Raw genomic sequence first — 72,089 nt, 5'->3', positions numbered from 1 at the left:
AACCCTCCGGTTCCAATAATGCTTGCCAACCTCGTCGTAGAAATTCTTGGTGCAACGGTGCGAATTGTGGAAGGGTGATCTCGTATGCGCGCTCGGTCACAAGTTTCTTCACCTTTTGCTTCTCGAAACGAGCACTGGGGCCTTCGACACAAAAAGCATCGTCGTCGGGGGTCGGAATTTGGTCGGTTTTCTTGCCCTTCCCCTTGCCTTTTGAAGTGCCTTCGCCTTGTGAAGTGCCCTCCCCGTCACGTCCTCGTTTCCCCATACTTTGAGAATGCTTGTGGAGGAGATTTGGAGTGGATTGGTGTGCAAAATCTCCCCCAAACTTGACTTGGGCAATTCGTCGAACACCTTGTGGGCGTTCTTGGTGGAATGGGTTTGTGGAGAAATTTGCACCTTGCTTGAAGCTTCCCTGCACAAATCAACAAGAATCCACCAAGATTTAGTAGTATGTGTGTGTAGTTGGTGGAATTTCGGTGAATTTTGCCACAGAAAAGAAAAAATTTGAAAGAGGAATGTGAGGGTTCGAATTAGGAGAGAAAGGGGGATTAGAATTGTGAGAATTGTGGGTTGGAAGACCCTTTTAACCTCCCCCGTTTTTTACTTGCGGACGGCCGTGCGAGATTTTGGCCTAAAATCCGCACGGCCGCACCGTTTCTCGAAATTGGGCAGAAGCTGCTCCTAAACTCGGATGGCCGTGCGAGATTTTAGGCATAAATCCGCACGGCCGCACCAATTTCCCAATTTGGACAGTAGCTCCTCTTAATTTCGGACGGCCGTGCGAGATTTTAGGTATAAATCCGCACGGCCGCACCAATGTGTGTTTTTGTCCAGTAGCTGCTCCAAAATCTCACACGGCAGCGTGAGATTCATGCCGTTTTCTTGCACGGCCGTGTGAATAATTGCAATTAGGTCCCTGCAAAATAAAAACTTCATATTAGTGCCCCTGAACTTTTTTTTTTCAGAAAAATAAAATAAAAAAAAACTAAAAATTAACATAAAATAAGAAAAACGAAAGCTCGGGTTGCCTCCCGAGAAGCGCTAAGTTTAAAGTCTTCAGCCAGACATTGCTTCGTTATTTTCAAGCAAAAGTGACCGAGGTCACTTGGCATTCTTCACTTGCTTCCCAATACGATTTGAGCCGGCTCCGCTTCATGTTGAACGTACGATTTGAATCGCGCTCCTTTATTTTGACCACCTCGTGAGGAAGAATTTCTTGGACAATAAACGGCCGCGACCACTTTGATTTGCGCTTCCTTGGAAATAACCAAAGACGGGATTTGCACAATAACACCAATTGTCCTTTGTGCAATTCCTTTTTGATTTTCTCCTTACGACCACAATAGCTTGACTCATCCTTCTCTCGTGACTTGCTCGAGCCTTTGGTTGGCAACATCTTCCTTGCATTCTCATCGTCGTTAAGACCTCGACTCGCATGACTTTCTCTCGGAGGATTTAAAAGTGAGTCCATGCACTAGGCCAAATTTCATTTCAGGCGACGTTTTATTTGCGACGATTCCGGAAACGTCGCACAAATTGCGACGTTTTAGTAGAAAATCGTCGCAATAATGCACAATTTAAATTAAAATTTTAAAAAATGAGTAAACATTGCGACGATTCATAATTCCGTCGCGGAAATCATCGCAAACTTTAAAACGAAAAGTTCCCTGAAGAAACGGCGACGAATCTGATATATATGTCGCACAATTGCGACGTTTATGGACAGTTTCGTCACAAGAGAAAAAAATAATTTTTTTTTTTTACTTAATAATAATTGCGACGATAATTGGTTAACGACGCAAAGTGATTGAAAAATTGGCGACGTTTATATATTATTACGTCGCAATTGTTTTCCAGTTAAAAATTTCTAAATTTGTTTTGCGACGTAAATAGTGCGATTGACGTAAACGTCGCAATATAATTGCGTTTTTTTTCCACAAATTTTTTTTTTGCGACGTTTGATAATGTAAAGTCGCAATGTTGTTTCCATAAGTTCGTTGTTGCGACTAAAATATAGTAAAACGTCGCAAGGGTATTTTCGATCCTGCGACTAATAAGTAGAAACGTCGCAAAACCAAATTAAATCCCATCTTCCAGACCCTAATTTCAGAACACTTTCATCCACACACCCCTCCTCTGCCGAAACTTGCTCCGTCCGATTCCCGTTTCCGCCACCATCTCCTGCACTCAAAGATGCTTTCCCATTGTCCAAGATCAAAACATCAAACTTTTCATTATTTGTAAAATCCATAATCTCAATAGCAAAACAATCATTATTATCACATGGATTTTTATTAGCACTAAAAACATTGAATTTGATTGTTTGATCATGCACAGTCATTGTAAGATCACCACTAGCACAATCAATGAGAGTTTTCGACGTGGCTAAAAACGGTCTCCCTACGATAAGAGGTATCTCCCTGTCCTCATCTATATCAAGTATAACGAAATCAACAGGGAAGATAAATTTATTAACTTTCACTAGCACATTCTCTAAAATACCTTTTGGGTAAACTAAAGATCTATCGGCTAATTGAAGAGTGATAGCCGTCGGTTCAATTTCTCCTAACCCAAGATTTTTAAAAGTAGAGTACGGCATAAGATTAATGCTAGCACCTAAATCAATGAGCGATCTAAAATTTTTACCTCCTATAGTACAAGGAATAGTGAACTTACCTGGATCGCCGAGTTTTTGTGGAAGAGGCCGAGTAAGAATTGCACTAATTTGCTCCGTGAGTTGGATCATCTCGTTCCCTTGCAATTTCTTACTTTTCTTCACGAGGTCCTTTAGGAACTTCACCCACTTTGGCATCTTTTGAAGTGCTTCAATGAAAGGAATATTTATGCGAATATCCTTCAACTTGTCCAAAAATCTTTTATATTCGGCGTTGAGCTTCTTCTTTATAAACTTTTGAGGATAAGGAATTGGAGGGACTTGTAAAGGCACTGTTGATGGTGGCTCTTCATGAGTTGATTATTTTTCCTCATTCACTCTCGGCTTCTCGATTACCGTGTTCCGCCTCTCTTTTCGTGGGGCTTTCTCCAATTGCTTACCGTTCTTCAAGGTGACTGCTTGGCACGTCTCGACCTCGATCTTTTTCGTTAGCAATCTTTGTGGATATGGGATTGGTTCGACCCATTCGGCTACAATGACTTTGCGGCTTGACTTGACTTTCTTCCTTTTTTCTCGATCTTGAAATCGATAGCTTGGCACGTCTCGAAGTTTTGCTTTCGAGGATCTTCCGTATTCGATGGCAATGCTCCCGCCGGACGTTTCTCTTGATTCACAACGAATTGAGCGAATTGATTCTCCAAATTCCGCAGCGAGGCTTGGGTAGCGGTCATGGATTGGGCCAATATATCATCCGTATTTGATTTTTGGGCCGGTGGATTGTTGCCTTGATAGCTTTGTTGAGGAGGGGCTTGATTTTGGAATTTACCTTGAGGTCTTTGATACCCCTGGCCTTGTTGATTTCCTCCATATTGCCCTTGTGATCTCCACCCTTGATTTTGGAATTGGCGAGGCGCATTGTTGACGTAGTTGAGCGACTCCGCATCTTGTTGGCATTGGAGCGTGTAGTGATTTCCACCGCAAATTTCACAACATGGAGACTCAATGGCTTGGACTTGTTGTGGTGGATTTGCTTTAAGGTGTTGTAAAAGGAGTTGATTTTGTTGAGCTATTTGGGTCACTTGGGCTTGAAGGGCCGTAATTGCATCTAACTCCAACACTCCGGGAACTTTCTTGGCTCCACTAACCGTTCTCTCGCTTGACTTGGCAAACCGATTTTGAGCAATTTGATCCAACATGATAAAAGCATCCGGTATCGATTGACTCATAAAATTACCTCCGGTTGAGGCATCTAAAACGGTTCGTGCATTCTCGTTGATCCCTTGGTAGAAGATGTGGATTTGCCGCCATTGTTCGACTCCATGTGTTGGACACTGCCGCAAAAGAGTTTTAAATCTCTCCCATGCCTCGTATAATTGCTCGCCTTGCTCTTGGAAAAAATTATGAATTTCTCGTCGGATTCTCTCGTCCTTCTCGGGTGAGCTGTAAACTTTCATGAAAAGGTTGAGGAGTTGAGGCCACGACGAGATAGAGTGGGGGGCTTGGGACATCAACCATTGGCGAGCTCTTCCTTGTAAGGAGTGTTTGAAGAGAATTAATTGAAGCGCCTCTTGAGAAACGCCGTTTTGACGGTGGGAATTACAAGTATCTAGAAAATTTACAATGTGAAGATGGGGATCTTCACCCGCCAATCCACTAAATAGCCCGTTATTTTGGAGCATCGTCAAGAGGCCTTGCTTGATCTCAAAATTGTGCGCCTCAATAGGTGGATATTGGATGCTCGGCCGGAACCCGTCGAGAGTGAGGATTACGTAGTCTTGAAGTGCCCGTGGCCTAGCTGCTGGCTGTAACGGAAGTTGAGGGGGTGGGTCTTGGAAGTTTCCATTGGCATTGATTAAATTACCCTCTGCGCGTATGCGTTCTTCGTCCTCCATTGTATTGGTTGCGTGTTGACGTCTCCTAGTGGCTCGAAAAGTGTGTTCGATTTCGGGATCAAACGGTTCTCTAGCAAGATCGAGTCTCCTAGGCATACACCGTACCTAAAACAAAAATAAAATAAAACAAAAATTAAATGGGTGAATCGTGAAAATTGTTCAAATCTAGAGCTAGAATAAAATAAATAATTAAAATATTCCCCGGCAACGGCGCCAAAAACTTGTTGGGCGAAAACCTACACGCAAGTGCACGTATCGTACAAGTAATATAGTGGACTAAAAGTCCGGATATCGAACCCACAGGGAATATTTAATTATCTAATCCTAGACGCTAAATTCTACCAATTATTATCAAGCCCACCCTACACAGTCGACTTTTGAGAGAATTAACTAGATTAAATTAAAAAGCAAATTAAAACGACAAAGCAAGAAAGCAAATTAAACACGAAGATTTATCAGAGTAAACAAGCCTAGGATTTTATTCTTCCCCCTATGTGATTATTACTCCCCCAATTCCTTCAATTATGCAAGCAATTAACCCGGATTATTAACCTGAGATGCTAAAATAATCATAACCCGCTTCCGCGTGTATTACGATTCTAATACTCTAGATTCAATTACTATATTCCTATGCAATTAATTCTAGAACACAGCATTAAGCACAAATCTCAATAATGGCTACCTAAGAGATTAACTATATTCCTATGTTAATACCACAAAGGCTCTTCTACCACAGTTCTAATTATTAACCCAATCTTCCGATTCATGCGATTAACAATAACATAAAAGCGCATAAAGTGGCCAGTTTCATGAACTTAATAAAACAAGTAGAAGAAATAATCCGGAATTAAAACTTGCATAAAATCATAGAATTGGGTTCATAAATCCCACATAGGGTTCCAAATAAAATCCTAGAAATAAGAAAATTAGCTAATCATGATTAAAGGAAAAACACAAATAAAATAAGTCATAAACGATAAATCTATGCTTAGTGTCTTCGAATTCTTGGTTTTCGTTAGTGCTTTGTTGCTCTCCAAATTGCGTAAAAAAAATCATCAATTGTGTGCTTGGATTGGTCTTATATAGGGTGAAGAACTTAGGGAAGAAGGCAGTTTCCTTGTGCAATTAAAATCCCTTTACTGCGCCACCTCGACCATCCAAACGGCCGTGTGAGATTTACGCCTGAAATCCGCACGGCCGCGCGGTCTTCAATTCTTCAGAAATCTGATTTTTTTACTTTTGGCCCACTTTTTCTCCGAATTTGCGGTTTTCACCCCATAAGTTGCCAATTCTTCAATTTGCACCTAAAATACAATAAATCAACTTTTTAAGCACCAATTATCATTAAAACACACCAAAAGCTCAAATAAAAAGATACGATAAAGTGTAAAAATATACACTTAACAACAAGCCCACATGGTGATGAGTTCGAATACGCTCAACGAATTGATTTTAAAGCCTCCACCAACGAAGCTGAATATGAAGCTTTGACCGCTGGGATCCGCCTCGCTTTAGCAGCTGGAGCTCGCAAACTCATAGTACATAACGACTCCCATTTAGTGGTCAACCAAGTCCTTGGGACCTATGAGGCCAAAGAAGAATCCATGGCCAAGTATCTTGCTCTTGCACTTACCCTCTTCTCCAATTTGGATAGCTATGAGATAAAGTAAGTACCACGAGCCAATAATATTGATGCAGACAAGTTGGCTAGACTTTGTAGTTCAATGGCAAGCATTGGAAGCCAGAAAATCACCCTCCTTACGGCTTCCCAACTAGAAATAGTCTCTACCGACGGAGTGAATTGCGCTGAAGAGAACGAACCCTGTTTGATCACCCCCATTGCAAACTATCTCAAAAGCGGGGAACTTCTGACTGACCTCCTCCAATCGAAGAAAATAAAGATAAGAGCGGCTCGTTTCTTAATGGTAGGTGAAGAACTCTACAAGCGAGGGTTCACCTTCCCCTATCTCAAATGCCTTAACCCATCTGCAGCAGACTACGTGCTACGAGAAGTACATGAAGGAATCTGTGGTAATCATTTGAGTGGAAGAACCTTAGCTCTCAAAATATTGAGACAAGGTTACTATTGGCCGACCATGCATGAAGATGGGAAGAGACTAGTGCAGAGATGCAAACCTTGCCAAGAACACGCCAACATCTTTCATCTCCCAGCAGCACTAATGCAACAGATTGACAGTCCCATGCCTTTCGCTCAATGGGGAGTGAATTTGGTCGGTCCTTTTCCACCAGCAACAGGAGGACGCAAGTTCATCATTGTAGCTGTAGATTACTTCACCAGGTGGGTGGAACCCGAACCTTTAGCTCTCATTCGAGAGGAAGAAGTCATCCAATTCTTATGGAAGAACACCGTATGCCGCTAGGGGATCCCCCGTTCCATTATTTTAGACATTGAAACCCAATTTTGTGGGGACAAAGTAAAGAATTGGTGCCTTGCCTTATCTATTAAGCAAGTCTTCACCTCAGTCGCCAACACCCCAACAAATAGTCAGACTAAAGTAACTAATCGCACCATACTTCAACATCTCAAGACAATGCTGGGAAGTGCCAAAGGAAAATGGGTTGAAAAATTACCCAGTGCTCTATGGGCATATCGAACAACCCCACGAACATCAGCAGGGGAATCTCTGTTTAACCTAGCTTTCGGAACAGATGATGTGGCACCCGTAGAGATTGGCGAACCCTCTTGGAGAGTCACCAGCTATTCTCCAGATGCTAATGAAGAAGCAATGAGAGCTAGCCTCGATCTCATTGAAGGACAAAGAGAGATCGCCTCTATCCGACAGCAAATGTACAGGAATCGCATGGCGAAAGCTTATAACTCCAAAGTCCGCCTTCGTTCTTTCCAAATAGGAGATTTAGTTATCCGCAAAGCCAAAGCCTCACGCCCAATCGGTAAACTCAACCCGAAGTGGGAAGAACCCAACAAAGTAGGACAAGTGGTCAACACGGGAGCATATCGTCTCGAGAACCTCGACGGACACCCTATAGCCAGAACCTGGAATTTAGGGAACCTCAAAAGGTTCTCTCCTTAATGTATATTCGAAGTTTATATCGTATAATTATAAGTCAGTATCCAATCTCCCATATCATAGCAGTTTCTTATAAATAACCACCCTTGCAGGCTTTGAGACCTTCTACGTCCCTTGGCTTGCAAAGATGTCAACAACATACGGGGTCTTCCCAGTCCATGAAGAGGTAGGTGAACGCCTCACCCTAACTGGGGGCTACTTCGTTACCCACCTCAACCTCCCCTAATCCTCTTACGTTTTCTTCTTATAGATTACGGATCAACTATGATGTTAGATATCGCTCGAATGAGCTACTAGAAGATGAAAGAGACTCCGCATCTCCTCACGAAGGGTAAACCTACATTCACAATTTGATATAGTCTCAACACATACTTAGCATATCTCTTAATTTATCAACATCGTCTAATTTGACAGGCAGGCGAAAACATTCGAGTATACTTAATCAAACATTGACTTCACATGTCGGTGTACGAGAGAATTACTCAAACCCTATCTCGGGTACACAAAACCCCCCTTCCCTACGTTACATCAATAGAAAAATTTATACTAAGTATCCAGATCAAACACTTAAAAGTTTGCTATCATATGTTACAGGCATAAAAGACATCAAGGGTACCCATACATCATCGACTTGGCAAGCATGGTCAAGGAAAGAAAGACGTGGAAGAAGAAGAATTTATCAGTTGTACTTCAAACAATTTTATTATCATTTTTATTTAGACATATTTAATCATATCGAACGATTAGCTTTTTATATAATTCTCTCCCTTTGCCTCCGATAGGCTTGTAACGTTCACATTCTGATTATATAATTCAAGCAAGTCGTTTTTCTTCATTCCCCATATTATCACTAACTTACTACTGAGCTATCACATCAAGTGAGTTTCTTTACAACCCTTAAATCAAATATAGATATTACGATGATCTATACAGCCTGGCCAGCTTGATAATCCAAATCGCTCTATTTCGCTTTTAATAGGTCCCCTACTTAAAACGTGGCCACGGTCCAAACAATATAATACGACCCACGAGGTCCAAAATAAAGGGCATGATCCCTAACAAAAAAAATTCTTGAGAGACTGATCCCCTCATCAAGTACATCACGCACAATGCTAAATGTAAAACATTAATGCAACGCGTCACACCACGAAAAAATCAATAAATAAGAAGGAAAAAATACTAGTAAAGTCAACGTGTCAACGTGCAAACGAATATAAAATAATGAAGCATGCGGAAGTACTAGGGGATCTACCCACTTACTACTAAAAAATAAAAAATAAAATAAAACTAAGTCCTTTTCTCAAGGAGAGTGAGGGAAACATCATACCAAACCGCACTTTACTACTCTAAATATCAATATCATGAGCCGAAGTAGCTTCGGTATTTTGATCATCCGCCTCCGCATCCGATGCTATCGTAGTACCCGCGGCATCGATATCTTCTCCCTAATCGGGAATATCCTCCTCATTACATAGAATAATCTTCTCGTCGATCCCATCAACCTTTCGTAAGTACTGACAACACGTCCTAACCAACGGAGCATAAACCCCAGCTATCGCTCGTTCCTCGATCATTGCTCGACAGATATCACTCTTCTGAAAGAGACGCTCACCTTCTAACATGACCAACTCCTTGTAAGCGGCTTCAGCGGATGAAGCAATAAACCTCTTTTCTTCCCCGTAAACTTCTCGGTATCATATTTCTATTTCAGCTCATCATAGCACCGATCAAGCTTTGTTAATTCAACTCTACTCGCCTCAGTCTTGCTCCTAATAATCTCCAGTTCGTCTGTCCTCTGAATGAGCAGAGACTGTGCCACCTCAAGCGTGGATTTCGCTGCCTCTAACTGAGCCTTTAGGTCTTTCTCTCTCGCCTCCCTGCCAACACGCTCCTCTTCTTTCTTCTTTTTGACTTGCTCCTCCTGCTCTAGGAGATACCTCCATGTAGCTAAGCTATCTCAAAATATCGACAAAAAAAATTAGATTATCGAGGCATATGGTTTAAATAGAAAAACATATGAACTTAAAACAAATATTTACCCGACACATGTCTCCTCCGGCCAACGAAAGCATATGAGCCCGACCTTTACCCGATATCTGACTTCGGTCATACTCTCCAACGAAACCCTCGGTCTTCCTCATCGCGATTGTATGATCGGTCGTATCCCAAAAGGAATGCTCCCTCTCTCGGTGCACCCCATAAGTGAACTGGCACTTGCATGCCCCCCCTATTGGGATGTGAAGCCCAAGAGTCAATGAAAATTCGCTAGAGGTTCTAGATTAGCCGGATTTAATTTTATTAACATGCTTTGATTAGATTCGTTTAAATCGGAATAAATCTAATCTACCAACTTACATTTTTTTGCGAGCAAATTCGTTTCTATCTTCGGCGCACGAATGAGGATCCACACCAAGCCTTCAATCCTCGAAAAACTGCTCTCCAGAAATTTACGGCCTTGTTCTTTCACCAATATCTCCTAGATAGTTAATCTGATGGAGAAATTCTTCAGGAGTATTATATTACTGTGGGTTAGGAAGCTATTATATAAATTTCAAGCCTATCGGATGACTGGTTGAGTTATGGTGAATTTCCTCGCAGGATTGCTCAGAAAATTCGGGAATAAATGTTTGCTCTAAAAACCTATAGTCTTCTATTGTATATCCCGGATTAATAATTCTTCTACAAGGGTGGACTTGTACTTGAAGAAATCTAAACCTATAATCGAGAAATCTAGAGAGAAAAGAAGAAGAGAAAAATACTTTCTCTCCAACGTGAAATAGGCATGTAGTATTATTCGTCTCTCTCATCAACCTAATCTCTATTATATATAGCACAAGGAATTAGAGTCACACATAGAGAGGATTGATTACATGGAAACAAGTCCCACTCCTTCTATAACTCTATATAGTCGAAAATTGCAATCCAATGGGGACTTAATTTTCGGCTATATTAATTCCAATATATAATATTGGTTGAACTTTATTTTCTCGATTAATTAGAAAATCCATTGGGCTACAATAGGGACTAAAGGAGAAAATATAACTCGGGCAACTAATAATTAATTAAATCAAAACTCTTAAAAGAATTCATTTAATTAATCATTAAATAATTATTTTTTTTCCACTACCAAATAATTATTGAACTCCCGTTTATATTCTCAAATATTACATTCGAGCTCCGGTCGATCATTACTTAGATTATCCCCACATTAAGATATGTTATAACCACCATATAATTTATCCACTGCTAAATAAAGTAAATGGTTTCGTTTCATGAGTCTTATCCGCTGAACTTATTTGAGTATGCCGGATACGAAATCCACCTGTCTAGGACTTGGCATAAACAAATCTTATAAGCTACTCAAGGGTTATTATCAATCCTATATTTCAGAGATGTGTATTCCTTTCAATAATTAATTTCCACCTATTAATTCTTAATGTCTCTATCCAATGCACTGGGGGCCATTTGACTCAATATAGGAATCTCTCCCATTATGACATCAAAGTATAGATCATCAATTAAATGTGTACGTTAATTATCTAGGGATTAAGAGAGTAAGTAATATACTGTCAACTAGAAATAATACAGTTTCATTTATGAACAGTGATGAAACAATTATTTCACTTTGTCCGGTTCAACACATGTCGGGTGTGCTAGCACAATAAGTCAAAACAATAACTACAAATGTTATTCTCTGTTTATGTGATCAAGACCAATCACTTAAATATTGTGCTACAATATTTTACCAATGGTTAGTTCATTTCCATCTAGATTGTGAACGTTTATCTTTATATTCTAAACGAACTTTCGAAATGACCTTTCTGTGCGCCGTAGCACGCCATCTCGAATACTATTAGAATATTAGACTTATGCTTTTAATTAATTGACAAACAATCAATTAAAAACATTGAATATCCTAGTGCAGATTCTCATAAAATGATAATAAACTATTTTATTAATTCAATAATAAAATTATGTAGCTAAAAGCGAGACTTTTAGTCTACTATCCTAACACCCCCTTGAGGCACATGAGAAACATCAGGATCCACTCGGGGCCGTTTCGGTAGATGCACGTACTCGATCTCCACCACCTTATCCTTTCCATTATTAACCACATGATCCGGATCCTCTCCCTCAACATCATGATTACGATGATCTCCACTCACATGAGGGGCCTCCACGCGGATCACTTCGCGCGATTTACTACTACTTGACTTTGCTTGCTTCAAAGGGTCCTTCATCGCTTGCTTTTTTGCACCTCCAGTAGCCTTAGCCCGAAGGGCAGCAAAATCGATACACCTATCTAAAAAAAAACCATTATCCACAGGTGGGTAAAACGAATAATAGAGTCAAGAAAAAATAAGGCACACATCCTTAAATAAATCGAGTAGAGTGCACAAAAGGATATAGGCTTCTAACCCTTCGGAATCATATAACTCGGGTCAAACTCTAAATCACATAACCTCGACTCCCTAATCCGCTTCCTCATATTCTTCATTATCTTGAAAGTGTCGCATGCCGGATTCCAGACAAGGGGAACATCAAACGTCGGAGACCTCACATAGAAAAATAAAGTACTCCATTTTCCCAACCCAATTTAATAGCCTTCAAAAATTTGTAAGGAATCCGAGGATGTGTGGAGAAGAAGGGTAAATTACTCGCACGATGTAGCGTAAACAACGCCTTGAACATCTTGATGCTAATCGGTAAGCCTACTTCCGTCATTCTCAGACGAAACGCCTCGAACGTGAGAATCACATTCGGAGTTAACTGACTATACCCTATCCCAAATTGCTCGTACATCTTCAAGAGGGTCATGTCAGGAACAATCTGCGAAGTACATCAACATATTGTGTATGGAACCCATCAGGTGGTGCATACAATCGCTCGCCTTTTTTAGGCAAGCGCATCTCAATATTCCCCGGAGCCCCAACTAGCTTACGAAGAACCCGGAATTGCGATTCGGTCAACGAAGAATTAAAATCCACCAAGTCAAGATTAATTGGTTTTATTTTCTTCCCTCTATTTTTGTCTATAAAGACATCTTTACGTAGAATGTCATCCTCACCTCCAACATATCCATCCGGGTTTTGTCAATCTCGGATCCCTCAGACTCATTAGCCAAACTCGACTTAAGTGATTCTTCACTATCATTCCCAAAATCAACAAATTGGGACCTAAGACGTCTCCTGCTAGTACCAACCTCATCAATAATATTACTAATACCAACATTCGATACCAAATTATCACTCCAAGAAGAATCACGTTGTTACTCCTCGAAAAGGCCCGAAAAGCCCCCCACGCACGCGCCCACAAGCGCTAGGAACAGTCCCAGACGCGCGGGAAGACGCGCCCACACGCGCCTCAGAAGCGCCAGGCACGCGTGTCTCCCCCCGCCCAATCGCGCGCCGTGCGTTGTCCCCACCCCCCACGCGACGCGCGTCACCCACCCCACCCACCCCCTCTCTCTTTTCTCTCTCACCTGGCCCACTCTGCTCCGGGCTCCGTGCACAGCTTCACCACCACACACAAACGGCGCGGCTCCAAGTCGCACGGCACCTCTCTCATCCTCAAGTCGCGCGGGCTTGGTCATCTGGCTCCGCTGCCAAATCTCCTGCTAACCCTAATCGCGTGCCAACGGAACGCGCGATTTCTTCCGCCGGTGATTTTTTTTTACCGGAACTCGACCCAATCACCTTCCCTACGGTTCCAAACGTCATCTCGTTCTCTCCAATCGACTTTCGTAGTATAATTTTCAACTGTTTCGCCTTCCCCGCTTCGATCATATAAATTATTTTATCTGACGACTCTCTCAGCCAGAGAATATATTCTTTTCTACAACAGAGTATATGAAGAAAAATAAATAAAGTACGGGGATAAAAAATGGATTACTCACCCATACTTATTCCACGCGAATCTTGAAACTCTCCCTACTGACTTCAAAAGGAATAACTTACCCCAAAAAAATTTATATTTACGCACCTTAAATATAAATCCACCTACCAATCCAGACTGCAAAATAATAATAAAATTTTATTATTATCTCTTCGTCCACGACACAAACATAAAAATCGAAATACAAGTCCACTCTCGACACGATCCGGCAGCTCTCTCCACTTCACTCCCACATCAATTCGAGATTGGGGGGCTTAATGATATGCATATTGGCCCAGCCCAATAGACCCATATTTACAGGGTCACATGCCCAGTTTAATAGATATTTATACGGAGGCCCAATCACATTCAAATAAGGTTGGGCCCGATAAATTGATCTCGACCCAATCAATAAAGTATAAATAGAACTTAAATTCTTTTAATTAAGTTACGCTTTTATTATTCAACCGATTCATTTGCTGGTACTCTCTCTACTATTACCGACTTTCCGCACGTCTGACTTGAGCGTCGGAGGGGTTTCCGCCGGATCAACCCCCGGCTTAGATTACGTGTTTTTTGTTCGCAGGATTCTTAAGTTAATTAGAGTGTTTTAGGACCATCTAACTCGTGAGCACGTGACCTACCTTGCTCTCCCAACTCTTTCTAATCTAATATCTCAGGTGATCTAAAAATAACATCGTCATGGTCCATGCTATATTTGCCAATAGTAATTAATAATTACTTAATGTCATAAGTCACTATTAATTTATATTAATTAGTATATTATCCCGTGCGATGCACACATCGGGATTATTTTAAAAATTAAAACAACAATTAGAAAAAGCGTAAAATCAAATTATTTTACTGTATACCTATACTTGATTGAATATGAGTTTTTTCAACTAAGTATATACATATTCTTGATCAATTGTTGCAAGTCTTCAGGGGCCGAGATATTCTATGATCAAAGGCTTTGTGGTTGAGAAATGAACATATGACAACTTTAAATTTATCACATAGTAGCGTCATTACTCATTGTAGTTGTCATGGCAATATTAAATTCCTTCTTCGATTATAAGTATAGTTTCATAATCGTCTACAAATTTGATCGAGAAATTGAAAATTGTTCGACTTTATAATTTATGATCTGTATTACGGGAATAGTTCATCAATTGTGATTAAGAAAAATAAGCAATTCGGATATACTTGATCAGAATATTTGCTGATTATTTAACTTTTGAAAGTTCATGACAAAAGGAATCGAATGAAATATCTCCTTCATCTATGTATGTTTATGTAATAAAATGACTTATCATTTGGTTAATTTCCCATAAACTCTTACCAGCCACGCCACTTTTATCGCTACATGGTTGATCGAAGTTATATAAGACACAAACATGACATCAACATTAAGACAGGATTATCATTTTTATCAGCAAGATTGACGTAATGGTAGTAGCATATATTGTTGGCTGATTTAATCTATATCTATATCTATATCTATATCTATATCTATATCTATCTATCTATACTACTTATAAAAGTGTGAATAAATTGAAGGTTTCTTCCCTTTTTTGTTCTTACAAAATTACCCCTGCAAAATAATACTAAAAATCGCATTTGAGGGTCAATTAAGTAACTTTGTTAAATATATTAATGTTACTAATGACATTAAACGACACAACATTACAAAGTAGCAATGTTAATAATAATATTTATTTAATAATGACATTAAACTACACTACTACTAAACTTATAAAAGTGTGAATAAATTGAAGGTTTCTTCCCTTTTTTGTTCTTACAAAATTACCCCTGCAAAATAATACTAAAAATCGCATTTGAGGGTCAATTAAGTAACTTTGTTAAATATATTAATGTTACTAATGACATTAAACGACACAACATTACAAAGTAGCAATGTTAATAATAATATTTATTTAATAATGACATTAAACTACACTACTACTAAACTTATAAAAGTGTGAATAAATTGAAGGTTTCTTCCCTTTTTTGTTCTTACAAAATTACCCCTGCAAAATAATACTAAAAATCGCATTTGAGGGTCAATTAAGTAACTTTGTTAAATATATTAATGTTACTAATGACATTAAACGATACAACATTACAAAGTAGCAATGTTAATAATAATATTTATTTAATAATGACATTAAACTACACTACTACTACTTATAAAAGTGTGAATAAATTGAAGGTTTCTTCCCTTTTTTGTTTTTACAAAATTACCCCTTCAAAATAATACTAAAAATCGCATTTGAGGGTCAATTAAGTAACTTTGTTAAATATATTAATGTTACTAATGACATTAAACGACACAACATTACAAAGTAGCAATGTTAATAATAATATTTATTTAATAATGACATTAAACTACACAACTACTACTTATAAAAGTGTGAATAAATTGAAGGTTTCTTCCCTTTTTTGTTCTTACAAAATTACCCCTTCAAAATAATACTAAAAATCGCATTTGAGGGTCAATTAAGTAACTTTGTTAAATATATTAATGTTACTAATGACATTAAACGACACAACATTACAAAGTAGCAATGTTAATAATAATATTTATTTAATAATGACATTAAACTACACAACTACTACTTATAAAAGTGTGAATAAATTGAAGGTTTCTTCCCTTTTTTGTTCTTACAAAATTACCCCTGCAAAATAATACTAAAAATCGCATTTGAGGGTCAATTAAGTAACTTTGTTAAATATATTAATGTTACTAATGACATTAAACGACACAACATTACAAAGTAGCAATGTTAATAATAATATTTATTTAATAATGACATTAAACTACACTACTACTACTTATAAAAGTGTGAATAAATTGAAGGTTTCTTCCCTTTTTTGTTCTTACAAAATTACCCCTGCAAAATAATACTAAAAATCGCATTTGAGGGTCAATTAAGCAACTTTGTTAAATATATTAATGTTACTAATGACATTAAACGACACAACATTACAAAGTAGCAATGTTAATAATAATATTTATTTAATAATGACATTAAACTACACAACTACTACTTATAAAAATGTGAATAAATTGAAGTGTGAATAAATTGAAGGTTTCTTCCCTTTTTTGTTCTTACAAAATTACCCCTGCAAAATAATACTTAAAATCGCATTTGAGGGTCAATTAAGTAACTTTGTTAAATATATTAATGTTACTAATGACATTAAACGACACAACATTACAAAGTAGCAATGTTAATAATAATATTTATTTAATAATGACATTAAACTACACAACTACTACTTATAAAAGTGTGAATAAATTGAAGGTGTCTTCCCTTTTTTGTTCTTACAAAATTACCCCTGCAAAATAATACTAAAAATCGCATTTGAGGGTCAATTAAGTAACTTTGTTAAATATATTAATGTTACTAATGACATTAAACGACACAACATTACAAAGTAGCAATGTTAATAATAATATTTATTTAATAATGACATTAAACTACACAACTACTACTTATAAAAGTGTGAATAAATTGAAGGTTTCTTCCCTTTTTTGTTCTTACAAAATTACTACTAAAAATCGCATTTGAGGGTCAATTAAGTAACTTTGTTAAATATATTAATGTTACTAATGACATTAAACGACACAACATTACAAAGTAGCAATGTTAATAGGGGCTATTTGCCAAAACCCCCTCATTGAATTTCGAATTAATGATAAATCCATATTTTTTTGTTGATATTTGTGATAAATCCAATTGATTTCAATTATCTAAAATGCCCCTACTTAAGATTATTGAAAGTTACCATATATTATTATGGAGAATCAATTAATTCTTTTTAAATATTCAAATCCCCCTAATTTCTCACACTCTCAATTCTCACGTCATTCTAGTTTTTCTATTTCTTTTTCTTTTTCTTTTTTTTTTAAAAATACTTTCTTTATTTCGAATTAAACAAAAATTGGTTATTTTTATTTTTTTTATATTCTTTCAGTTTTTTAAATTTGTGAAATCCACTACATACTCATCAAACACCACTATAAATTTATCGAAAACCACTACAAAATTGAAGTAAATATTAATATAAAACTAACGTAATCTACATTAATATTAATGTAATCCACTACAAACTTATCGATTTTTTTTTAAAATGGTTTTTTTTTTCCAGTTTTTTTTTTAAATAAAAACCACTGTATATAAACATGAAAACCACTCTGTATAAACATCTATATAAACGTGAAAACCACTATGTATAACAATTATATGACATGAAAACCACTCTGTATAACAACTATGTAAACTTGAAAACTACTCTGTATAACAACTATGTCAACATAAAAATCACTCTGTAGATACAGTTTATATAAAAATATGTACAAAAATTATTGAAAATCACTATAATACTATAATTTTTATACATATTTTTATAGTGGTTTACGGAAATATATATATATATATATATATATATATATATATATATATATATATATATATATATATATATATATATATATATATATATAGAGAGAGAGAGAGAGAGAGAGAGAGAGAGAGAGAGAGAGAGAGAGATGGACCACAAGGGGTTTTGGTTCGAGATCCGAAAATCTAAATACATAAGCATACATTATATATTTATATGCACCCAGGATTCAATATATATATATATATATATATATATATATATATATATAGGCTAAAAATCATTTTGCACCCCAAAATATAACAATAGTAGGAATATGCACCCTCACAAATAAAAAAAGACAATGTGCACCCTCAAATTAAGATTAATTTAACAAATTGCACCCTATAATTAAAAATTAACGTTTTCGCATTTTTTACGACAAAAATCAGATTAGCAACGAAGGGTATATCAGCCATTTCAAATTTAATTTCAGTCACGTGCTGGACACATGAATTTGAAAGGGATAAGAGTGCCATTGACTTAAAACCTATTTTACAATGTTTTCTTCTCTTAGTATTTTTGTACCCAAGCGGCCAAGCCACCAGACTACGGAAGATCATTCCTTCACAGTAAAAGATTAAAGATTAAGGTAAATAAATTTCATCCAACTCATTTTCTTCTCCTAATTGTTTCTGAAATGATATTGAACCAGAACTATTATAATATATTTTGTGTTGTAGTATTCTAACAACAATGACAGAATAATTGCAAAACAGAGATGATCCGAGTGAACCGATGTGTGCCCAATCCCCAAACTACGGTGAGATGATAGTGCCAATTATATATCTAAATGCAAACCTTTCTACATACGCCTATATGTATATGAATATATTTAATAGTTATTATTTTGATTTATTTATCATTGGGTGGTGGATTATATTGCAGTAAGTTAAAGAAATACTTGTATATTATTTACACACAAGTTACAGAGGGTAAAAGTCATATTATCAATTATCAATGAAACAGTTGGGTATTGATCAAATCATATGATTTTTAAGTAGATTTATTTATTATTTTCGCATTTGTCTTTGTCCACAAGGATTTGTTTATAATTTGTCTACATCTTCTCATGGATACATAATAGGCATATTAAAGATATTGTAGTGGGAATCTAATGGAGCACGCATACAGTCTGAGTATATGAATGATAAATAATTGTAATGCAATGAAACTAGTGACTATTTTTTCGACTATTAATGGATCCTAATTTTTTATTGACAGAAGAACGACACGTGCTTCAGGCTGGGGAAATTAAATTTGAAATGGCTGATATACCCTTAGTTGCTAATCTGGATTTTATCGTAAAAAATGTGAAAAGTTAATTTTTAACTGTAGGGTGCAATTTGTTAAATTAATCTTAATTTGAGGGTGCACATTGTCTTTTTTCATTTGTGAGGGTGCATATTGCTACTATTGTTATATTTTGGGGTGCAAAATGATTTTTAGCCTATATATATATATATATATATATATATATATATATATATATATATATATATATATATATATATATATATATATATATATATATATAGGGCAAAATACACTTTACCCCCTTGTACTATGCCCAACGTAACACTTACCCCCTCGTACTATGAAAAATACACTTACCCCCTTATTTTAATGGTCAACCTATTTGACTCTTAATGGTGTTAGTAGTAAAATAAATTTAATATATTTCTAACAAAATATTTTTTATCCCTTCTAAATGACACATTTTGTTTTTTTTAAAAAAAATATTACATGTACTATCAATAAATTAAATAAATATTTAAGATAATAATATTTTTAAATTTTGATTAAATAAGAAAAATATTATTACTTATTAATAATTCATAAGAAATGACATCTTATTTTTATTAAAAAAAATATATTTTCATTGTGGATAAATATATTAAATAAATATTTAACATGTATAAATTTTTAAATATAGGATTAAAATATTTATATTAAAAATTGTAATTCTACAGTAATATTTTTTAACGATATATGCTAATGATTTATTTTATTTATTTTTAACATCAAAATCCACTTAAGCCTTTTACATTTTAGGATTCACTATACGGAATTTAATGTTACAAATAAATATTAAAAATTCAACATACACAATGTTTAATGAGTTAAATAATTTAATCCAGAATATAAAAAATTAAACTTGCTACTTGGTTGTATAAAATAATATATGAAAAATTATATTATCTAAATATTAATTTTCAATATAAATATTTAACAAGTAAATTATATTTAATTCAAAATTTAAAAAAGAATTGCTATCTTAAATATTTATTTAATATATTCATAGAAAATGTAATATTTTTTTAAATAAAGAAAATGTGTCCTTTTATAAGGATTATTAAAAATATATTAAATTTATTTTACTTCTAACACCGTTAAGAGTCAAATATGTTGACCGTTAAAATAAGGGGGTAATTGTATTTTTCATAGTACGAGGGTGTAAGTGTTACATAGGAAATAGTACAAGGGGGTAAAGTGTATTTTGCCATATATATATATATATATATATATATATATATATATATATATATATATATATATATATATATATAGAGAGAGAGAGAGAGAGAGAGAGAGAGAGAGAGAGAGAGAGAGAGAGAGAGAGAGACGCAGAATAGAAAAATATGTTCATTAATATGGGTAACTAATTTCCTAATTATTAGGACCCTTTAATGGAAAATATATTGTAAATCTTTTAATATCAAAATTAAATATACCTTATTTCTTAATCAGGGGTACAATGGTGATAATTAAATTTTTTTAATTAATAAAAACTGTTTTGGATTTATCTTAAATATGCAAAATGAAATTGGGCTCATTGTAATGACACTTGTGTAATGAGGGGGTTTTGTCAAATTATCCCATGTTAATAATAATATTTATTTAATAATGACATTAAACTACACAACATTAATTACAAAGTAGCAATATTAATATTAATACTTTTTTTACATTGCCATTTTGATTGCACCTATTGCTTTTATTAGGTCTATTATTTTATACGTTTTTTATTCATGAGGATGAATTTACTGAATAGGCATTTAGTCCATTTGGTATTATTCAGGGACTCTTTTGTCATCATCATGCTTTTTTGTCTTAAATTAAAAACGGAAATATATTTTAAATTTTTGACTGGTAATTTAAACTCTTACATCATTTTACTAAAGATTTACTATGTTAAAACTCTTACTAAAAAATTCTACTTTTAAAAATAAAAGATAAATAACACATGAAAAGACGAGAGACACATTTTATTTTGGGAATTTTTTTGCATAAATCTATGACCAACCACCTTTATTATTCTAGATTATTTGTTATATCTCTTTTGTCAATAAGCCAATCTCTTTAGTATGTATTATAAATAAATAAAAAATTAATGTATATGACAAAATTACCCCCAATTATTTACACCATATTCTTAATTGTAACCCCAATTTAATCAATTTTGACCACAAAAATTCAATTTTGACCTTTTTTTTCTTGAAATTACTTTTTCGCCGCCAGTCTCTGGCATTGACTTTTTCGATTTTTTTCCCGCCGCGAGTTTCCGACGTTGACCGCCGATCTCCGGCGTTGATATTTTTAGTGATTTTTTTTTTCTTCTAAAAGTTTTATCCGTTTTTTAACCCCCGTCGCTAAACATTGACCCTAATTGTACTATCATTAATAATAATTATACTGTCACTAACAATACATTAACATAATTATATTGTCGTTGACAGTACATTAACGTAATTGTACTGTCGTTGACAATACATTTATGTAATTGTACTGTCGTTGACAAGAAAATTAGAGTCAACGACAATATTATTATTTTTTTGAGTTTTTTTTTCAATTTTGTTTGATTTGTTGACGAGGCAACGTAATTATATTACTGTCGTTGACAATAAAATAATTGTAAACACAATAATATTACTATCAACCACATAAATATTATTATGTTTTGGGGTTTTTTGTCTTTTGTTTTTGTTTGAGTTGTTGACGGAGTAACGTAATAATATTGATGTCTACTATTGTAATATTACTGTAAACACAATAATATTGTTGTGGTTGACTGTAATATTACTGTTGTTACGGTAATATTAATGTGAACCACATCAATATTAATTTTGTTGGCTTTTTATTATGTTTACCTTTGTTGAACGGTCAACATATTAATATTACTCTATTACAAAATAATAATAACTTTGATGTGTTAATATTACTGTGTTAGAGATTAATATAGCAATATTACTATGTTAAATTGTAGTATAGTTAATATTAAAGTGTTTAACAGTAATATAGCTAATACAATTGTCAACCACAACAAGATTGTTGTCTAAACGGAGGGCAAAAAGATGTTTTAAAAAAAAGTCAACGCTGAAAACCGACAGAAAAAAACAGGAAAAAAAAAAAATCAATGGCGGCGACGGACGAAATTGTCCATAAAATTGTGTTTTTGGTTAAAATTGAATAATTTATGAAATTTACGGTCAAATTGAGGTTAGATTAAATTAAAGGATGAAATTGAAGCATATTAAAATGTGATGGGCTATTTTAGTCTTTACAAATCTCTGGACAATGTGTGGACTTTTTTAAAAAGATTCTTTTGTCTGAACCCCTTTATGAATAAGTACTCATTACTGAGCTAATATTAAAATACCCTTTTATTTTAGGGATTATTTGACAAAACTCCCTTATTAGCCTCCTCCAATTACAATTAGTCCAAAAAAATTATTACTTTTAAGTTAAATCCAGAACATTTTTAATTAATATATTTTCACGATTATGCCCTTCGTCCTATTTAACATAACATTTTATTTAATATTAATTTATAATTTCCACCCACACTATCAAACCCTATGCCCACGTTTTGATTTCTCCCACGCATTCTCTTCTCTATCGCCTCAGCCCCTTCTCTATATTCTCCATTGCAGCCGCCTCCCTTTCATCTCTCTCTCCACCGGTCACCTTGCGATCTTTGTTCGTCCGTTGCCGCCGTCGCTCCTCTTTTTTTTTTCCCTCAAACGGCAGTCCAGCACCCCATAATGGCGGAGGCCTTGCATCGGAAATAGTTAAAGTGGTTGAAGAATGATTCATGGTTGGTGGTGGTGCGGATGACGAGTTTCTCGATTGTGGGGTTCTGGACAGTGTGGCGGGGAAGATTAACCTGCCAGATGTTGATTCTCTCGACTTTCTTCCAATATCTCGGCCTGCATCTTTTCTTTTTTCCATTAAATGTTAGGTTTGTTTATTTTATATAAAAAGACACAAATGCATATAGTAGTTTTTTGTAAGTTTATAGTAAAATTTTGTAATGGAATTCGTTAATTACATAGTGATTTTGTTAATCACAGAGTGCTCTTCATTAATTACAGAGTGGTTTTTGTTAATTACACAGTGATGTTCGATAAGTTTATAATGGACTTTCATAACAGAATACTGTAATCACACAGTGATTTTTGGTAAGTTTTATAGTGCATTTCAATTTGTTAAAACTATTTTATTTTTAAATTTAACTTTATAAAACAAAAGTATAAAAAATAAAAAAATCGAAATTAAAAAAATGAAAAATAAACGTTTTTAAAAATAAAATCAAACTTATCTTATGAAAAAATGGAAATAAAAAAAGAAACAAAAACGAGAATTTTTAGAGTTGATTTGAGAGCGTTACTTGAGGCATAAAATCTGAAGCGTGATTTGGGGGCATAATTTTTGTAGAAGATTTGAATGTGGATTAGAGGCTGGATTTGAATACATTAACATAATTTTTTTTAATTTATTAGAATAATTAATTTGGACATATAATATATTTTGGGTTGATTGGATTATAGCAAATAACAATTTAGAAAATGGATTTATCAAGAAGTAAAATTCAATAGGGGGTTTTATCAAATAGCTTAGGGTCACCAAAAATGTCAAACCAAGTCTTAGGGTTCACTCAAAATTTTGTTATTAAAATAACTATACAATCAATCACCTATAAAATATTTACACATTTTGAGTTTATACTATCGTATTAATGAAAATTTACCAAACTCAATTTTAATTAAACAATAAAAAAAAAAAAAAAAAAACCACCAGACACGTGCAACGCACGTACACCTATCTAGTAAAACTAAATGCATGAATTAGTTAACCATCGTCCGATGAAGCAAAGAAGCACTAAAACAAACATTAGGGTAAAATAGAATCGAGAGCTTTATTTTCACAAAAGCTTAAAAAAATGTTTAACATGTTGTTGCTTGCAAAACAGTGTAAAAATTTATTACTGTTATTATATATTTTTAATTTTATTATTATTGCATTTTTGTCAACTTGCAACTCTGGCACTAAAGAAATTCAAAAATTAGAACGTGAAAATATCTTTAACAATGAGAACAGTGGGAATTGTAGACTCGTGTGCTCGACAGTTGCTTCCTTTAAGAAAAAATGGGATGAATCATTTAACAATGCATTACCATGTACATAAATTACAAACTATTGTAGAAAAATTGAGGTGTTTACCTCAAATGTGGAAAATATTGAAGTACAAATTCCGTGATCGTTTCAAGGAATAAATTATGAATCTACGCTTTGAGTAGATAATTGTAGTGTGTTTAAATGCTCAAGTCCAATATGGGATGAATGAGAAATAAATGCACAAAGTAAAGTACTTCAATGAGCTAAAGTGAGCTCAAAGGGCTTGGTGGGAGGTGAAAAGTCACTTGTCCCACATCACGAAAAAAGCATTAATCAGAACACTTTAAATAGTGTTAAATGGATAGCTAGAGGTATAATCAAGTGAGGGATCAAGTACCAAACCACACGAGCGCCGCCGCCGCCGGACCGTGCCCGTGCCCGTGCCCGTGCCGAGGCTGAGGCCGTTGGACTTTGGACTTTGGACTTTGGAAATGTTTGGTTTGGGCCTCAAAGGAATAAAGTTTAAGTTTTTGGGCTTAATTAATTAAACTAGCATCATATCCGAACAGGTGGCAGTTTAAACACGAATTGGTGTTTAACCCCTGCGAAAAGACACAATGCTTTTTCAGCTCCTTTCAATTTCTAGAGTTGTGTCTTTTGGAACGCAACTTTCTGAAAACTATAAATACAGCCCTAGTTTTCCAGCAATCTCACTCAATCATCCAAGCATTCATAAGCATAAGCATATTCGTTGCATAATATCTTTCTTTCGTGTCAATAAAAGTCCAAAACGTCTTTTCGTTCGTTGTGTTCCAGCAGTTGTTGTGCTGCTCTGTTGGAACTGTAAGTTGTTGTATCTTGGGAGACAATTGCCGAAACCGAAGCACTGTTGCGGGGCAATTTTGTCTTAAGGAGAAAGAACAAAGTTCTTGCCTCGACTTTTCTCTGTTTATCTTCAAAAATTCCTATCTCGAAAACCATATAAATAACAATCTTAAGAAAAAAAAAATTTCTCTGCTCTCGAGATGGAAAATCAAGGAAACGAAAATGTTGATGCTGTTGCCGCTGCTGCTGCCGCTGCCGTTCCTAATGTTGCTATCCCTTCTGCTGCTGCAACAATTTCAATGGCTCTACCGATCCACAACTCTGCCCCTGCTCATGGAGAAAGACCGGAAAAATTTACCGGTGTTGAATTCAAAAGGTGGCAACAAAAGATGTTGTTTTATCTTACGACCATGAACCTTCAAGGGTTCTTGCGACAAACTGCTCCTACGGTGGCTGAGGACGACACTGACGTTCAAAGGAGAAATGCTTATGATGCTTGGTACCACAGTGACTTCCTCTGTCGTAACTATGTCCTCAACGGACTCGACAATACGCTATACAATGTCTACAGCAACTTCAAGACTTCGAAAGAGTTGTGGGACTCTCTCGAAAAGAAGTACAAAACGGAGGATGCCGGCTTGAAGAAATTCATAGTCGGACGGTTCCTTGACTACAAGATGGTGGACTTCAAGACAGTGGTTGAGCAAGTCCAAGAGTTGCAATTGATCCTGCATGAGATTCATGCCGAAGGAATGCAACTAAGCGAGTCTTTCCAAGTAGCCGCTATCATCGAGAAGCTACCGCCTCTGTGGAAAGATTTCAAGAACTACCTCAAGCATAAGCGCAAGGAAATGCGACTTGAGGACTTGATCGTGAGGCTTCGAATTGAGGAGGACAATCGTCAAGCCGAAGCCAAAACCGTGAAAGGAAAGATGGAGGCAAAAGTGAATTTGGCCGAGCCAAGTGCCAAGAAAAGAAAGGTGACCAAAGGCAAGCCAAATCCAACTAAAAGGTTCAAAGGAAGCTGCCACAACTGTGGAAAAATTGGTCACATGGCTCGAGAATGTTGTCAGCAAAAGAAGGGACATAACCAAGCTAACCTCGCCGAGGAAAAAGCTGTCCCTACCGATCTGTCCGATATGGATCTTACCGCTGTGGTGTTTGAAGCCAACTTGGTGGACAATCCTAGAGAATGGTGGGTGGACACCGGAGCAACGCGCCACATTTGCTCGGACAAAGAGATTTTCTCCTCCTACACACCCGTTGAAGGAAGGAAGCTATTTATGGGAAATTCCGCTACATCAAACGTAGTGGGTGAAGGCAAGGTGGTGCTAAAGATGACTTCCGGCAAAGAGCTTACGCTTGTTGATGTGATGCATGTCCCGGACATTCGCAAGAATTTAGTCTCCGGAGCCCTGTTGAGCAAGGCGGGATTTAGGCTAGTGTTTGAGGCCGATAAGTTTGTTTTGACCAAGAATGGTCTGTTTGTAGGCAAAGGGTACCTCGAGAAAGGACTCTTCAAAATGAATGTAATGGCTGTGAAGCGAAATATGAATAAAATAAATGCTTCTTCTTACTTGCTTGAGTGTTCTAATTTATGGCATGATAGATTAGGACATGTGAATTTAAGTACATTACAAAGGCTAGTTAAATTGGACTTATTGCCTAAAATGGAAATAAATTCACAAAATAAATGTGAAATTTGTGTTGAGGCAAAAATGGCCAAAGCACCGTTCCATAAAGTGGAAAGAAATACTGCACCTCTAGAATTAATTCATACGGACATTTGTGACTTGAAATTTGTGCAAACTAGAGGGGGCAAAAAGTACTTCATAACTTTTATTGATGATTGCACAAGGTACTGTTACGTATATCTTCTTAACAGTAAAGATGAGGCTTTTGAAGTATTTAAAACTTACAAAAGTGAGGTAGAGAATCAACTTGGTAAAAAGATAAAAATGATTCGAAGTGATAGAGGAGGAGAATATGTTGCTCCATTTGAAGAATTTTGTGCCTCTAATGGTATAATTCATCAAACGACAACACCATACTCACCTCAATCTAATGGAGTTGCCGAGCGAAAAAATCGAACTCTTAAGGAGATGATGAACGCAATGCTAATTTGTTCGGGCTTACCCCAAAATATGTGGGGGGAAGCCATACTCTCGGCAAATTACATCTTAAATAAGATTCCCCATAAAAAGATGGATAAAACTCCATATGAACTATGGAAGGGTCGAAAACCATCTTATAAATACGTCAAAGTGTGGGGGTGTTTGGCTAAGGTTGAAGTACCTAAACCAAAACAAGTCAAAATTGGACCCAAGACTGTTGACTGCATTTACATTGGACATGCAAATAACAGTAGTGCCTATAGATTTATAGTGCACAAATCTGAAATTCCCGACTTAAATCGTGGAATGACAATTGAATCGAGGAATGCAATATTCTTTGAACACATTTTTCCATGCAAGGAAGTAGTTGAAGGAAGTTCTAAAAAGAGAACTCACGAAGCTACAAGTGCTTCAACTCAAGATGGAGATAAACCGAGACGTAGCAAGCGAGCCAAAGTCCCTAAGACATTTGGTCCCGAGTTTCTAACTTTTATGTTGGAAAATGAACCAAGGACTATTCAAGAAGCATTGTCTAGTCCCGATGCACCATTATGGAAAGAAGCCATAAGAAGTGAGATCGATTCCATTATGCAAAATCATACTTGGGAACTAGTAGATCTTCCACCGGGGTGCAAACCTTTAGGATGTAAATGGATCCTTAAAAGGAAATATAAGGCCGATGGGTCAATTGACAAATTCAAGGCTAGATTAGTAGCTAAAGGATTTAGACAACAAGAAGGATATGACTTCTTTGACACGTATTCGCCTGTGACAAGAATCACTTCAATACGTGTGCTCATTGCTATTGCAGCATTGAACAACCTTGAGATACATCAAATGGATGTTAAAACGGCATTCTTGAATGGTGACCTCGATGAGGAAATATACATGGAACAACCTGAAGGGTTTGTGGCTCCCGGTCAAGAGAAAAAAGTGTGTAAACTTGTGAAGTCATTATATGGTCTCAAACAAGCACCTAAACAATGGCATGAAAAATTTGATAGAACTATGCTATCAAATGGTTTCAAAATAAATGACTGTGATAAATGCATCTACATTAAAGGTTCAACAAACGATTTTGTAATTGTTTGCTTATATGTAGATGACATGTTAATTATGGGGAGCAGTCACGATATTATCGTGAAAACAAAGAACATGTTAAAAAATAATTTTGACATGAAAGACATGGGCCTAGCCGATGTTATCTTGGGAATCAAGATAGCTAGGACACCAAATGGAATTGTCTTAACACAATCTCATTATGTTGAAACTGTGCTTAAGAAATTCGATGCATTTGAGAGTTCTCCTGCAAAAACACCAGTGGACTTGACTTTACATCTAGCCAAGAATCAAGGAGATGCTGTCTCTCAAATTAAATATGCAAAGATCATAGGAAGTCTAATGTACTTAACAAACTGTACTCGTCCCGATATTGCATATGCCGTGAACAAATTAAGTCGATTCACGAGCAATCCAAGTGAAGATCATTGGAAAGCAATCACTAGAGTACTTAGATACTTAAAGCATACCATAAACCTTGGATTGCATTATACAAGATATCCAGCTGTGCTAGAAGGCTATAGTGACGCAAACTGGATATCGGATACGAACGACTCCAAATCCACGAGTGGATATGTATTCATGATTGGTGGGGGAGCCGTTTCATGGAAATCTTCGAAACAAACGTGTATAGCGAGATCCACAATGGAATCCGAATTCATAGCTTTAGATAAAGCCGGTGAAGAAGCCGAGTGGCTTCGTAATTTCTTAGAAGATATTCCTTGTTGGTCGAAACCTGTGCCCGCAGTAATGATTCACTGTGATAATTTATCTGCGATAGCAAGGGCTCGAAACACAATGTACAATGGTAAGTCTAGACATATCCGTCGAAGACACAACACCATAAGGCAATTGATCTCTAATGGGACTATCTCAGTTGACTTTACGAAGTCAAAAGATAATTTGGCCGATCCTTTGACGAAAGGAATCAATAGAGATCAAATGTGCAAGTTAGTGATGGGAATGGGTCTAAAAAACCCACAAATAAAGAAAATCCATGATGGTAACCCAACCTTGTAGATTGGAGATCCCAAAATCTTGGTTCAATGGGCAAACTAAGTTATGGAAATTCAAATTGTGCACTTGGAAAATTATTCCTACCATTCCCTAATCCAAGTGCTACCTGTCGAGTGTGGTAAGGGTAAGTCAAGTGACTTTTAATGATTCCTATGACCTTTTAAGGTGGAATATGACAGGATATTCTTTTAGGAGATCACCTATGTAAGTGTGAAGTATAGGGCGGCTTCGATGAAACACTTATGAATCCAAGAGTGGTCCAAGGCCGAAATGGACAACACGTGAGAACAAAAGACGTTAGAAATGTTATTGTGTAAATGTTGCTGCCTTGGTTTACACAAAAAGTTGATTAGTTCAAGACATCACGTTCACTAAACAACAAGTAAATCCAACAACATATTACTAAGGAAGGTTCAAAGCCATAAGCTACCTCTCCCGATGCAATAACAAATCGTTTGGACTTTAAGTGTCTGCATGCATTATTCTCATTCATGTGGGGGATTGTAGGAAAATTGAGGTGTTTACCTCAAATGTGGAAAATATTGAAGTACCAATTCCGTGATCGTTTCAAGGAATAAATTATGAATCTACGCTTTGAGTAGATAATTGTAGTGTGTTTAAATGCTCAAATCCAATATGGGATGAATGAGAAATAAATGCACAAAGTAAAGTACTTCAATGAGCTAAAGTGAGCTCAAAGGGCTTGGTGGGAGGTGAAAAGTCACTTGTCCCACATCACGAAAAAAGCATTAATGAGAACACTTTAAATAGTGTTAAATGGATAGCTAGATGTATAATCAAGTGAGGGATCAAGTACCAAACCACACGCGCGCCGCCGCCGCCCGCCCGGACCGAGACCGAGACCGAGCCCGAGCGCGTGCGCGTGCGCGTGGCCGAGGCCGAGGCCGAGGCCGTTGGACTTTGGACTTTGGACTTTGGAAAACCATATAAATAACAACTATCTGCACAAAAGAAGCAATAAGTTAGTCAAAGTAAACAAACAAAAGCAAACAAAGAAATTTCAGAAAATCAAAAACCTATTCTACACAGTAGTAAACAAACAAATAAGGAAAAAAAAAAAGGAAAGAAAGAAGGAGAATAGAGAAAAATGGATTTAGAGAAGTACACGAGTAAAAAAGAAGAAGGAATTTTATAAAATCATAAACATTTTCCACATAGTAGTAAATGAAAAAGAAAAGAAAGAACATTAGAAAAGAAAATTAAAGAAGTAGACAAATTAATTAATATACTTTCACGAGGGAAGTAGTATAACATAGAGTATGAGCGGACATTCCATAAATTTTCGGTTATAATTTAAAACACAATTCAAGCAATTGAAATGTACATTCTTCATTTTGTTCAACATAAAATGAATTTTGTTCAACCTCATTCCAACCTCCCAGATTAAAGAACCGCAATATATAGGCACTGGTACGGACATAAAATGTAAAATTGATACCTCATCTCGTAACAGAAACAATCCACACATAGATTTTTATATCTCGAAAAACGCAGACCTAAAGCCTTCATTGGAAAGCAACGTAAAAAATAACATACACATAAGTTGCATAAAAAACCTGAATAAATAATAGCGCAAAGAATTGTGCAATAATAACGATATATGCACATATCGATAAGCCGATAATCATAATTAACAGCCATTACAATATTTAGGAGGATTTTTTTGACTCATTTAAACCTTAAACATATCTGTTGATTTTAAATGCCTATGAAAGTCCACTCTTCTGTTGAGAAAGACTACGTGTTACGACATTAGGTGTCGTAATAGAATTCTTGTGTTGTCACAGTAACTAACCTACTAAAAGTAGAATAAAGAACACAAGAATTTAATGTGGTTCGGATACAAATGTACCCTACATCCACGAGGACTTGCAAAACTAGTTCAGATTTAAGTGTACATTAATAGGACTTAATAAAACACTAAAGACTCCCTCTTTATGGATACGCCGTTCTTGCACACGACTCGAACTTGTTGATAATCAAAGCAATCCCTCCTCCGCACTCTTGGACTTCCTCCAATGTTGAACTTCCTTCAAGCGGCGGATCGACCTCTCCCGAGATCTTTTAAGCACTTCTCCCGAAACGCCGATCTTCTTTATGGCCTGGTAGAAGAAACCTGTGTTGTTGCCACACCTGTCGTGCAGACAGGGCTGCAGCACGGGCTGCACCCTTCAAAGCCTTTATGCTGGGCTTTTTCTTATTAAAGCTCCATAGGACTCATATGAGGTTGAGGGCCTTATATAGGCACGAAATCCACCACCCTAAACCTAACTTGGGCCCTAAGAAATCGATTCATTAGGTAATAGAATCACTGTATGTCTATGCAAACCAATTATGAACAAAGTAGTAACTAACAAGTCTCGTAAACGGCTACCTAAGGTGATATTTGTATGTCTACGATAACACATGCAATTAACACACTAATCCAGTGAAAACTACTCGAAAGTTCTTCTATCCTTGTTCTAATTATTAAAACAACCGGTCGATGTAATTCTAAAAATAACGCATATATAGCAACATAAATTAGCTAGATTCATGCACTAAATAAGATCATATTGAAGAAATAATGAATTAAACTTGCGTAATATTAGAAAAATAGGTTCAAATCACCACATAGGGTTCTAATAATATCCTAGATTCAAAAACTAGCTACTCATGTTCTCTACGAAAAACATCATAAAAATAAGAAAATACATAGATTTAGAAAAGACAAATAAAAGAAGAACTATGATGAAGATCCGTCAGGTCTTCGTATTCGATTCTTCGTTCTCTCGCTCCTCTTGCTCTAAGATTGTGTAAAAGTGTCTCTATTTCGTGCTTGTCTTTGTCTTTAAATAGATGCTCGACTTGGTAAAAAGATCCGAGTTTCCTTGTGTTATTAAAACCCCAAAATTGGTCTTCCGCTTGTTTTCACACGGCCGTGTGAAAATCAGTACAAATCTCACACAGTTGTATCAGATCTCGAAGCTTTCTGCCCAACTTTTGCAGTTGGCACGGCCGTGCCAGAAAAGAACTGTATTTCACACGGCCGTGCCAGGCCAAATTCAACTTCCGATTGTTTTCTTCCATTTTTGCCCGCTTTTGATCCGTTTTTGCCCGTTTCATCCTTGTAACTCCTGAATCTTCAAATTATACCTAAAATACAACAAACTAATAATGAAGCACCATTAAATCGATAAAAGTCCACAAAAATCCTCGTAAGAAAGTATAAATTGAGTGTAAAATCTAGACTCAACAATAATGTATTCCAATTTTTGTAATAATATATATTGGAAATTCTCACAAAATGGAATTTCTCAAAAAATTGCAAATACAAAAATGTATGTTATTGTAGTATAATTTTTGAGAAAAAAAATGAAATTTTCAAATATTAAATCAAATCGAAAATATTAATTTTATAAATATTCCAATTACAATCTATATATTTTGGAAAATAAAAAATAAAAATAAAAACTAAGAAAAAACAATTACTATTTCAAGAAAAAAGATGGGAAATTTCTTATGTTAACAGACTGTCCGACTCAGGACCGGCCCAAGGCAGAGGGAGGAGAGGCCGTCGCCTTGAGCCTTCGAAAAATCGAACTTTTTAGGGCCCTCCATTTTTGTTAACAAACGTTATATAGCCCCAGATATTAAAGCACTCAATCTTTATTTTATTAAATTTTTATTCTAATTTCCTCTTTTTTTCTTTTTTATCCATTGACAATCAAAATTGAGTTTTTTTTAGTTTAATAATTATGGTTGTATTATATTTTATGTTTTGTCGTGCTAAAGATTGGTGAATTCTCGATATCATGGCCCCTCGAAAATTTGATTCCGGACATCATAAAAGAAAGAAGAAAACACAAACACTAAAAGCTTGATTTTACGAGTTTGATTGGTGATTTTACATATTAGAAGGCAAGAAATATAACATTTAATGACTATTGAAAGTATTTTTGTGTTAAACATTTATGAATTATGAATTTAGATATATTTTATATTTTTGCAATGTTATTTGGTTAATTTTTTTTATTTTTCTTTTTAATAAAGGTTGTTATTTGGTTAGATAAGGGGCCTCATTTTCCATTTTATTTCATCTTCGCCTTGGGCCTCTCGAACCCGAGGACCGGCCTTGGTCCGACGCCAATGTCATCCCATAATATAGATATAAATTATGGAGTTAATTGCATACAACCCCTGTGTAATTTCATATTGCCGAAAAAGTTCTCATGTTAAAAATATTAGCGACGACCCCCCTCTATTATATTTTATGAAGCACACTGCCCCTTAGATGAAAATTTGTTGTTGACTCACGTGAAATAACAAAACTACCCTCAACTTAAATTAAGGAAAATAATCCCCCAGACCAATCTTCTTCATCTCTTTCATTCCATTCCTTCTCAGATTCACAAAACTCACCGTTGAGGAAGAGATCAGAAGAAGAGGACGGTTTATGAAATGAATTGTCACAAGTTTCCTGATAAGATCCCTAAAATACCCAGCAACACGGACACTCGCACACAAACACAAAGCAACGAATATAAAGCAACGGAAAAAAAAATCGTCTTATCAGCAGCGCCGTCGTGGTGAATTCCAACCGCGGCGGGGAAGGCGGCGGCGACAGCTGCTCTAACGGGACCTTGGTGCCAAAGAGAATGGAGGTAAATCACCTCGTCTCTGAGCCTTTAATTTGCAGATCCATTGGAGAAGAATGAAATAAAGTTGTTTTGTTGTTAAAAGGGGTCAAGATTTGGAGGTTTTTTTTTATAATCCGACGAAGAGATTGTCCATAGGGTTTTAGATTGAAGAGAGGGTCTTTTTGAAACTAGCAGGGACTGGATTGAAATTTTTGGAAACTTCTTTTTAGGCTTATAAAAATTACGAGGTGAATCAACAATTTTCAGAAATTTTCGGTTAAAGGGTATTTATGTCTTTTCAAGCCAAAAATACACCTCCAGTCGCACAAACCTCGAGTATATCGCACGTCAAGCTCGTAGGGTCCTTATTGCATTTGACTAATTTTCATAGGGGGGTTTGTGCTAATTTTTTTAACACATGGGGTTTTTCGGCAATTAGAGATTACACAAGGATGGTTCTTGCAAAAAACCCATAAATTATGTGCTAAGGCCCCTTTTGGTTTCGATGACAAGGAGTGATAGACATAATAATCACCCCTAATCAGACATTTGGTTCGTTGGACAAGAACACGTGATAGATTAAAAGCCCGGTATCTAATCATGCAATTGGCTGATAAATTATCCTACCCCATGAGGTCTGATTGTGTAATGATTCATTGGAGTAAAATGTGAAATGACGAGAAGGGGCTTAATTGTGCTATTATTTACCATAAAAATGACTAAATAAATAATTAAATAAAAAAAGTCCCATTATCTATTGTGCAATAAATTATTTTGTAAACTCCATTTCATTTTACAAATATTATAATAGATTCTATTGTCTGTTCATTGGTATACAAATATTGAGTTAGTTCGTTTAATTGACAATATATTTTGATGTTGAATTACTTCAAATTTTTTATTGTTGTTGTGAGGATAATGGTATTAAAAGTGTTATAAGGGGTATTTTGTAATTTCATAACTTATCAATCCCAATCCTGCAAACCTAACTAAATGTCACGTTTATCCTAGTTAAAGTTATCCAACAAACCAAATACAAAATATTTATTATTATATAATCATGAACAGTGCAATCTTGTATAATCCAACAAAATTAATCAATCCCATCCATCCAACCAAAAGAGCCCTAAAAGAATTGCATCATCCGGATTCTTTTAAGCAATTCGAGAGGGTTTTTTTACAATCATTCAAAAGCCGGGCGAATTATAACGGATAGAAAAGGATGCATATATGTTAAGTGTATATTTTTACACTTTATCATATCTTTTTATTTGAGCTTTTGGTGTGTTTTAACGATAATTGGTGCTTCAAAAGTTGATTTATTGTATTTTAGGTACAAATTGAAGAATTGGAAAAGTATGAGGTCAAAACTGCAATTTTGGAGAAAATATGGGTCAAAAGTGAAAATATCAAAATTCTGAAGATTTAAAGCTCGGACCCCCGTCCCAGTTTTAGTGCAAATTGTGGGACCCCCGTCCGAGACTCCGAAGCTGCGCAGTAAAGGAATTTTAATTGCACAGGGAAACTGTCTTCTTCCCCAAGTTCTTCACCCTATATAAGACCAAGCCAAGCACACAATTGGGGATCAATCTTTTGAGGCAAAATCAAGAGCAAAGAAGATCAACGAAGATTCAAGCATAGTTTTTCTTATTTAATTTATTTATTTTATTTTATTTATCATAAGAATTACGAGTAGCTAAGTCTTTATTTCTAGGATTTTATTTGGAACCCTATGTGGGATTTATGAACCCAATTCTATAATTTTATGCAAGTTTTAATTCCGGATTATTTCTTCTACTTGTTTTATTAAGTGCATGAACTTGATCACCTTATGTGCTTTTATGTTATTGTTAATCGCATGAATCGGAAGACCGGGTTAATAATTAGAACTGTGGTAGAAGAGCCTTTGTGGTATTAACATAGGAATATAGTTAATCTCTTAGGTAGCCATTATTGAGATTTGTGCTTAATGTTGTGTTCTAGAATTAATTGCATAGGAATATAGTAATTGAATCTAGAGTATTAGAATCGTAATACACGCGGAAGCGGGTTATGATTATTTTAGCATCTCGGGTTAATAATCCGGGTTAATTGCTTGCATAATTGAAGGAATTGGGGGAGTAATAATCACATAGGGGGGAGAATAAAATCCTAGGCTTGCTTATCTTGATTAAATCTTCATTTTAAATTGCTTTCTTCTTTTTGCTTGCTGTTTAATTTAGTATAATTTAGTTAATTCTCTCTAAATTCGACTGTGTAGGGTGGGCTTAATAATAATTGGTAGAATTTAGCGTCTAGGATTAAGTAATTAAATATTCCCTGTGGGTTCGATATCCGAACTTAATTGTCCACTATATTACTTGTACGATACATGCACTTGCGTGTAGGTTTTCGGCCAACAATATATCGTAAAATATCAACTGAAATAAATAATTACATACAAATCAATTAATATTCTCGAAAAAAGTCCAAACAAAATTATAAGGAAGGAATTAACACACAACTAATTACATATATATGAGCACTAAGTAGATCACCACTCTCGTGCAAGCAAACCACACAAAATGTAAACAATCATTGACTAGATCCGGACCCGGTAATTTGGTTTCCAATATCTTAATTAGGTTGCAAATAGTTTAATTTGGTCGTCCTCCTCGAAGTAAGGCATGTCATTACGATTCAAATGCACCCACGCCTCCAATCCACCACCCTCTTTGCTATCCATAAGTACAATTATGTTCGGTCGTGAAAACGCCCCGATTCCCGCCACCACGGGCTTCCCCCATCCAAAATCCGCTTCGTAAAATCCAAACTTGCTCCAATCGCTAAAAGCAAAAACATTCACCTCCCCGCCCATCGATTTTCCCCTCACATTCACCAAAGGCTCCATAATTATACTTTTCACATCCCGACCCGTTGGAGAAAATATTTCAGCACAATCGGCGACGGTTTTTTCGAGGCCATCGCCTAGTATATCAACCAATTCTTGAATATTATTATTATTCCCAACAACGGTGCTTGGAATCATGCACCGTGTGGGCGACAGAATCAACCAATTCCGACACGAATGTTTGGGAAGAGGCGGAAATGTTCTCCCACGCATGTTGACCGCCTGGGCAATGAGGCAAGCTCTCGATTTCCCGTTGTGCTTCGCTCGATCCACTCCGATCATGGCCTCCGCTATGACCGCGGACACCACGCGGACTCTCGAGTTTTCTGGCAACTTCAATTTCGATCTCAGTCTCGCTATAGCCTCCTTGTGAAACGAAAACCTCTTGACAACGATGTTGGGATCCCAACACGTTTTTATTGAATCGCCACGACTAATGTAGCTTCCTGGAAAAAACTCGGGCGGCGTGTCGAAACTCGGTCGGATTTTGATGCTTCCCACCATCCCTGGATTTTTGTTGGCGTTCGACCAAACGGCGATGAAAGTCCCGACGGAAGACGCGTCGAAAATTCTGTGAGAAACGCTGACGCTGACTACAAGCCCACCGCACTTGAACCGTGTGATCCGAATCGAGAGAAGTGGGTCCGCTAGAGATTCATCCACTTGGTGAAATTTAGGTGGGAGGAAATAATCATTTAGAAGCTTCACTTCTCTTTTGGATGCAAGAATGACATCACTTAGCGTCACATCATCGTCAACAACTTGTGCTTCTACGAATTCCGCGCCCGAATCATTGCAGTCGACCGAGTGATCCTCTTTGATGTATCTTCCGGCAAGAGGGTAGAATTGGGGTAGAATCTTGGATAGTGATTCTTGAAAATGGGTTGTTGTTTGTTTTGGATTGTTTGGTGATTGATGATGCTAAAGTATAGCTCACCTAGGATAGTATAGAAAACGAACTGGGAGAGCAAAGCGGATCAGTAGCTGGATAACTTGATGATCCTGAGGTCCCTGCGAAAAGAGCACACGTGAACTAAGCCGGGGGTTGATCCGGCGGAAACCCCTCCGACGCTCAAGTCAGATGTACGGATCGTAGAGGTAGCCGAGAGAATATAACTCGTAGTTTATTGTGAATAAAATAGAACGTACCTTTACAAATGAGTAAAACACCTATTTATATCCCGGTGATTGGATTGGGCTTGCTTTGTTGGGCCCAAGCCTTACTTTGAAGGTATTTGGGCTTTCGTGTAGTGGGCCTAATTAGTAGATATATTTGAGGGCCCATTGGGCCGGCCCATTTAGGTATATCATTAAGCCCCCCAACTCTCGATTCGAGATGGGGACTTGTGTAGAGGAATCCGGGTCGTGTCGAGAGTTAATTGCGTCGGGGATTAAATTGTTTCCGTTGGTGGTGAATTAATTCCTTAATTTTAATAAGGGATAATTGTATTTATTTGGCAACGAGGTATATATTTAAGGGTTTTAAATATTATACCAGGGCCAAATAAATAGACTTCTTGTGCGGTAGAAAGAGATAAACTGCCTCTCCTGCGTAATTAATATGGGTATGTACTTTGAACTCTAGGTTTTCTTCTGTGCTATTCTTCTCTTGAAAATTTTTTATTTGCGGTTGGGTAGAAATTTTTTGTTTTTTAACCGGATAAAAATATATCATGTCGAACCCGAGTAAGTCAAATTCTTTGCGTATTAAACTTCGAGATCCGGTCGAGGGGGGCGAGAAAACGTTTGGTACGGTGGGTATGGAACGCGATAAACTTGTACTATCGGGTGTAGAGATTGGATCTGCAGTAGGAAATTCACGAGGTGAAAATAAAAGGGGGGTTGTAACAGGCTTGGCTTCTGGCGTTGGCTCGAGCCAATTAGCCGGGCGGATGTGTGTGAGAGAGGGCGCGCACTTCGAGGCGGATGGGGAGCCGAGCCGAGCCGTTGATGTGGAGGCTGGCCCGGATTCCGAGAAGGGGAGGGAGAGAGAAAGCAGGCCACGTGGGCCTGCTGCTACCGGTCGTGCGTCAGACGTGGGGGCACGCGCGCGCGGGATTGGTCCGTGTCCCGACGCGCGCGTGGTGGCAGGTGGTGTGGGCAATGCTGACGCGCGCGCGCTGCCCAATGAAGGGGCGCGTGCGCGCGCGTCGATGGAGAGCGGGAGAGTTGGTGACGCGCGCGCGCTGCCATCGGAGGGCGCGCGTGAGCGCGCGTCATCGGGGGGTGACAGAGCGCGTGGGAGCGCGTGGCTGGCTGGGAAAGACACACGTGGCCCTGCTGTACTGGAGGACGCGCGCGCGCGTGAAGCAGCCCCTTTTGGGGTAGCGCGCGCGCGTGCGGGCGCGTGTAGCTCTCGTTTTCGGCCCGATTTGGGCGAGCGGGTCGGGCGAAATAAGGAGCAAATTTTCGATGAAGATGATGTGACTGTTCGGGGTTCCGTAAGGCGAGAAATCATTGAATCTTGGAGTGACGATGTCGAAACGAGTGGTAATGTTAATATTCGCTCTAACGTTGTTGAGGATGGTTCTAGTAGACGTCGCCGTGTCGTGGATTTTGGGAGCGATAGTGATGATTCGCATCAAGCTCCTTTGGCGAGTGATTTGGCGGTGTCCAATAGTGAAGTTGAGCTGACAGATGATGAGGAGGAGGAAGATGATATTCCGCCAGGTGATATTGAGATTGATAAGAGGAAGCAGAAGAAAATTAAGCCGATTAATTTGGACTTAGTTGATTTTGATAGTTTGTTGACGGAAGAGCATCTGCACTCTATTCGTCGTTTATCTGGAGCGCCAAGTAACGTTGAGTTGTTGTTGCCTCAGAAGGGTGACCGTTTGTATTCGCCACCCGATGGATTTCATACGGTGTTTTTAGGTTACTTGACGTGTACATCTCAGATTACACCGCATCCGACCTTGTTGAAGGTCTGTGAGGAATTCAAGATTGGGTATAGTCAGCTAACGCCCAGTGCTGTTCTGATTTTCCAGGCGTTTCATTTTAGGGTGGCTCGAGTAGGTCTGCCTGTGTCTGTGAGTTTATTTAAGGCGTTATTTACGTTACATCGGCCCAATAAGATGCCTTTCTTTTGCTTTCATCCTCGCGTTCATTACCAATTCGTGAAGAGTGTGAAGCTTTCCTTGGAGAAATGGAAGAACTATTTTTTTTACGTGAGGGCTCCCACTTTTGACGTTCCCGTAGTTTGGAATCCTACGTGTGAGAGTTTCGCGATGACTGCAAATATGGCGAAGAGGATTGAGGAATCTGGGTTGTGTGATGTGGAATTTGATCCGAGGAGTTTGATACCGACGGTGAAGGGTCAGCATCGTATATCCTTTTGTTGCCATGACTTGTGTTCCTCTTCTTTGTTGTTTTTTTTTTTTTATTTTACTTTATTTTGCAGTTTATATCTCATGTTTCTTATGTATTCTTTATCTCTTGTAGATGGGGGTATCACCTTTGCGGCACTTCAAGCTAAGGCGAATGGGACGTCGAAGAAGGCATCGAAGAAGGCATCGAAGAAGGTACCCTCTACCTTGGGAGGTTCTTCAAATGGTTTGCCTCGTGGGGAGGTCCATGTAGAAGCTCCTCGAGTAGTCGCAGATGATCGTAGCAGTGCTGGTGAAGTGGAGGGGCGTCCACCGACGAGGGACCGTGGCAAGGGGAAGAGGGTGGATATCGAGTATGTGGCTGTGCCTAAGCGTCCACGGGTAGAGCCAGAGGAGACTTATGCTTTCCATGGTGGAGGAGGGAAACAGCTGTTTACTTATGGAGTAAACCGCGATGGTAAGGAGTCGTACTGGGATGTGTCGGATTATGATTTGCCGATGTTGAGTACCGAGGGTTTCGTTCGAGAGTATGATCGTGTTCGGATGTCTGGTAAGGGTCCTTCTCACATGCTAGAGTTAGCTGGTGGAGACATATGTCGGGTGAGTACTTGTCTATTTAAAACAAGATTTTATGTTTTATTCTCTCTTGGCTTGTGAATAATATTGTTATTATTATTATTATTATATGTTTTTTTTGTTTTTTTTTTTTTTTAGTTGGTAGCGACTTGGAGATACCTCGTGGAGCACGGTAGGAATGCGGAAGCTAGTAAGGAAGAGGGTCGGGCTCGAAGTCAAGCACGTGAGGATGAGCTTCTAAGTCAGTTGGAGGAAGCGCGGTCCGATCTCGCTCTACGCTCTGAAGAGCTTGCTCGGAGGACAGAGGAGCTTGCTGAGAGGACGGAGGAGCTCGAGGTTATCCGGGGTGATGCGAAGGCTTATAAAGATGATGTTCACAAGTTGAACAAATGCTACGATCAGCTTAAAGAGAAATATGAAGCTGAGAAGGCGACGGGGAAGAGGTTCCTTGCGACATCAGGTGGTGCGGCTTATAAGGAGTCCATTGTGGAGGAGACTAAAGCTAGTTTCCGAGGTAGTGATGAGTGTGCTGCTATGGTTGAGGAGCATGCATTGGCTGTGGTTTATAAGCCATTAGTGCGTTCTTGTCGCAAATATCTGCGTGATGCGGGTGGGATCAGCGAGGAAGTGATTCGCGGGATGGAGGCTGGTATATCCGATGAAGATGAAGATGAGGTCGATGGCAACGAAACGGGCACAGAGCTCGTGGATGACATGGCTGTTGATGACTCCACTGTTAGGGCGTCTTCTGCCCGTGGACGTGGAGTTTAGATATTTTTGCTAGGATAGTTATCTTTCCCTTCTTGTTTTTTTTTTTTTTTTTTTTTTTTTTTTTTTTGCTGATGTAGATGGGTATGTCCACTACTCTTTCGTTTGACTTTTTTCCTTGTTTGACTTTGAAATTTAAAATTTCGATTTATTAATTTTGACATTGTCAAGAATTACTGCGTTGCTTTTATGTGTTTACATTTAGCATTGTACGCGATGTACTTGAGGAGGGGATCAGTCTCCCAAGGTTTATGTTAAGGGTCGTGCCCTTTGTTTGGACCGCTTGGGTCTTAATTATATTTGTCCGTGGCCACGTTTTAAAATTAACACCTCGTGAAACAAATAAAAGGACTTAGCTAATCCAGCTGGCCAGGCTATACGGATTATCTAAATCTCTCTAAGTGTTTGTAGGGTGGTATTGACTTGAACTCATGGTAAGAGGTAATTTGTATAGACGTAAAGGCGTAGATAGTAAAGCGAAAAGTATTATTTATTCAACGATAGCAAAGGAGAATTGTTACATGTCTACGTGAGGCGAATGTAAGTAAAGGACTAATGCGATAGGCCTTCATGAGGCGAAGGTAAATAACTACTGGTGGAGCGAGAAAAAAAAATTGACTTGATAAAAATTGTTCTAAGTGATTGTACTACACTTGTTCTTCTTCTTCCACGTCTTGCTTGTACTCGTTCGTTTTGCTGTGCTGATGGTAAAATGAATTCCTTTGGCGTTTCGATGCCTGTCAAATATAATTGAGAAAAAAGGAATTTTGTCTAAGCATTTGTATTGAACACCTAGTAATTGAAGCTGAGGGGATGCGCATTGCCGATCTACGTACCATGCTATGGGGATGTTTTTTCTTCCTCGCATTTCGAGATATGAAATCAACTCGTGAGTTGCTGCGAGTTACTCTGCGACCATGCCTGCTAGTGGAATGATTTTTTCACGTTAGTAGGAGTAAATAAGATCATCCGTGTGTTGAATGCTAATGGAAGTATAGTTACCCTTGGCGATGTGGTATGGAGTGTTCTCGCTCTTCGGGCCGTTGCTTGAGTAATATGCATCCTCTCGTAATGGATCTCAATCTGTAATAAGATGGTGAGATGTGATGATGAATTGCTGGTGAAAATAAATTTACTAGCCCCCCAGTTTAGGTGGGATGTTAACGCACCTGGTTATGTAGTAGAAAAATTTCTAACCATCTAGGAACAGCTTACAAGACGAGTTACGTGGAAGGTCGTGGAGCCTGCAGATGCGACCATTTGTAAGTAACTTTTATATAGAAGGGGTATGGATGATGACCTTAACTGATCTGAAGTAAGGTAGATGTATACCTTAAGCGTAGAACCGCTTGAGGTTCCCTATATTCCATGTTCTGGGTATAGGGCGTCCATCAATGTTCTCGAGGCGATATGCTCCAGTGTTGACCACCTTTGTGATTTTATACGGTCCTTCCCATTTTGGGTCGAGCTTACCGATGGGGTGAGAGGCTTCAGCTTTTCGGAGGACTAAATCTCCGACTTGAAAGGAGCGAGGGCGGACCTTTGAGTTATATGCCTTGGCCATGCGTGATTTATACATCTGTTGTCGGATGTATGCAATCTCACGTAACTCATCTACAAGGTCTAGGCTTCCTCGCATAGCTTCTTCATTAGCTGCTGGATCATAGTTGGTGATTCTCCAAGATGGTTCACCTATTTCAACGGGTGCTATAGCTTCTGTTCCGAAAGCTAGATTGAAAGGCGACTCTCCGGTTGCTGCGCGTGGGGTTGTGCGATAAGCCCATAGGGCGTTAGGCAATTCTTCCACCCATTTTCCTTTGGCACTTCCCAGCCTTGTCTTAAGGTGTTGGAGGATGGTGCGATTTGTAACCTCCGTCTGGCCGTTAGCTTGTGGATTTGCTACCGATGTGAAGAACTGCTTGATGTCCAAACCGATGCACCAATTTTTTACTTTGTCACCGCAAAATTGGGTTCCATTATCCGAGATGATGGAACGCGGGATTCCGAAGCGGCACACGATGTTCTTCCATAGGAATTGGATGACTTCTTCTTCTCGGATACGTGCTAAGGGTTCCGCCTCCACCCATTTGGTGAAGTAGTCCACTGCTACAATGAGGTACTTACGTCCTCCTGTGGCGGGTGGGAATGGTCCAACTAAGTCCATCCCCCATTGGGCGAAAGGGATGGGGCTGTCAATTGGTTGCATTAATGCCGCTGGTAGGTGAGTGATATTCGCATGCTCTTGGCAGGGCTTACACTTCCGGACTAACTTCTTCGCGTCTTCATGCATCGTCGGCCAATAGTAGCCTTGCCTCAGTAGTTTGAGAGCTAAAGTTCTCCCGCTTAAGTGATTTCCGCAGATGCCTTCGTGTACCTCTCTAAGTACGTAATCCGCTGTGGTCGGGTCGAGGCACTTGAGGTAAGGGAATGAGAAACCTCGTTTGTATAGTTCTTCTCCCACTATAGTGAATCGGGCGGCTCTTGTTTTTAACTTCCGCGCTTCAGTGGGATCTGTTGGAAGTTCTCCCTTCTTGAGATACTTCAGGATTGGAGTGAACCAGCATGGTTCATCCTCCTCGGTGTACTGTACTTCTGTGGGTGAAGTTATCTCTGGCTGAGGTGAAGTGAGGAGCGTCACCTTCCGACTTCCGATGGTGGCCATGGAGCTTCCAAGCCTAGCTAATTTGTCAGCGTGGATATTATTGGAGCGAGGTGCTTGTCTTATCTCGTAGCTCTCGAATTTAGATAAGAGAGTGTGCGCGAGAGCTAAGTATTTGGCCATGGTGTCTTCTTTAGCCTCGTAAGTTCCAAGTACTTGGTTGACGACGAGCTGAGAGTCGCTTTGGATTAGGAGCTTGCGCGCTCCGGCTGCTAGGGCGAGGCGGATTCCTGCTATCAGTGCTTCGTACTCAGCGACGTTGTTCGAGGCGGTGAATTCGAAGCGTTGAGCATACTCGAATTCGTCTCCGTCGGGGTTTGTTAGTACGATGCCCGCTCCACCTCCTGTTGTAGTAGAAGATCCATCCACGCTGACAGACCAAGTAGGTAGAGAGGTATTTTCTTCCATCGAAGTCATTTCGACTAGAAAATCAGCCAATATTTGTGCTTTGATAGCTGGGCGGGGTTTGAACTCCACTCCATATTCACTTAGCTCTATCGCCCATTTTGCTAATCGCCCGGATGTTTCGGGACTTCTTAGTATTTGTTTCAGAGGATAATTTGTGAGAACCACCACTGGATGTGACTGGAAGTACGGTCGAAGCTTCCGAGCTGCGTTGATAAGGGCGAGAGCGAGTTTCTCCATGTTGGTGTAGCGTTGTTCGGCTCCTTGGAGTGCGCGACTTATGTAGTATATGGGTTGGTGGCCCTTTTCCCCATCTCGGATGAGGACTGCGCTGACGGCATTAGCTGAGGTAGCTAGGTATAGTAGGAGGGTGTCTCCAGGCTGAGGTTTTGTGAGCAGTGGTGGTGATGCGAGATATGACTTTAACTCTGTGAAGGCCTTTTGACATGCCTCATCCCACTGGAACTTTTTTTCTCCTCTTAAAATCTTGAAGAAGGGGAGAGCTTTGTCCGCTGATCTTGAAATGAACCTGTTCAGGGATGCCAAACAACCGTTGAGCTGTTGAACTTTCTTTATCGATGTTGGCGGGGCCATGGAGGTAATTGCTTCGATTTTCGCGGGATTAGCTTCGATCCCTCGGTGTGAAATCATATATCCCAGAAATTTGCCTCCCCGAACTCCGAATGAACATTTGAGGGGGTTGAGCTTCATCTTATATTTTCGCAAGGTGGCGAAACACTGTTCCAGATCCGTTATGTGGTCCGAGACCTTAATACTTTTGATGAGCATATCGTCGATGTACACCTCCATATTTTTACCGATCTGAGCTGCGAACATTTTGTTCACTAGACGCTGGTAGGTGGCTCCTGCGTTTTTCAACCCGAAGGGCATGACTTGATAGCAGTAGATGCCTTGGTCAGTGATGAAACTAGTCCTCTCTTGATCTTCTGGCGCAAGTAAGATCTGGTTATACCCTTGGTATGCATCAAGGAAGCTGAGGAGCTCGCATCCTGATGTCGAATCAATGAGCTGATCGATTCTAGGTAGAGGAAAAGGGTCCTTAGGACAAGCTTTGTTGAGGTCGGTGAAGTCTATGCATAGTCTCCACTTGTCTCCGGGTTTGGGAACGAGTACTACGTTCGACAACCATTCAGGATATTGAACTGGTCGTATGTGGCCTGCGTCAAGGAGTTTTGCCACTTCCGCTTTGATATGTTTGTTGCGCTCGGGACCAAATGTCCGTTTCCTCTGTTTGACTGGCTTCAACCTCTTGTCGACGTTGAGCCGATGCAAGGCTACCTGAGGGGGAATGCCTGACAAATCTTGGGCTTTCCAAGCGAACACATCTCCATTGTGCCGCAGGAATTTAACTAAATGCTTCTCGATCTCAGGATCTAAATCAGACCCAATGCGTAGGAATTTTGAGCTATCTCCAGGGGTGAGCTCTATGAGCTTAAGCTCTTCAACAGCTGCTAGCTTGATGCTATCGTCTGGTACACTGATGAGGATTTCTTTATTGTCCTCAGTGATCGCATTGACCCATTTCCGTTTGTCGGATTTTTGGGTGTCGTCTCCCCTTCCGGGTGGTTTAGGCTTCTTGGAAGGTTCTCGTAGGGCCCTTGCATAGCACTCTCGGGCGAGACGTCTATCTCCAAGCACTTCTCCCATTCCATAGGGAGTAGGGAACTTCCATTTCTGATGGTAGGAGGAAGGTACTGACTTGAATGTGTGGATGGCTGGCCTCCCCAGAATGATGTTGTAGGGTGATGGCCTGTCGACGACGAGGAACTTGATTAGTTTCGTGATTCGACAGGGGTCTTCCCCTAAAGAAACAGGCAGCTCCACTTCTCCCATTGACAAAATGCCTTCTCCTGTGAACCCTTTCAGGGGTGTGGAGATGGGACTAAAACGGGCATTATCTATGCCTAGCTGCTTAAAAGCATGGAGGTACATGATGTCAGCTGAGCTCCCACCATCTACTAATATTTTCTTGACCAAGAAGTTGGCCACCGTTGTTGTTACCACTAATGCGTCGACATGGTCTTCCTCTGGACCTTCAAGGTCGGAGGAGTTGAAGACTATGCTGTGATCAGGTCTTCGTATTTGATATACGCGTTCGGATGGAGAAGCGCGTTCTTGATTCATGCGCGCTGATCGAGCGAGTGTGCGTCTTGCATTATGTGAATCGCCTCCCGCCGGTCCTCCGGAGATGAAGGAGATGATTCCTCGGGTAGGCTGGTTATCATTGTTATCTAGGTCACGTCGGTGACCCCCATCTTCTCGTCTTTGTTGTTGATCTCGGTTGTTATCTCGGCGTGGAGGATCATCACGGCGTTTATTTCGCGGCTTATCGACGTATTCGCCTAAATGGCCTTGTTTGATCAGCCTCTCAATCGCCATTTTAAGTTGTGCACACTCTTCCGTAGTATGCCCTCTGTCCTTATGGAATCGACAATAACGATCCGATTTTTCTCGCTTTGCGTTTGGCTGCATAGGACGTGGAGGTTCTGCTAAACCTTTCTGCTCTATCACGTGAAGGATTTCCGTGAGGCGAGTGTTCAGCGGAGTGAACCTATTGTAGGAGGAAGAGGGTTGGCCTTGAGGTGGTAGTGGTGGACGTCGATCGTCGCGCCTCCTATTGTCCTGACGTTCGTCTTCCCTTTTTCTTTTAGGAGGAGCATGGGTAGAGGCTTCCTCTATCCGGACGTATTTTTCGGCTCGATTCAGCAACTCTTCTAGGTTGCCTGGAGGTCTTCCGGCGATAGATTCTTTGAATCTACCCGGTTTCAAGTTCTGCTGCATGATCCCGGAGAGCATGTCTTGTCCTACACTGGGGACCTCGTGGACGGCTTCTACGAAACGCTTAATGTAGTTGCGGAGCGTCTCGTTATCTCTCTGTACTATAGAGAAAAGATGAGCTGGAGTCTTGGCATATTGTTTGTTGATGGCGAATTGGTTGGTGAAGCGGGTCGACAACCGAGCGAAGGTGTCAATCGACCCTATGGGCAGGGAGTTAAACCAATTCATTGCCCTCTTGGAGAGAGTGGTGCGGAACATTTTGCACATCGCTGCATCCGTTGGGCCATATAAATCTGCCATGGCACTGAATTTCTCTATATGTTCCTGCGGGTCGGTGGTCCCTTCAAATTGTGGTAACCCCGAGATCTTTACCCCTTGAGGTAAAATCTCGTTGAGAATGTCTATGGTGAAGGGACTGCGTCTTGTTTGGGGAGGCATTCTTTCATCCCTTTGATTATTTGGTTGGGAGAAAAGGTTTTGGCGAGACATTCTGCTGTTTACTTCGCCTTCTCCCTCATTAAAGAGAGGGACTCTTGGTGGTGACGCATTCCCCCGTGGGGGTGAGCGTGGACGTCGCTGTCTGGGCTGTGCCCCTCTATGGTTGGTAGATAGCTGCACTCGGGACCGTGGATCCGAGGTAGAGGAGGAGACACTTATTTGATTCTGGATTGGCGGTGGCGCCACAGGTGGCGCTACAAATGGAGCTGGTGCTGGTATCGCATTGGGAGCGTTTGCTCCCATCGTAGCGATATATTGAGTCACAGCCTCTGTGGCGGCGCGAGTTGAAGCTTCCGCTATCATGCGTTGGAGCGCATCCTCGGTTATTTGAACCGTTCGAGGAGCAGGGAGAGCTGGATCGGCGAGTGGTGGGTCCCGAGGAGGGATCACCTGAACCTCGCGAGGTGGATCTGCCACACGTGGAAGAGCTGGCTCCGTGGGACGTGGGGGAAGTGGATCCGCGGGGCGTGGAGGAGGTGGTATGCCCGATCCTCCACGGACTGGAAGGTTACTTGCTGTGTCATTCTCTCTCCGAGCTGACGCCTCAGGAGGATCTTGTTGGCTACGTGATCTGGTTTGCATCGTTTCCCACAGACGGCGCCAAAATGATGATGCTAAAGTATAGCTCACCTAGGATAGTATAGAAAACGAACTGGGAGAGCAAAGCGGATCAGTAGCTGGATAACTTGATGATCCTGAGGTCCCTGCGAAAAGAGCACACGTGAACTAAGCCGGGGGTTGATCCGGCGGAAACCCCTCCGACGCTCAAGTCAGATGTACGGATCGTAGAGGTAGCCGAGAGAATATAACTCGTAGTTTATTGTGAATAAAATAGAACGTACCTTTACAAATGAGTAAAACACCTATTTATATCCCGGTGATTGGATTGGGCTTGCTTTGTTGGGCCCAAGCCTTACTTTGAAGGTATTTGGGCTTTCGTGTAGTGGGCCTAATTAGTAGATATATTTGAGGGCCCATTGGGCCGGCCCATTTAGGTATATCAGTGATATTGAGTTATCATATAGGAGAATGACTCCAACATTCATTGGAGGGTTAAGATAATCTATGAAAGATATCTTGTGATTTCTAAGGCTTTGAGGAGTTGGGGAGCATGGTTTTATCAACTTGGTGCTAACTATATTCACTTTCATATTTAAATTAAATGTAAATATAATGGATGGGTGAAGGAAAATAGAGATCTTGGTTGATGGTTCCAAATTTGTTGGGGGTCTCTTTTATCATGAGAGTTGGGGGTAAAATGGGAATATTGGCATTTTTAGATTTTTTTTAGTAGGTGTAAATTACGATGTAACATGAAAGTTATACAATTGCAAATTGCAATTTATATATATTTTGATTGTGACGCAATTTGACTTTCATAAAAATTGGAGAACAAGAGTTGAATGTATCTTCAATTATTATTGATTTTTCAACTTAGTTTGAATCAATCAATTTTCATTTGAAAAATGTTACGATCAAAATATTTTACCTTGGTTCGCTATGGTGGGAATAGTAGAATTAGATAATTGCAATATTTTAATTTGATTTAGATTGTTGCGTACATATTAAAAAAAATTATAAATACGCATAAATTATATTTATAGTACATGACATAAAAATTACTAAAATATCCTTAGTAATAATTGTTTTCGAGTAATTAATTTATAAGAGTAATAAAGGGTAAAATTGAAAATAAAGCAATTAATATTTTGTTGAAAATTTAAAATGTCAAATAGTTTTAGACAAGGAAAACTCTCTAAGAAGATACTTCCTCCGTCCAATTTTATATGTATGTGTTTTGTTGATGCGCACATATTAAAAAAAAAATGTGTGCAGGTTATAGCAGAAAACAAAGAAAATTACTTAAATATTTATGTATTATTTTTCAGTTAATTAATTAAGAGTTAATTAATTAAGATTGATAAAGGGAAATTTTGAAAATAGTACAATTAATGCTTTATTGGAATTGTAAAGTGATAAATAATTTAGAGGAAAAAAAAAACTGCTCAAGGAGATAAATAATACAGAGCAGATAGAAATTTCGCAAAAGTTTAGAACACGAAAATTTGTAGATGCATTGGATATACTTCCAATTCAACTTTAATTAACAGAAGTTGGTAAGAAAAGGATATAGCCAAAATACTTGGCTGTCAATTTGACCCGAAATTTTAATATTAAGATATATTTTAATATAGTAGGCTTATTATATAATTGTGATAATTTAATACTGAATGAAACCAAATATTGATATTTGCAATCCAGAAAAAGTTGATAGACCCGTGGGAACGAAATTGAGACATTTTGGATTGATATGCAATTTGAAGCCAATAAAAGTAGTGGTGGAGTGTAAAATAAGATGAGTACACATCTGGGCTATGACTTTGTGTTTGCAGCGACTCTAATTTTTCTAACTTGTTGGAGTTATCGTAGTGTAGAAAAGTATTGGTTTGAGTTATATATATATATATATATATATATATATATATATATATATATATATATATATATATATATATATATATATATATATATATATATATATATATATATATTAACTATTAAGGAATTAGCAACGAAATTTTTTCTAACTTAGTTGCGCAAGTAAAAATTCGATGATACCGTGAAATCATATCAATTAGTATCCACGTGATCAGGTTACGATCTTATCGATGCTGTATTTTAGTTAAATAATAACATCTGAAAGACAATGATTGAAAACCCCGTGCAAGAGAAACGAGTTCTTTTGTTCAACAACATAACTGCTCGAACGAGAGCGGCATATCGTCATATGTAGAAGCCGAAGGGACTGCCACACATCATCGCCAACACTGCCGCCGTTGTCGTGCCTATTGTCGAGGGGATAGAGAGATGATATAGTGCCCTAATTATGGGAGATGGAAGTCAAGGTCTCGTAACTTTTGACGAGTGCATTTTAAATACCTAAAAGATTTTAGCTTTTAGGACCGTCATTAAAGTGCATTTTGTAGCTCATGTATTTTATAGGACCTATTACAAATAAGCTCATCATTGACTATTTATTCATAAATAGGTGCAAATAAAAAACTTTTTTTACAAAACAACTCAGACAATGTCCAGAGTTGTGGAAAATATATGCTTCAATTTCATCATTAATTTAATTTGATACCAAATTTCACAAATTGTTCATTTTTTACCTCTAACCCTATTTTGACTTCAATTTCGCTCGTCACTACCTTTGACCTTTTTTTTGTTTGTCTGTTTTTTTCCTTCCCAGCGTTGACCGGCCTAACAGAACGCAACAGCAAGGGACAACCCATTATGCCACCACTGACCGGCGGCTAAGGCTGGTCTCTGGCTGCGTTGACCTTTTTTTTTTTTGAATTTTGTTCTTTTCAACATGTTTTTACCCTTTTAAACAGTAAAATTATTGTGGTTGACAGTCATATTAACTATATTACTGTTTAACACAGTAATATTGTTATATTAAACTCTAGCACAATAATATTGATGATGCTAGAAATAGATCACCTTAAGTAGTTGAGATTGAGGGAGCTGGGAGAGCAAAGTGGATCACTGCCCGCGTGCTAGATGGCCCTGAGATACCTGCAAACAGAGAACACGTGAACTAGGCCGGGGGTTGATCCGGCGAAAACCCCTCCGACGCTCAAGTCAGACGTGCGAATTGTAGATATAGTTGAGAGAATATGACTCCTCGTATTATTTCAAATAATAGGCCCCCCTTTAATAAATGAATTAAATCAGTATTTATACCTTATCGAAACATTATTTGAAGGTAATTGGATTTTTGTAATAGTGTTCTTCTAAATCCGGCTCGTGGCCCAGTAAGTAGAGAAAATGTAGGCTTATTGGGTTGACCAATTAGGCATATCAAATATTAACACAATAAAAATCACTATTATTGTGTAATACTTGAATAATATTAATATGATGATCGTTCAACAATGCCAAACATATTAAAAAGCTAAAATAATTAATATTTTGACAATAATATTACTTTCAACCACAATAATATTACCGTTAACTAGAATAATATTTTTGTATTTACCGGTGATATATTCTATAGTAGACAGTAATATTATTACATTAATCGGTCAACAAATCAAACAAAAAAAATGCCAAAAAAGATTAAAAAAAAAATTGAAGTGGTTGACAATAATATGTGTTTACAATAATTTTGCCATCAACGACAATAATATTATTACGTTGATTGGTCAACAAATCAAACAAAATAAAAAACGGCAAAAATAATAATATTGATATGGTTGAAGTTATATTATTGTGTTTATAGTAATTGAATTGTCAACTACAATACAATTACTGTCAGTTGGCAGGACAATTAATCTCATCGAGAGTACAATTACTGTCAATGAAAGTATAATTATAGTCAACGTTCAACGACGACACCAAAAAAAAAAAACGGATACAAATTTTAGGGAAAAAGAAAGTCAACGTTGCAGACTGACGCTGACCGCCGGTCAACTCTGGAAACCAGCGACGTAAAAAACCGAAAACAAAAATAAAATAAAAACTGAACGCCGGAAACCAGCGGCGGAAATAACAGCCAAAAAAAGTCAAAATTGAAGTTAAAAAAAGAAAAAAAGTCAAAATTAAATTTATGTGGTCAAAATTGATGAAATTGAAGTTAAATTGAGGTTACAATTATGAATTGTCTTTAAAGGGTTGGGATAATTTTGTCATATATATAAATTTTGCCTTGATTTGTAATACATATTAAATGGATGGACTTATTGACGAAAGAGATATAGCCCTGAACCTAAAATAGTAATGATTGTCGATTAGAGAGTTATGCATAAAAATCCTTATAAATAGCGTTTTTGTTAGTTAATTGCGAGCTGTATAAATAGCGTTTTTGTTAGTTAATTCTCAAATCTCAATTATCAAACATAACTCGGAATTATGGAAAAGCTAATTTTTTTCTTCCCTCAATGATGAATTCTAATATAGTATCAGTCTGGTATGAATTTTTCGAACTCTAGTAAATTCACTATAAATTTAAAAAAAATATGCGCATTATGAAATATCTAGATTGATTATGCAATTAAACTTGTAGTTTTGATTAAAAATTTAGATGCGTCATGTATTTGCGACAAAATCGTTGTGACTCCCTTGAAATTGTAATACATGATAATTTTCTTTTATAAGTGATTTGGAAATTGAATTCTAATTAAGGTTGTTAGTTTTATTTGGTGCAAATATTATTTATTTGTGTCAAATTCAGTTTTTGTTTGCTGTTATGCTAAATGTTGGGACAATTTGTAGGAAAAATGTAAAATAAACAGAAATTTAATGTGACTCGAATACAACTGTACCTCATATCCACGAGATCTACAACAATGTCAAAAATCAATTAAATTCATAGGTTTGATACCTTATCTCGAACTCATATTTGAAAAAAATATTCAATCACATAAAGTCCACAAATGAAGTGGGTTAATTAAAAATTCACTGGTGAAAAATAAGAAAAATACGAAAGCATTCACTCCTGTTTTGGATCTTGCATCTATAGTACTTTTATCCTGGTGGATTTCTCTATCATTTACTAAAAGGATGGAATCTTGGATTACAAATTGGTTGAATGCCGGTCAATCTCACTATTTCATCGTTATAAGCACAATAATAGGGTTTAAATAATAAAAGAAAGACTCAATTTTTATCTTCACGCCATTCTTGTGCCAGGCTCCTCCACTTTGCACGGTTGAACTCCCTTCAACGTTGAATTTATTTAGTTGACATATCGACCTCCTTCCAAGAATCTTTTAAGTCCCTCTTTCGAAGAATTGTTTTTTTTTTTTTTTTTGCTGAGAAGATGAAAAACTGAAATCTCGACTGCTATTGAAAAACTCACGTTCTGGAGCTAAAATATGACTGACAGCGAAGCGGGTACCCTACAAAAAGTGTAATACTAGAACCATACCAAACCCTTTTAAAAACTATTTTGAAATAGCAGGACCATTATCATCTATGTCGGGATACCAACAGGTAACCATTTACCATTTAAATTATGGTGATATTAAATAATTTGGGGCCAATAATTTTTCAGTACCTCTCAGTAAGACATGAAAAGAAAAAGGCACATAACTTTTAAGTAAATTATACAAAATGGAATACGACACTTCACAAATATTGATATTCCAATGCAACAAAATAATGAGTAAAAAGCAAAATCAATATCTACTACAATATATTAAAAATGTATTTTGAAGTATAAAAACTAGGATACACACACTACAAGAAAATGCAAAATAGGCAATGATTTCTTTATCGACAAAATGAATTCCGTTGCCAATAGTTATATTTTAGCAACGACATAGTATTTGTGGCTAAAGAATAACATTTGTGTAACAACATATTTTTGTTGCCATTGAATCTCATAGGCAACGAAACATATTGTCGTGAATAGTATCGTATATATTTTACAACGAATTTAATGTAAGACAACAACTTTATTGTTGCAAAAGAATATTTCTTTTTGCTACGATATAAAATTGTAGTAAATACATTTACAATGGCAACAAATTTATTTTTGTTGTGAATAAGTGACGAAAGACAACGAAATATTTTGTTATAAATGCTCCAAGTGATTTGACAACAAAATATAATCGTTGTAAATTTAAAAACCAACTATTTTTCTTGAATTTATATATATATATATATATATATATATATATATATATATATATATATATATATATATATATATATATATATATATATATATATATATATATATATATATATATATATATATATATATATATATATATATATATATATATATATATATATATATATATAATATGATAAGAAAAATCTTATTTGTTTATATTAACTACAATAACTCATAATTATTTTGTTAAGTCAATTGTTGATATGATTTTAAAAAATTACTATATATAATTAATGGTAGATGTATATTTATAATTAAATTTTATTGTAAATTATTTTTTGAACATAAAATACATATAATAAATTATTTGTTATGACATATTATTTATTTATGTAGTTATTTTAATCATTTGATCTTGTGTATTTAGTTTTTATAAATTTATTTTCAGTCAGTTTACACAAATGTAGTGTTGCCCCAGCAGTTTGAAAGGTGTATAACTTCAAATCAACCGGAGTTCGACTCTTACCATTGCCATGTCTCCATATATTTGACATTTATCAAACGAGTTAGCGTATTGGCTTAATCATGAGTTTAACCCAACAATTCCGACTCTGAAACGGTTCGGCGGTCTAAAGGTCGGGTCCGCAAATGCGGGTTGGCGGTCCAAAGATCGGGTCGGTAGTCCAAGGGTCGGGCTGGCGGGTGCGGTTGAAAATAAGTCATGTATTGGCAACAATAAATATGTTGCAACAAAATACAATTTTGTTCTTGGGCTAATCATGAGTTTAACCAGGGGCGGCCCTGGCCCAGGGCGAGCAGGGCCCAGGCCCAGGGCCCACTTTTAAGTGGGGCCCAAAAATTATTAAATTTTTTGTTATTATTTTATAATTATTTTTCTTTTCTCTTCTTCCAACCCCTATTCTCTTCATCTCTTAACTTTTTAACCCCCACTTTCCACATTAATTTTTTTTACCCAATCCATTTTGTCCTTTATCTCTTCTTTTTTCTTTTTTCACCCGATCTCTTTTGTCCCCTTACCCTTCTCTCCCATTACATTTTTTTACTCTAATTTAATTTTTCCTTTCTATCCCATTTACATTTTTTTACTCTAATTTAATTTTTCTTGCACTCCTATATATTTCTCTATTGTTAGTTTCTAGAGTTTGAACTTAGTTTTTGTTTTTTTCCATATTATTGGTGTTTTTGTTTCTCAAAATTAAATTATTTTTGTTAAATTAAAAAACTTTTTTCTAATACCCATTTTTATTTAATATATCCATATCTTACACACACACACACACACACACACACATATATATATATATATATATATATATATATATACATCGGAATTTAGGGCCTCGACTTTAAGTCTTGCCCAGGGCCTCCAATCACCCAGGACCGGCCCTGAGTTTAACCCAACTCCGACTCTGAAACGGTTTGGCGGCCTAAAGGTCGGGTCCGCAAATGCGCGCGGGTTGGCGGTCCAAAGGTCGGGTCGGCAGATGCGGGTCCAAAGGTCGGGCTGGCGGGTGCGGTCGAAAATAAGTCATGTATTGGCAACAATAAATATGTTGCAACAAAATACAATTTTGTTCTTAATGATTAATGTATTGGTAACGATTTATGTGTTGCAACGACATAAATTCATTGTTATTAATAAATGTATTGGCAACAATAGATTTGTGGCAACAAAATAAATTCGGTGGTAGTAATCAAAGAATTTGCAACGATAAATGTATGGCAACAAAATAGACTTGTTGTTATTACTTAATGCATTGGCAACGATCAATATGTAGCAACGACATAACAATATTGTCTATAATGCATTATTGACAACGATTTGTAACATTTCCTTGCCCGGAACTTTTGGTGACAAGGAAACGACAATGAAGGTGGCAACAAAATAATTTTGTTGCAAGAGAAATTGACAACGAAATTAATGTCTTTTGGCAACAAAACATATTGTTGCCAATTTGACAATTTCTTGTAGTGTGTACAATTGACTGGAATGATACGAAACTTGTTATGTACTTAAGTAATTCATTAAGTAGTAAAATTACATTTTCTATAGGTTATTTAATACGTTATTTAAAATTTTGCCAATTAATTTTTTATTTGTATTATGTTGAATTACAAATAATAACTCGGCTCGACTTGAGTTCGAGCTCATCAAATGAAAGCTTAATAAACTTTAGCTCGAGCTCGAACTCATCAAATTTGATTCGAGCTCAAGCTCGAAAACTCTGACGAGCTCGGCTCAAACTCGACTCATTTACACCCCTTATCTCAATACATAACTCCACATCATTGTGCAAATTAATTCCCATTAAAATTCTAACAAAGTGTTATTGTTTGTCGAGTCAATTTGATATAAAATAACTTTGTACAAAACCATTTATATATGTTCTATAGATCTTTTATTTCATATGTATGAAAATAAAATTATTTAGATGATTATTGCGGAAGTATATAATAAAATTGCAAAAAAAACCAAAAAAAAAAAAATCTACTTTTTAAAAAGAGGATTACCCAATGCCGCTCTTGATTTTTCGAACCCATAATCAAATAGGTCTTAGACTCTTAGTTCCATATCAACTATAGTCTTTTTATTTCATTGGGTAAATTACACCTACACCCTCGAGATAAGCTAAAATAACTTTAAGGTCCTTATGGTATCGGTAATTATAATAACCCTGTGAAACATAGTTAGAAACTCTAATGAGATAATGCATTTGATACGTTATTTCAATAGAGTTCTAACGGACTATTAGTCTCATTAAGTGGTCTAGACAACATAGAGTTAGGGCGTGACATGGCTCCCCCAATATTTCTTAAATCACCCCTAACTGTATGTTGTCTAGAACACTTACAGAAACTAATAGTTCGTTAGAACTTTAACGGAATAACGTATCCAATACATTACCCCGTAAGAGTTTCTAACAATGTTTTAGGTGGTGATTGTAATTATTGATACCACGAGGACCTTGTAATTTATCCTAATTCTTTTTCCTTTTCTTTTCTAGAAAGATACATAACCCGACCCGGATCCAAGTCGGTTGTCCAGCTCCGAAAGATCTAGAACCCGACTCCGACCCGACACCAATTCCAACGCGCGCACGGTGCACCACAAGACAGAGAATCATTCCCCAATCGTACGCAACAATTTTCCCCCCAAACCTGAAATTGGAATTATATAATTCCGTAATTTCGATCTCAAAATTTGCATATTCCAAAATCAAATCGCATAACTCACTCTCTCTCCTCTGAGAAACACGCAGAACACACAGTAAGATGCCGATAGAGATGCCGAAGGGGCTTCCATTTTCCGTCGATACATGGACGCCTTCTTCAAAGAGGAAGATGCACCATTTCCTCACCCACGCGCATAAGGACCACGCGCAGGGGATCGCCGCCCACGCTTCTTACCCTATCTACTCTACTCTCCTCACCAAAACCCTCCTCCTCCAATACTACCCTCAGGTGATTGTAATTTGTAATTCATGTTCGATTAGTATTGAATTTTGATTTTTTTTTTTTGGGATAATTTAAGTGTTGTTTTTTGGGGATTTCTCTATTCTATAATTGAATTGAGTATTTGTGTTTGCAGCTTGATGAATCGATGTTTGTCGGTATTGAGATTGGGCAATCGTTGGTTCTTGAGGGCTCCGATGGTGATTTTGTGGTCTCGGCTTTCGATGCCAATCATTGCCCAGGTTTGGATTGTTGTTTATTTGTTTTGGATAATAATCTCTTCAAATTGTATGTTGTTATGTTGTTCTTCAATCACCTATGAGATATGTTTGAGTTGATGTTGCTTTAGGATAGCGTTTTAGCCTTAACCAACATTTTGGTTGACAAGACTTGATTTTTTTCACTTTGGGTAACATACAATACAACTCAAATACTAGTATTGAAATATAGCTAGTGTCGATTCCACTGTACTCATGTACTGTGACTCAATATTATTCTATTCATGTATGCATAACAACCATTTTGTTTTCGGTACTTAGACTTTATAGGAGTACAATCTGACTTGGGAAACAATTAACATTTTGAATTGATTAGTATACAGATCAAATTAGATTATATTCTCGTCCCGTATGGAGTAGTTGAGCTTGCATCGTTGGTACCTTTTGGTTTATTAGCATGCTTTCTAGTTCTCGTTTTTCATACGATTTATAGTTATTCTCAGTATCTAACTACTCATCGATGCCTTCGCATTACATTTCGATTTTTTTTTTTACGTTTATAGGACTATCAAGGTTTTTGAAATGCATTTAAGGCTCTGCTGTTGAAAAAATCTCATGAGATTTTTTTTTGAATTTCAGGAGCTGTGATGTTTCTGTTTGAAGGAAATTTTGGCAACATTTTGCACACTGGAGATTCCAGACTAACCCCCGAGTGTTTGCTAAGTTTACCGGACAAGTACATTGGCAAGAAAGACAAAGAACCAAGGTGTCCACTTGATTATGTCTTTTTAGATTGCACATTCGGCCAATTTCCTTTGAAGATGCCCAGCAGGCACACTGCAATTCGGCAGGTACACTTGCTCTCCTCCTTGAATAATATGTTTTTACGTCTGTAGCCAATTATGAGTTGATCTATGAAGAAAAGCAACTGATGACCGTTCTTTTTTATATACTGATTTTTTGTCTTACTGTCAGATTAAATCTTGTATATGGAATGAGATTCAGATATTGAGCTTGTTAAATTATTGGATGATAATAAGCTAAGTTCCATCTGAAAGTGGACTCCACATACAGTCAATCTATTAAAATATATTGCTAAGTTGGTGCGTAAAAACCAAATGTTTAATCATTTGCGTCAGTTGTGCCATACTGCATGCCAACTTATGTTGCTTCACAATAGCTATAATCAGAAGTGGTAGTGCTAAGGTGTGGGTGAAAAATATATGTTTAATCATTAGGCTTCATTTGTGCCATACTGCGTGCCAATTTTTGTTCCTTTATGATAGTTCTGATCAATGACCTTAAGGATTGCATACTTACAGTTCGTGTTAGGATTTTATTTTTCCTGAAATGCTAGCTTATCAAGTTAAGAAGAAAAGATATAGATGATTTGCCTTGGATATCATTGATATGTTGAGGATAAATACAATATGCAAACCATATTAAGATGTTGGAACTTTTACATGTCTGACTGGTGGCTTAGCCAGGCACTCTAGTTAAGCTTGCAATAATTATATTATGTTGAGTGAAATGGACCTGCCGATCCATTGAACAAGATAAGGTCAAATATTGAAGCCAAATAAACTAAGGGATGTTTCAGGTTTTGTATGTTTATACGGTTGTTTTCTGCTAATGCTTTGGTTATTCGATGTAAATTTTCATATATGTTTTTTCAACCTCAGCAAACTCATAATGAATCCAAATATTTGTGAATCAGATTATCAATTGCATATGGAAACACCCTGATGCCCGTACGGTTTATTTGACATGCGATCTTCTAGGTCATGACGAGATACTTCTAGAGGTGTCTCGAACATTTGGCGAGAAGATATATGTCGATAAATCCAAACATTCAGAATGCTTAAAATCTCTCGAACTTATAGTCCCTGAGATCATATCACAAGATCCATCTTCCCGTTTCCAGCTATTCGATGGATTTCCGAAACTATATGAAAGAGCTGAAACAATGTTAGCTGAGGCTCGGGCCAATTTCCGGCCAGAACCTCTTATTATACGCCCTTCGTCACAGTGGTATGCTTGTGACAGTGTTTCTGATATAGAAAAGCAAAGAAAAGGAAGAGTAGACCAAGCTGTTAGAGATCTTTGTGGTGTTTGGCATGTCTGTTACTCAATACACTCGTCAAAAGACGAATTGGAATGGGCCCTGCATCTTCTTGCGCCTAAATGGGTAATTTCAACAACACCTAATTGCAGGGCTATTGAGCTTGATTATGTTAAAAAGCACTGTTTCAATAACCGAAGAGCTTTTAGTGACTCGCTCCAGAAACTTTTAGATATAAGTGCAGTAGCATCTGTAGGACCAGATGAGCCAGTGAACATTTTGAGCTGCTCAAATGTGGTGGAGAATATCGCCGTTAGCTGTGTAGAAACCCAATCTGAACCAATTGTCATATCCAGACACCAGAGAAAACGACTTAGTTTATCTCCCCCAAGCAAAAGACCCATGGTCACATTGTTTGGGAGAGCAAGGCTTGGGCCTCATAATTCTAGTTTCCAACACGAACAGCCAACGAGTTGTGATTACGCAGAGAGAGCATCAATTGAAACAGAAGATGTGTCTTTTCAGAAAGAGGCCACTGAAGTGGAATTTGAAGAGCTTTTGGAAATAAAGAGAGAGGCTGATATTGAAGTTACAAAATGCACTTGTATTGATATAAATTCAGAGACACAAACATTTGATGCTATTTCGCCTATTATCTCGTCGAATAGCTATGGCGAAAATTTAAGAAAGTCCTACAGGTCTATGAATGTGCCAGTACCTCGGCGTCTTCCCTCCCTTGTGAGACTTGTGGATGCCAAAAATTCTGCAAGGAAGAGGATATAAGACTGCAGGTATGTAAAGCTTTGTACAGCAAATATATTCTTACTATTCTTAATTGCTGACGTGATCGGCAAATACGAGATTGTGAATATTCTTTGTATGAAATAATTCTTTGAGACCAGTACCTTATGGTTGGGTGGTACTAATTACATTCTTGTGGTGAGAGGTTTTTGGGGTCGATCTCAGGTGTGTGCGTATGCATTGTAAGGCCATTTATAAGGTCAATCTTTTAATAAAAAATTAAATTCTTTATGGATTATCTATTATTTTTGGTCTTGGTTGTTTATCTAATTACACCAAATATGTCCGATGCTATTAGCCTTCTCCGTTGTTTTTTTTTTTTTTTCAGTTTTATTGTTCTTTACATGATATCAACAGTGGGGTGATATTAAATAATGATGTAATTACTTTCATCAAAGTTTATGACCACTGAAAAGAAAATTAACAATTGTTAGAAGACAATTTTAGAACATGAAAATTTGCCTATGCCATTTTTGTATATTATTTTTTCTCTTGTTAAATCAAAGTGATATCACCATTTATCTTAAACAGTGGCATTTTAACAGAATGGAAATAATAAATAAAATATTATACAGCACAATTTACAGACATATGCTGAAGAGCCGGCACAACTGATACTGACTGGTATCGTGTGTAAGAATAAGCTAAATACTGGCTATATCTTGATTTATATACCACATCTGCTTTTTATCGAACTTTTTCTGTGATTTTGGCCATATCTGGATTTGAAAGTACTAGATGCTCTAGCTTCAACAGATATCTTGAGATATATGGTTAATGGATTATACTTATAAGAAATTTGTAAAAATTGTTTGAAGTACAGACGTTCTCTGTCAGTATCTAACGCTGTACTACTTTGAGAATGTTTTTTTAGCCTTGCAGGTGTTTGGGATACTAAAGAGAGCTTGAGGCTGTTATCATTGTCCTTGGCTCCAGTATGCGACATAATAATCCTGCTAGAATTAATATGGAAGTACACTTAGGGAATTTGAGTTATCTAGATATGTTTCATATTAAACAACGAATGCCTGAAGGAAATTGTTTTAAGATACAAGCGTTCCACCTACAGAACTAAATTAAATTGAAGCTATCATGTGTAACAACCCATAGGTTCCACGGGAATTAATTTTTTGATTAAGAAACTTTTTTGATTCACATTGGGCAATGTTTTTACTTCGCCTCAAATTTGGTTTCTCTGGACGAATGCCTTTCCCCAATTTATGTGCATTTCTGTTTATAGTCTTTCTGAAGAAGTTAAAGGCGGAATACCATTCACAAATAATGTGTGTTTGATTTTTGGGGAGATAATTTTAGTCTCCAACGACATTTTGCTGATTATTTACAGTTCCATATTTATCTTAACAAAGTATCAGTTCCGGTGTTCGGGGTTTTCCGTATCCAACCCAGATCAATGCATTCAGCCAATTAAATGCACTTCCCTTGAGACTGGTTGCCTTTTTGTGCGGTGTAAGATCTCTCTCCATATTAATTACAGGGGTTAATAAAAAACTGGCTTGGTATGGACATTTTCTTTTAACATATGATCAAAGCAATGCCTAAGATATTCTTCATTTATGTTTATCTTTCTCTTAACTTTCTCTATGTTGCTATCCTAAATCTAGGAGCCCCTAGCATTGGCTGTTTAGCATTGTTCCTTATTTGAGTTGACACTGCACTATATTCTTTTTTCTCAACAACTGCTTTTTACAGATCGTGTTGAGTAAGATTCTATCAAGAATGGAAATTGGAAATTAAATGTTGTTGGACGATCTGGCTTAACAAGATGGATCAAGATCTAGGTCTTCATGCCGTCTCCGCTCTCTTCATTAATTGAGTGCGTATATACTATATTCTTTTCTGGTAAGAACTTCATGTATGTTAATGTTGAGTTATTACTTCATGTTGCTTCATTGAAAAGTTCCCTTATTTACTTAGAGTGGTTATTTATGACCTTTTTTTTTCCTTCTACTGTAACACTGTTAATTTGGGGACAGTGTGAGATCACGTAAAAGGAAAACAGTTGCTGTATTTTCTTGTAATTTTTTGAGAAACAACCATTCATGCAATTCTAAGACAGCAAATGATTTGTGAGTTTGCTGTAATAATGCATGTTTTGACATGCCACTGGAGTATGAAAAATGTAACTTATATACATGTTTCTCGAACTTGATATAGTGACCTTAGTCGAAGTTCGATACCCTTGGCAACTAACCTAAACTCTGTCTTTTATGGTTTCTACCGTAAAAGCTGACAAAAGATCTGTCTGTATGGAAATTACATCACTTTTGAAAATTCATTTAAATTTTCTCACAATGTTCTGGAGGATAACAGACAGATACTCTATAAATATTTTCATGTTCATTTTTCAGCTTGACACTTCCAAAAAAAAAGCGCTCCATTAGTCTAAAGTCAGCATTTGAAGTAACTATCTTGAGTTACTTCACATAGTTTCTATAAAGACGGGAGATGCATTTAAAGAATTTGGTGTCTATATATTAATTTGCTCTAACGCTGAATATGAAATCACAGGATAACAATTGATGGAACAGCAACGCGGCAGCATAAGATTAAAAGGGTAAGTTTTAATTTTTAACAATTTGCTTCCTATTTGTGAAATTTGCTTTCCGTATGACAATGAAGTTCAAAAGTTCTAAAATAGTTGATGTGGTTAAAGGCAATTATCTGAAGTAATAGTGTCGATTACACAGAGCAATTGAAACATTTTAAGTTAAATAATATCCTTTCGACTATTATTTCTCCTATCTCCAGCTGGCTAGACAAACTGCATGGGCTGCAAAATAGCGTAGGTTAACTGAAAGAGCTAATGGTAGAAGGTCCCGCTTTCAACCCCGATTTACTACTTTATTGCCTTGGGCTAATTTGTGGAATTTACTTACGAAGTTTAGTAGTCTCTCATGTTCGGAAAAATTGAGAATGAATATGTTTCCCACTTCATAAAAATGAATTTCGGAACTGAGAGCCAATATATTATGACATTTCCTAATTCCGTCTTGGGATATGACTGGCTTAATTATTTCTATTAATTTGCAGTAATTGATCTAATTATTTCTTCAAGTTCGAGCTTATCATTTTACGTTAAAAGAGACTGACATATGCTGCTAGGTTGCATTGGAATTTATATATGGTACTCCAATCCTATTTATGTCCAACCGTTTAATATGTTGCTTGCAAGGTAGCAAGCCATCTGAAATCTAAATTAATAAAAAGAATTCATCAAACTCCTATTTTCCTGCTATCCACTTGTTTGCTCACATTTTCATATGTTAGATTTTGCTTTTTAATGTTAATAAAATTTGGAAATATTTTGAAATCCACATGCACCATTATTTTATCTACCTTAATACATATGCATGTTTTGTGTTACTTAACTATTGTGTGATTACCTATTATACCCGTACTAAGCTAATTATCGACTAATTATGATTAATTAGGTAAAATGTGATTTGATGTCGCAATTAATGCATTTAATATATTATGCGTGCCAACCTTGAAGGTTTGGAATAATTTATATTGTGTATATTTTTATTCGATATTTGTATATAATATGACTTTTAATGCTAATTTTAAACAATCTATAAATATTTTTTTCTAAAACTATATGTTTCACGTGCAAATGAAGCAATGTATACTGAAATTTCATTTGAAACTTTGCGTCGATAGAATTCTTATTACAAATTCACCTTTACTTTACTTTTTTGAATTATTGTATGGATTTGATTTTGCCAAACAAGGCCTTCGATATGCCCGAGGAGGAGTAACATAAATGCAAAATACATAGATTACCTGTATGTATATTTACACGCGGAAGAGGGTCAACGGTGGTATTGTGCTTTATTGTTTCCGTTTCATACGTAGACGTTGTAACTGGATTCTGTGAATATTATTAGGTGCATAAAACGTAATCTGACCAAAATTGACAAAATTATTACATATTACCACAACTCTACAGCTATGCACCCGTGCCTGCTTTATTTCCGCCCTCTATATATAATTACGGCATCTTCCCAATGGAGAAGCCATACCATAGCCAGTGAACCTTTTCTCCACCTGTGATGGAGGCCCAAAAAAATAACGAAGCTATTCGCCAGAGAATGGTTCCTTACAAATCCCGTTGGTCCCTTAAGGAAGACCGCCTCCTCACTTCACTCGTCGATCGACATGGCCCTGGAAAGTGGGATTTTCTCGCTCAACACATCAAAGGGAGAACTGGTATCTATTTTTACGATATGTCATTTTTTCAGTTTTTTTTCTTATAACAAGAAATGTAAAATTCCACGATTTATTTATTTACTTCCTTTTTTTTTTTTTTACAGGTAAGAGCTGCAGATTGAGATGGATCAATCAATTGAATCCGAGACTTGACAGGGCGCCATTCAGTGACGAAGAGCAGAGAAGGCTCCTTCAACTTCACGAAAGATACGGAAACAAGTGGTCCATGATTGTGTGTCACTTTCCCGGTCGAACAGACAACCATGTGAAGAATACGTACCACTCACTTGTGGGGAGTCGGTACGTGAAAGGCAGTGGTGGCCAGTCTTCTTCAGGCATCGTTCTTAAACCAAAACCTAGGAGGGGAGCTTTGCCTGCTGCTCGTTATTTCACCAGACCAACAGTTCCTGTTGGTTCTCAGTCTTCCAATGTTTCATGCCAAGGGAATAACTATAGTGGTTTTGCTGATCCCGCTTCACCTGCTATGTCTAACAGTGTTTCTGTGGCGAATGTGTGTCCTAATAATCAGGGAATATGCTGCGGGGATTCCGTTACATCTGATGCTAAGTCTGCTGCACTCTATCGTGCTCCTCAGCCCCAGCAAGGTGTAGGGATCCGAACTTATCAATTCATCGACTTTTTGGGGATTGGAAATTCCGAGTGAAAAAGGAGGCTGCTCGATGTTCTGTTTTTCTTATTGTTCCGTTATTCTGTTTGATGAATTTTAGTTTTTTTTTTTTCGTTTTTGTTGTGTCGATTAGTAATGTAGTGTGAAGTGTCTTTTTGTTATTTCGAGTTTGTGTCTTGAGGAAATCTGGGAAAGGGCATCTCTGTCCTGTCAAAAGTTCAGGGTTGTTCTTGTTTTTAATAAATGGAGGTTTTCTCTTTCTTTCTTTATGTATTTCAGTTGTTTATTTATGAGGCGTTGACTGTTTTTCTTGGAAAGATTTGCTGCATAATGTTGTAATCTTGCTTTATTTAATGTGATATGCTTAATTTTATTGCCATATAAAAACATAAGCTGCTTCTACTCTGGATTGTCTTGGTTTTGATTTGTGTTACTTGTGGTTTTCTGCAACTTCTGTTTTCTTTGTTTATTTTAAGGTTGTTTTATTATGCATATTGGCATATTCAATTGAGTGAAGAATCATTAGATTGTACTCGTTGATACAATGTTTGCACGCACGATGGTTGTTAAATCGCAAAGTGAATCGAAATCGAAATCGAAATCGGAAACTGTTTTGTTAAATATTTTGATCTTAAAATTGTAATAGGTAGTAAAAAAAATAGATTAGAGTCAAGTCGAACTGGAATTTTCTCAAGTTTAAATAAGAAAATTGAAAACTCGAAACCAATCGATAAATTTAATTGTGACCGTAAGAGTTTGACAACCATGGTTTGCACATTAAAAAGCAGTTCAATTATGAAATAACTATATCACATAAATGCATTTTTGTAATTTATGTGCATTTTTAGTGGTGATTCTAGAAATTTGTTACATGATAGGTTTAACTTTTTTAGAAATTAGGGGCTTTGTCCCCATTTTTTCTTTAAAGATTATTGAAATAAAGTAACACAAAACAAAACAAGTGAATATGTATAGATTTTAACTATAATGGCATAAATCAAACTTTTTAAAGTTAAATTTCATATTATTTCAAAAAACAATCATATAAAACTCTTTACAAATTACAATGTAGATTTTGAATGTCCCCCATTTTTTCTTTAAAGATTATTGAAATAAAGTAACACAAAACAAGTGAAAATGTATAGACTTTAACTGTAATGGCATAAATCAAACTTTTTAAAGTTATATTTCACATTATTTCAAAATACAATCATAGAATAACTCTTTACAAATTACAATGTGGATTTTGAATGCATAGACTAAATAATATAAATTGGGTGGACTAAATAATTAATAAAATAATAGATTAAGAGAAACCCCTTAACTAAGATCTCTAACTACGAAAAATATCTTCACGTATATATTCATAACTATAAGAAATCCCTGAAGTTTGTTGTCGTTTTTCATGATTCTTCTTGCGGTTTGAAATTTGATGGAATCTTTTTGATTCCATAGAATATTCCTTAAAAAGTAGCGATTTTATGTTACAATTTACCCCCTTACGAAATAATATTCGTACAACTACCCTTGTGGGTAAAATTGCTACTTTTTAAGGAATATTCTAACATAAGGGGGTTTTTGGAATATATTATGCCGTTTTGCACTAGATGTTGTGTATGAGGGCTTCTATGTTAATGTTTACCAGTTCATGTATACTAGAGTTGGAATCATGTTAACAGAAACTGGAGTTGAAATCAGGTAATGCATACTGAATACTCTATGTAGTCAGCAAAACAGTGTCATTTGACCCTCCTCAAAATAACAGAGTGTGAGAATAATAAAAGGGAACGCAGTTCCATAAGTTCAAACAACGTAGCTTCATGCTAGAATGCAATTGAAAAAGTTGTTCATTTTATTACACTACTTTCCACTATTTTCAAGCCATACCTCACTCATGGCTTAATCTGTGAAGGCTTCCGATGTATTCTCCCATGCACGTAGCTTCAACCTCAGAAAGGGGAGCGCAATGCACTTAACACTAGACCATTTTGTATTACTCTTCTCGATCATCCTCCTCTCTAACACTTCCACCGGCAAGGAGAAACTAGCTATGTTTATAAGCCATTTCTATATCTTCTTGATAATTAGAAAATGACTACAATACTTGGGGGTAAGCTTCCATATGTGACTCTTCATGCGGCTCAATTGCTCGAAGGACTTCAAATAAGCCCAACTTCCTTCCTCAAAAGAATTTTCACTTATGTGTTGATTAGCATAGTACTTGATTCTTCCTTGTGTCTCACTCAATAACTCCTTCAATTTTTTCAGTTGATGTTGTTTCAACCATATATGCTCATACTTCATCTGTTTTCTTGATAAGAAGAGGATCATGCCCTATCTGTGGAGGATGATAACCATAGAGAACACCAAAATGAGACATTTTGATAGTGGTATGGTAGGTGGTGTTATACCACCATTCTACCAAAGAGATCCTGGTGCTCCACTTCTTTGGAAACTGCCCATACATATATACATTATATAACTTTCCAAACACTGGTTCACCCTCTAAGTTTGTCCATCTGTCTAAGTATGACATGCAGTGGTGAGCTGGTGATGTACCCCCAAAGGCAATATAAGCTCCTTGCAGAATTGACTTGTGAATATTAGATATGTGTCGAAGAGGATAGAAGCTTGGAAACCCATGCAATATGTAGAGTTGCTCAATGAATAAATATTAAATTTGTTAGCATAAATTTCACAACAATTTTCCACGTAGGGGAGGCTCGAGTATGGGCATCCACAATCAAATATCGTGGGCACTTGTGTGTTGAATGTACCATAAAGCTAGGGTTTGCGCATTTTCTGACAACAAAGCAATGCTTGGTCTTTAAAATAAAAATTTGATGAAGCATCTCTTGTTCTTATTAGTTTTTTTTATAACAAAGAACATATGGGCACGACATTGTAATCCACACGTGGTGGTTTCCATTATGCCAGCACAAAGAGTCTGTTGGAAGAAAGAAAAATAAAATAGGAAGAAGACAAAACTTTTTAGAAGAGAATATGCAACTCACGGGTTTTTCATTCCACATGCAAGGGGTATTTATACCCACTAATAATGACCCTTGATTATCTAGTTACATGTATTTCTCCATGACTCTTCAACACCATACATGAATATGAAATTAATAAAATACATGAACTAATAAAATGCACGAATTACCACACTAGCTAGATTAATGTACTAATTTATTTCAAATTATTAATCAACACTCCCCCTTAATTTGAAAATTTCTTCATGACTCCAAGACTTTTTCTCAATCTTCTAAAATCCTCAAACTTTAGAGGCTTCGTAAAAATATCTGCAATTTGATCTTCCGTCTTCACAAGGCTGAGCTTCACTTTCTTCTTGCATGGCTTGTCTCCATTTTTCATCCTTCACGGCTTCATGGAAAGTCAAGGGCTCATGGTCTACAAAGAAACATAGCAAATCATTAACAACTTCCGTTTCATTATATAAATCAGTGAGATTCTTGAATTTTCTTATTGGCCTTTCACTTGAGCTTTCTTCCGAAGAAGAATGAGAGTGAGTGAGAGGTGATTGTTGCTGCAATGGTGATGGTGGTGATGTATTTTGCAGCGGCAATTCCTCATCTTCTTCCCCAAAATACGGAAAGAAATCATACGTCTCTGCTTCTTGTGCTTTCCAATCCCAAGATGCTTCTTCGTCAAACTCCACGTCTCGGCTAACGACAATTTTTCCATTGGCTGGGTTGTATAATTTATAGCCTTTGGAATTCAAGTCGTACCCAATGAAAACATACTTGGCACTTCGATCGTCAAGCTTCGATCGCTCCTGAGCAGGTACATGGCCATATGCTATACTCCCAAAAACCCGCAAGTGATGAACACTAGGCTTCTTTCCACTCCATGCTTCGAGAGGTGTTTGATTTTCGACGTCTTTTGTTGGAGAACGATTGGCCAAGTAAACTGCACATGCAACAGCTTCTGCCCAAAATTCATTTGGCATCCTTTTTGCTTTCAACATACTCCTTGCCATATTGAGAATCGTCCGATTTTTCCTCTCAACAACACCATTTTGTTGCGGCGATCTAGGAACCGTTAGTGGACGACGAATTCCATTTTCTTCACAAAAGAGATTGAATTCGTTTGAAGTGAACTCGCCTCCCCTATCGGTTCTTAAGGATTGGATTTCGTAGCTGCTTTCCTTTTCCACAAGTGCCTTGAACTTTTTGAATACACCAAAAACTTCCGATTTCTGCTTCAAAAAGTAAATCCAAGTCTTTCTACTAAAATCATCAATAAATAGTAAAAAATACTTATTTTTACCAAATGAAGGTGGGGAGATCGGGCCACAGACACCGGCATGAACAAGTTGCAGCGGTTTGATTGCTCTTGACATGGATTGCTTTGGAAAACTCTTCCTCGGATGTTTTCCCGAAAGACAAGCTTCACATAATTTATTAGGAAAATTGATTCTTGCAGAACTTGAACCATCACTTTTTCTTTCAAGGCTTTAAGTGAATCAAAATTCAAATGGCCATATCTCATGTGCCAATTCCAAGCTTCATCTTTGACATCGGCCTTCAAGCATTTTGCCTCAACAGTCTCGAGATTTAGCAAAAACATCCGATTCTTTGTCATAAAAACTTTGGCAATTAAATTGGAATTGAAATCTTGTAGCCAAAGACAACGATTTTTCATGTGAATTTCATAGCATTTTTCAACAAGTTGCCCCAAGCTCAAAATACTAGTATTCTTTAATTTGGGCACATAATAGACATCATAGATTAGCTTATGGTCACCATTTTTCGAGGAAATTAAAATGGTACCTTTTCCGTGAATCTCAATTTTCGAGGAGTCTCCAAAAGTAACATTCCCACGCAGTTTATCAAGCTCCACAAACTTATCCTTGTCGCCACACATATGGTTGCTTGCTCCGTTATCCAAGTACCACAAATTTTTATTGTCATTGTCTCCATCTTTGAGAGCGAGTAACAAAGTTGGCTCTTCGTCTTCTTGATTTTCACCAACTAGATTCGCCTTTTCTTCAATATTATTTTTCTCATTGCGGCATTCCCACGCATAGTGCCCGAGTTTTTGACAATAGTAGCACCTAAGGTGAGATTTGTCGGGCCTCTTTTCTGCATTTATGAAATTTTGATATCTTCCTCTTCCTCGTCTCATGCCACGACCTCTTGTTGATTGGTGGTTACTCTCCTCGTTTGACTGGTTTTCGTAGTTGCCTCTTCCTCTTCCTCCAAAACTTCCACGACCACGACTTCTTCCTCTCCCTCGACCTCGGCCTCTTTCATAGTTCTGCCTTGCACCATCTCCAAAGGAAATTTTGGCTTTGAGTGCTTGCTCTAGAGGTTCCTCTTGCTTTTTCAAAAATCTTTCTTCATGGGCTTGAAGAGAACCCATTAATTGATCAACCGTCATTTCGCTAAGGTCTTTAGATTCTTCAATAGCGCACACCACACATAATCGAACTTTGAAGTTCATGAACGAAGGATCTTCTCGATTACCTTGACGTCTTCGAGTGTTTCACCATATCGTTTTAATTGATTCACAATGGCCAACACCCTGGAACAATAATCCGAAACTGATTCGGATTCCGCCATACGCAAAGCTTCATAATTTCCACGAAGTGATTGAAGCCGAACCTTTTTTACTTTGTCGGCTCCTTGGAGAGAGGTCTGCAAAATCTCCCAAGCTTCCTTTGCGGTGTTGGCATTAGCCACTTTCTCGAACATCGATTCATCTAAGCATTGATGAATGAGGGTGAGGGCTTGTTGATCCTTCTTCTTGGACTTCGTTAATGCTTCCTTCTCGACGGCACTCAAAGCTGTTTCATTTTGTGGTTGAACGAAACCTCTATCTACGATTTCCCACACATCTTGTGCACCAAGTATAGCCTTCAGACGCAAGCACCAATTTTCATAATTTTCTTTGATGAGACGGGGAAATCGAAATGAGTACAACCCATTACTTGCCATTTCTTATAAGAATAAAATAATGTCTCTTGATACCACTTTGTTGGAAGAAAGAAAAATAAAATAGGAAGAAGACAAAACTTTTTAGAAGAGAATATGCAACTCACGGTTTTTTCATTCCACATGCAAGGGGTATTTATACCCACTAATAATGACCCTTGATTATTTAGTTACATGTATTTCTCCACGACTCTTCAACACCATACATGAATATTAAATTAATAAAATACATGAACTAAT

At 37.2% G+C, this 72,089-nt stretch overlaps 6 protein-coding genes across 7 annotated transcripts; 3 read left to right on the top strand and 3 right to left on the bottom strand.

Annotated features, from left to right (window-relative positions):
* Positions 1 to 6,230: 6,230 nt before the first annotated feature.
* On the top strand, positions 6,231 to 7,559 carry LOC148768390 (uncharacterized). The gene is made up of 2 exons (XM_088821184.1): positions 6,231 to 6,875; positions 6,975 to 7,559. The coding sequence occupies exons 1-2, from the start codon at positions 6,231 to 6,233 to the stop codon at positions 7,557 to 7,559; spliced, it is 1,230 nt and encodes a 409-aa protein (XP_088677310.1).
* Positions 7,560 to 36,351: 28,792 nt separating this feature from the next.
* Positions 36,352 to 38,495, bottom strand: LOC105973148 (pelargonidin 3-O-(6-caffeoylglucoside) 5-O-(6-O-malonylglucoside) 4'''-malonyltransferase). The gene is made up of 2 exons (XM_088821183.1): positions 38,478 to 38,495; positions 36,352 to 37,741 (listed from the first exon to the last, which is right to left on the bottom strand). The coding sequence occupies exons 1-2, from the start codon at positions 38,493 to 38,495 to the stop codon at positions 36,551 to 36,553; spliced, it is 1,209 nt and encodes a 402-aa protein (XP_088677309.1). The 3' UTR covers positions 36,352 to 36,550.
* Positions 38,496 to 57,589: 19,094 nt separating this feature from the next.
* On the top strand, positions 57,590 to 62,844 carry LOC105973243 (DNA repair metallo-beta-lactamase family protein). Of its 2 annotated transcripts, XM_088821835.1 has the most exons (5): positions 57,590 to 57,962; positions 58,090 to 58,195; positions 58,811 to 59,022; positions 59,889 to 61,024; positions 62,745 to 62,844. In XM_088821835.1, exons 1-4 carry the CDS (start codon positions 57,774 to 57,776, stop codon positions 61,014 to 61,016), a joined length of 1,635 nt encoding a protein of 544 aa, XP_088677961.1. In that variant the 5' UTR covers positions 57,590 to 57,773; the 3' UTR covers positions 61,017 to 61,024; positions 62,745 to 62,844. The 2 variants fall into 2 exon arrangements, with proteins under 2 accessions (XP_088677961.1, XP_012853717.2); XM_012998263.2 differs by lacking the exon at positions 62,745 to 62,844 and having other exon boundaries at positions 59,889 to 61,277.
* LOC105973261 (transcription factor MYB8) lies at positions 62,745 to 66,161 on the top strand. Its single transcript, XM_012998283.2, has 4 exons — positions 62,745 to 62,868; positions 63,564 to 63,609; positions 65,005 to 65,264; positions 65,369 to 66,161. The coding sequence occupies exons 3-4, from the start codon at positions 65,108 to 65,110 to the stop codon at positions 65,926 to 65,928; spliced, it is 717 nt and encodes a 238-aa protein (XP_012853737.1). The 5' UTR covers positions 62,745 to 62,868; positions 63,564 to 63,609; positions 65,005 to 65,107; the 3' UTR covers positions 65,929 to 66,161.
* Positions 66,162 to 69,166: 3,005 nt separating this feature from the next.
* LOC105973146 (uncharacterized) lies at positions 69,167 to 71,295 on the bottom strand. The gene is made up of 3 exons (XM_012998166.1): positions 70,686 to 71,295; positions 70,342 to 70,529; positions 69,167 to 70,111 (listed from the first exon to the last, which is right to left on the bottom strand). Exons 1-3 carry the CDS (start codon positions 71,293 to 71,295, stop codon positions 69,167 to 69,169), a joined length of 1,743 nt encoding a protein of 580 aa, XP_012853620.1.
* A 59-nt stretch (positions 71,296 to 71,354) lies between these two features.
* On the bottom strand, positions 71,355 to 71,852 carry LOC148768389 (uncharacterized). Its single transcript, XM_088821182.1, has one exon. It carries the CDS (start codon positions 71,850 to 71,852, stop codon positions 71,355 to 71,357), a length of 498 nt encoding a protein of 165 aa, XP_088677308.1.
* Between the last annotated feature and the right edge of the window lie 237 nt (positions 71,853 to 72,089).

This window comes from Erythranthe guttata, chromosome 8 (assembly GCF_056151865.1).
Source record: "Erythranthe guttata isolate IM_541 chromosome 8, IM_541, whole genome shotgun sequence".
NCBI classification, from domain to species: Eukaryota; Viridiplantae; Streptophyta; class Magnoliopsida; order Lamiales; family Phrymaceae; genus Erythranthe; species Erythranthe guttata.
This window is presented reverse-complemented; position numbering and strand designations above follow the sequence as displayed.

Excerpts from the sequence above, each read along its gene's own strand:
- LOC105973243 (XM_088821835.1), top strand. The coding sequence starts at position 57,774 with ATGCCGATAGAGATGCCGAAGGGGCTTCCATTTTCCGTCGATACATGG. Across the intron at positions 58,196-58,810 it reads CGATGCCAATCATTGCCCAG|GAGCTGTGATGTTTCTGTTT; the intron begins GTTTGGATTGTT and ends TTTGAATTTCAG. Across the intron at positions 59,023-59,888 it reads GGCACACTGCAATTCGGCAG|ATTATCAATTGCATATGGAA; the intron begins GTACACTTGCTC and ends TTTGTGAATCAG.
- LOC105973261 (XM_012998283.2), top strand. The coding sequence starts at position 65,108 with ATGGAGGCCCAAAAAAATAACGAAGCTATTCGCCAGAGAATGGTTCCT. Across the intron at positions 65,265-65,368 it reads ACACATCAAAGGGAGAACTG|GTAAGAGCTGCAGATTGAGA; the intron begins GTATCTATTTTT and ends TTTTTTTTACAG.
- LOC105973146 (XM_012998166.1), bottom strand. The coding sequence starts at position 71,295 with ATGACGGTTGATCAATTAATGGGTTCTCTTCAAGCCCATGAAGAAAGA. Across the intron at positions 70,530-70,685 it reads AATTGAGATTCACGGAAAAG|ATTTCAATTCCAATTTAATT; the intron begins GTACCATTTTAA and ends TTTGGCTACAAG. Across the intron at positions 70,112-70,341 it reads AAGAAAAAGTGATGGTTCAA|AAATCGGAAGTTTTTGGTGT; the intron begins GTTCTGCAAGAA and ends TTTTTGAAGCAG.
- LOC148768390 (XM_088821184.1), top strand. The coding sequence starts at position 6,231 with ATGGCAAGCATTGGAAGCCAGAAAATCACCCTCCTTACGGCTTCCCAA. Across the intron at positions 6,876-6,974 it reads AATTCTTATGGAAGAACACC|CAAGTCTTCACCTCAGTCGC; the intron begins GTATGCCGCTAG and ends TTATCTATTAAG.
- LOC148768389 (XM_088821182.1), bottom strand. The coding sequence starts at position 71,852 with ATGGCAAGTAATGGGTTGTACTCATTTCGATTTCCCCGTCTCATCAAA.